We start from the raw sequence: 72,089 nt of genomic DNA, 5'->3' as shown, positions 1-72,089 counted from the left end.
ACCCCATTAGAATAATCTCTGATGAAGGTTCATGCACAAACATTCTGTTCTTTAAAAGTACCAATCATACCTCACATCATCTGATACTTCTTCACATCTTCACCAAAAAATCCGACCCGATCCAGCCTGAGCCCGTGCACATTCTGCCCGAGCCCAACCCAACCCAAACCATAAACTGTCTGTATTTGGGCTGTTTGAATGAGTGAAATATGATCAGAATTATGTTAATTAACACTGTAACATAGAAGCATAGAACTATTATTTAATTATAATGATTTTTAGGAACAGCTAAACACAGTGCTGCAGGTCAAACGCGGACAAGCGGAGGATTTCACGTGCGCCCAGAGCTACATGATTATAACATTTTGTATTATAATTAAATTTTATTTTATTTTTATTTTTTTCTCCTACAATGCAGTACGTTTTAAATCGTTTTTAGGGTGGGCTTGCTAGTTTTTATTAGTTTTCACACATTTCATCAGAGAGATCAATCTAAGAAACAAAGGAGAGAGAGAGAGAGAGTTGTGTGTTCTGGTGTATGAGGTTCTCACACACTGTATCTCCTGTTTCTCTTTTATCTCCTCGTGCTCATATTCTAGTCCCATACAGAATTCTGCAGTTTCTCAGTGTTTTCTGTCGTATTTTGCGGTTAGCGCGAGCGCTTTAAACAAGAACTAACAGACCACGAGGTGTCGCTCGCTGCCGCTGTTGTGCCGAATCCGACTCCCGCTTAAATAAATTAAACACAAAAATTCGGTATTCTATCAGTAATTAGTTTTATAAACACACAATACAGTTCCAGTTAGGTTTCGGTTTCGGGTCGGGCCTCTGGTCAGGTCGGTTTCGGGCAGAGAATCTAACCTCTAGGTACTTGTAATGCCCTGTTTGAGTAGTGAAGGCTGTTATCCACTTACTCCACTGCTGTATGCGAACCAGGTTGTAGGCACTGGGCAGTTCCAATATTGTAAAAATCAAGGCCTAATCCAGTGCCTCAAAAGCTGTCTGCATTAATGGAAGGGAGTAACTGTTCTTCACAGTGATGATGTGCAGGGACAAAGTCCACCATCTTTTTTTGCTCACAGATCTATTCCCTCTCCTACATCAAGCTGGACTGATCTTTTCCGTCTCCAGCATCCAGTGTTGGTATTGTACTTGTCCTTGAAATATTTGGTACCCTAAACAAGTATGGCACTCTGATAAACACCTGCTGTAATGGAAGAGTTTCAGTTCTTGAAAAGGAAACATATACAGACAAATATAATGTCCAGTTTAATGCAGTCCTTGACACTGTGTTCGCTCCTTTACTGTATGCAACAATTTAATATATGTCTTCATGAAACCCGTCTCTGCTGGCCTTTATTAGTATGTTGGGGGGGGGGGGGTTATACTTCTTAAATACTTTTCAGTCAACACACTCTAATCTACACAACCTATATTTCTTCCACATTCATATCTGTGTCTGGAACATTCTGTAACTTCCATCAGAACCACCTGTCATGATGATTTAAAGAAGGTGTCAGATGATAGGAGGTACTGTAGAATGTACTGTAAAAAACCTTTTTGAGAACAGGCTGCTGGGCTTACTGTGATTTGTAACATGCCATTTATTAAATGTGTGTGTATTTTACAGTTATTACAGTAGATCAGAGTTTATTAAATGATGGGAAAATATTTGCAAGTAACTAAAGATTTAAATATAATAGAGACAGTTATAATATATATATATATATATATATATATATATATATATATATATATATATATATATATATATATATATATTTGAAGATTAATTAGAAAGTAAGTTTAAATAAGTGCAGTCATCAATGATGGAACTGCTGTTAATTCATCAGTTAAGTAATGTATGTTTGAAGTAAGTTGAGGGAGGATTGGCCCTATAAGGGGTTCTATATGACAACGGATTGCGTATTGTTTTGGTGCAGTTATGGAGGTTCCGAACACTTCTTGGGGGCAGCAGTGAGGGTAACCTACATTTTGTATTTAATCTTTTTGTAAATCTCCTAAAAATGTACAAAAACACCCAGACAAAAAGCTTGTTCTCTTAATTCCCTGCAGAATGTACTCTGAATCTTGTGTACTTCTATTTAAGGTGTTTTATAGGCCTTACTTGGGTTTATGGTAAATAATGTGACGTAAGTCAGTCTCCGGCTGAATGTGGAGCTTCTACCAGTGAAATACAGTAGTGTGACTCAGTAACTGACTTGCTGTGAGTCAGTCTCCGGCTAATGTGAAGCTTCTACATACTCAAAAAAGCACTGTCAGTCAGTCACTGACTAAATGTGAGGCCTCTTTCAGTGAAATAAAGCACTGCAAGCCTACCAGGGCTCAAATGGGGTTGAAATCCTAACACATACTGAAATGTTGTTATTCCAGTGGCAGAACTTACTAGAGAGTTTTGAGCCATTTCTGCCAATGGCAGATTTTGAGCCCAATCAAATGGATGCTTCTGACCATACAGTCTCAGAAAGTTTCCCAAATCCTGATTCATTAGTTCACACTGTCCATTAAACTGGGGATGATACCCTAAAGAAAGACTAACAGAGACACCTAAACATTCAGAAAGTGCAGACAATACTCTTGAAGTGAATTCAGAAACGATAATCTCAGGTATCCTGAAAATTAAAAAAAAAAAAATATATATATATATATATATATATATATATATATACAGGCATAAAAACTCAGGCACAGGCATAAAAACTCTGCCTCAGCTCACACTAGGGAGAGACTTGGACTTGGGAGGAGTGAGCTGAGGCCGCACGGACCTTTAAAAACGAAGAAAAGTAATTCTACGGACTCTAGAGCCCCATTGGGCCATAGTTATGTTTATTTGAGTTATTCTGGGTGTGGTGGAGGGCGTTAAAAGAAAATAAAGGTATGATTTGAGTTCATTTACTCCCCGTGTCTGTGGTCTCTGTGTGCTTCCTCCTTCTGGGTCACAGTGGTCACGCCCCCCTACCCCAGGGCCTACCACAGTGGTGGAGAATGCGGGCTGACCTGGTTGGAAGGAAGCCGCGGAGTGGAGCACGACACGGGGCTGTGGTGGACTCGAATCGTGCTTTTGTTTGGCTGCCCGAAGCCACACCTCAGTTTCGTTTTGTTTTTTTTCCAAAAAAAATAAAAAAATGCCTCGCGGGAGGAAAAAAGGGAGGCCCGCCCCCGGCTACTCACCGCCTCTCTGGTGTGACGCCGGGGAATTCTCCTTCGCCTGTCTACTCCTCGAGCCAGAGCCCGCCCCCAGCTTCTCTCCACCGCTCTGCAGCGGTGACGCTGGGGATTTCCCCTTCTCCTCTCTGCTTCCGGAGTGGCTCCGTCAGTGCTGGGAGGACGCCAGCGAGAGGCGGCTGCAGCAGCAGTGGACGCCTCGCCCCGAACTCGGCTGGTGCGAGTGGTGTCCGAGCCCCAGACACCGGGAGGCCGAGTGCTCTCACACCGGCCCGGACTTCGGCTGCTGAAGCGTCTTCCCGGAGGAGGAGGACGAGTTCTGCGCCTCTCCGCCCGGGCTAAGGTCCGACTCCGCCCCGCCTCTCCGGCGAAACTCTTCAGCGGCCGAGTCCGAGTCGTGGAGGGGGGAGAACGGCCCCGACAAGAGCGAGGCCGACCTAGAGCGGGAGCCGCCTCAAGCCCCGGCGCTACCGAGAGCCGCCGCTCCTCCAGCCCCGGCGCTACCGAGAGCCGCCGCTCCACAAGTCCCGGCGCTACCGAGAGCCGCCGCTCCACAAGCCCCGGCGCTACCGAGAGCCGCCGCTCCACCAGCCCCGGTGCTACCGAGAGCCGCCGCTGCACAAGCCCCGGCGCTACCGAGAGCCGCCGCTCCACAAGCCCCGGCGCTACCGAGAACCGCCGCGCTACCGAGAGCCGCTGCTCCACTTGTCCCGGTGCCCCGAGCAGCCGCTCCACCGGTCCCGGTGCCCCGAGCAGCCGCTCCACCCGCCGCGGCGCTGCCGAGAGCCGCCGCACCTCCCGCCACGGCGCTGCCGAGAGCCGCCGCACCTCCCGCCACGGCGCTGCAGAGAGCCGCCGCACCTCCCGCCACGGAGCTGCCGAGAGCCGCCGCTGCGCGAGGCTGGGGGACTAAGGCTGGGAGGTGGGCTGCCATCTCCACGGGCCTCTCTCTGGAGGGGGGGGGCCCAAGCGAACGAACTGCATCCCCCGCTCTCCTCACCCCGCCTCTCTTCGTTCGCACCAGTCACCAGGTCACACCTCACCTTCGACCCTGGTGGCTGGAAGCTTAGGGGGAGGGACTGTGGCGTGAGGAGGCGGGGGAACCGTGGGTCCGCCCCACGCCGGAACTCACAGCCATGTCTGTCCCAGCCGGTGGGCATTCAGGACTGATTAAGTCGCCAGCTGGGACAGGCATAAAAACTCTGCCTCAGCTCACACTAGGGAGAGACTTGGACTTGGGAGGAGTGAGCTGAGGCCGCACGGACCTTTAAAAACGAAGAAAAGTAATTCTACGGACTCTAGAGCCCCATTGGGCCATAGTTATGTTTATTTGAGTTATTCTGGGTGTGGTGGAGGGCGTTAAAAGAAAATAAAGGTATGATTTGAGTTCATTTACTCCCCGTGTCTGTGGTCTCTGTGTGCTTCCTCCTTCCGGGTCACAGTGGTCACGCCCCTAACCCCAGGGCCTACCACAATATATATATATATATAAGATACTTTCTGTATGTGTGTAAATAACAGTAAACTAGAATAATGAGGAAAAACAGAGACCAACAGGCTTGTCTGGGGTTTAAATGTTTGGCAGAATGCAAATATTCTAGATTTTTGTTACCAAAAACGGATCTGAAGCCCCCTTGAGCCAATGCCGCCACTCCTCAAATGCTTTATGGCAAGAAGTTCCCTACCCCAATTCCAAAATGTTGTTCAGCAGGAGGAAGTTTGTGAGAGAAAAAGGCAATAGGGTGGAATTTAACAGGGGTGTCAATGTGTTGAGACGAAACAGCTCATACACCTCAGAAGCATCAACTTCTACCACATAGGTTGGGAAGGATCAGCGTGTCTCAAGATGGGAGCTGAAGTAAAAGCTTGTTTTAAGGTTTGAAAGGCTGCATCAATTTGAGGGCTGCATCAATTTTTGCATTGCCTTTGAATAGAGAAATTGGAGGAGCAGCTATGACCACAAATGAATGTCCTATAGAAAATGGCATAACCAAGAAACCTCTGTAACTCTTTAACTGTCGTGGAGACTGGCCAACTAACCACAGCCTTGATTTTACAATAATCTATAACTTCACCCGAAGGGGTAATAGCATAACCCAAAAAGGACATGGAAGAAAGGTGAAGTTCACATTTTCTACATAAACATCAGGGCTGGACTGGTAATTTGGTGTACCGGGTGTTTGCCCAGTGGGCCGACGCTGTTGTATTTTTTTTTTCTTCACTTTTTTACTTAGAGACTGGCCTACAATTTAGAGGGGGCTGCCCACTGACCCATCTTCAATATAAACAGTGGACTGAAACAATAAGGATATAGTACGAAAGTGGCCCCACCCTCTCTCTGCATGGTCGGCAGTAACTCCCGCTACGTTCATTGTTGAGAGCGTATGTTAAAGGAGAGACGGTATGGAGAGACAAAAGCAGCAGAGAAACTCACTATAGCTGCTACAAAATGAGTAAAAATCACAGACATGTTCCCTGCTGGAGCATCTGTGTCCACTGTAGGTAACGTTAGTAAAGTTAGGATAACACAGGGACTTTGAGGTGATGAAGGTAACATTAGCTCTATTAGCAAGTGTCTATTTTAGGGTACATCATAGTATTTTAAATATTTAGGTTAAAGCTGTGTTGGAAGGCCGCTGTTTGAATCTGTAACCTCTATGCAGTAGTTCAAAATGTTAGAAAAATTCACTCGAACAAGTGAAATAATATATTTAAACTGATGAGTGATAAGTAAAAGCTTTTCAATTTAAGCCTGACTCAAGTAAGTGTAAAAAAATATAAAAGTAATATTAGCAAAAGGTACGCCCACAGTGAATAAGAGTAAAACAGGGTCAAATGATTTAAAAAAATATCATGAATTCATAAAGCAGCCCTGTTTGTAATCTGATACAAATACATGTTAAAGCTGTTTAAAGGAGGAAGCACCTTTAACCTGAAGAATTAGAATTGAGCTGTTATATCAGAGAAATTCAGAAAATACATATTAGTGATGATTTTAATAAAAATGTTTTTTTTTATAAGTTTAACTACACAGAGCATACAAAAATAGTGGAGTTAACAATAGACACTAAACTTCTTAGATTTAATATGTTGATGATACATTATACTTCTCTCTAACCCCACATACATAAATTACAAGTCTGTTGTGCTCCTCTATAATGAGGGGCCGGTCAAAACCAAAAATGCCAGGGCAGATTTTTTGTCCCAGTCCAGCCCTGATTAACATACAATTTCTAGGAGACATGTTGAATATGTATCTTTAGATTTGGGAAAAGAGAAGCATATCATCATATTTGCAATTACAAAATGATGTAGCATATGTCTTTAAACATTGCTAATAAAAGCTTTTAAGACTGACTGAGCATTGTGTAAAACAAATGGCATTATTAATTATTCACGATGGTGTCTAGTGGTCAGAAATGTGTTCTTCCCCTCATCAAGTTCTGTAATCCTATCCAAGTATAATTACGGTCCAATATAGTGAACATCTTCGCACCAAAAAGTTGTTCTAAAGCTGCAGGACCAAAGGCAGGGGATACAAGTATAATTTAGGGATTTTTAAACCTGCACATAGGGATCAGGTAGAGACAAGGTCAAAAATCAGGCAAAAGATCCAAAAATCTGACCAGTGACACTAAGTGAAATTATCTTACCAGAAAAATAAAGCAGTGAGAGACAGTAACCGACTGAATGTGAAACTTCTACCAGTGAAATAAAGAGGTGAGAGTCAGTAACTGACTGAATCAGCAGACCAGTTTGACAGGTAACACAAACACAGCACTCGTTTTAAGTGCCGAGTTGCTTTCCATTTGACAGTCCAGCCCTTGGCAATCCTACCTTCTTCACTTCTCTTACCTGTTAACTACTCTCAACTCAAGACTGTGAGGTAAGGAAAACTTTATTTTTTCCTGCAAAATTACAACTATAGTAAACAATTCTTCCACACATCTGAAAATTCACACGTACAGTTATCCATATGATTGTGCAAGGTGAAGGCAATGTAATTGTTTATGTAAATGTAAGTTTTTTTATGAAAAATGAAAGTTTTTGTCAGAATATAAAAACATTGTAACCACTGTAGCCACATGGAACTGTAAACAATTTGTAAAAACAAAAATATATATTTAATCTATACTCCATATTTACTGTAACTGCTAAATCAGGTGATTTTGTACTTCATTTTCTTTTTCTTGCTTTTACTTCGTTCAGACTTGTTTCATTTGTATTTAACTTTTAAACTTGAACTTTTTATACTGAGTAAACTCAATAACTAGAAGAACCATTGTCATTATGAAAATATTTTATCCAATCAGGCAGATTAAATCATTAAAATCTTGCACAGAAAGTTCCTGTTACAGTGTGGTGGCGGGGGGCTAAAATGAAATTAAGAGTTTCTTAAATCATTTGTTATTCATTCATTCATGCATTTATGATGAGGAATGATACAGGTGGGATTTTAAACTTAGTTGTGGTGCTGCTGTAAAACTGTGAGCTGAACTCAAAACAGTGCAGTTCAGAACTTTTACAACACTAAACAATAATTTGTCTTTTTCTCCCGTTTTCTTTCCTTTTTTCCATTCTTTTCTTTTCAACTGTTAGCAGTCACCCCTCTACAAAGGTGGAACAGAGGAGTGTGATTTTTGTAGGTTATTTATACAGTGTCCCACAGCTGGGCCTGGTCAGTGCTGATTACAGCTGGGGATTCTGGGATTTGGAGTTTTTTAACATATAGTTAATTTAGGGTTTGTCTGCCACTTTTTAGCAATGCACATGACTCTGTATATTACAGATTTACACTGTTCTATCTAATGTTGCGATATGAACTGAAGAATTAAAGTTGAGGAATTAATCCCAGTGTAAAATGAATAAATGCTTTACAAAGGAAATATATGATTGCTCTGAATATAGTGTAGTATACTAATGCTTCATTTTCTTTATTTTTCTTTTACACTCAGCATGTCTTCGAAAAATGTGAACCGGAAAGGGGAAAGGTAACAATAAAAAGTTATTTCTTTTAGTTATGAAGGTTTCATATTTAAGAGTTTTATATTCATAACTGTAACCTGTAAAACTCCACCACTTCATGAATCAAGTGAGTGTAAACACTGTTCCTTAATTTAGACTTTTAAAATATCAAGATGAAACGTGTGCATATAAGATTTAATCTTATAACTATTTAATAATAGTTAATGAAAACTTCATAGTACCTGACATAATTCAGGTAACATACTGAATAATATTTTGTACAATCAGAACTACATGAAAAACAAGATGGTTGTCTAGAAATATAATAAATATTTAATATAATATGGAGGAAAAAGTTTTTTCTATGTAAAAACTAAAATTAAATTTAACAGTACATATTTTTATGAAATTGTTACACTTATTAGCAGATTTATTTAGAAGTTTTTTTATTCATTATTTTAATTATTATTCTTAATCATAATAAACAGTGTTGTTTGCACCACATTAAGCCATGGCTGTTAAAATTGATATATATGTTAATATATCTTATAATTAGTAACAATGCATTAAGAAAGCTTTCTTTACAATATGATATTAATATAATTAAGTGTTAATACAGATTAATGCCATAATATATACCAAATGCAATAACATGACAGACACCATGCAAAATGCATATTCAATTGACAGTTAAGAAAATCCGTTTGTACTTAAGTAAAATCCTTTGAAACACTGAGTACATCTGAGTCCAGGTCCAAAGCGTAACGAAATTACGTTCCTCCAGAACCATGGTGCAACATAGAACAGCAATACCATAGACAACATAAAGTGTAAATGTGCAAAAAAACAATATAACGCTACAGTAAATACAACAGAGGAGACAGTTTAACAGACAGGACAGTGCAGTGCCGATACAGTACAATGAAAAGCTTAGTGAGGATAAGGTGCAGATATTTGTCACATACTGTAACACATAGAACATACATGATCACAGCAGGTAATGCCTGTGCTGCAGCATGATCCAGTAAAATGAACTTTATTATCAGAACTGTTTTACACCATATCTTTGCTAACAACCTGCCAATACAAAACTAGGAGCAAAATGCCTAAAACACTAAATTAAACTGTCCTTATAGAAACCCAAATACAAATAACATCAGAGAGGTAAAAAGAGGACACACTAAAATGTTATTTTGTACTCACGCTTGTTTCATCTCGACACGACTCTGACACAAATAAAATACAAGACACAAATAGAAAAAATACACCTTAAATGTTAATGAGAACTTTATCACACCTTACAGTTTTCAACTCCAAAACCAACAATCAATCCATTAGTGTAGATCAACTATGTTATGATCTACACCCTCACTGTGTGGGGTTTTCATTTTAATATTTCTATTTTCATTTGTATATCCCCAATATTCTTTGTCAGCAATGTATTTCTGTCTTTCTTAAGCGAGGAGGTTAAGAGCTTAAAGAAGGAAATACAGGAATTAAGGTAAGTGCGAGTTCTTAACATTTCCAAAATGTATCTCTTTTAAAATGTTTATATATATATATATATATATATATATATATATATATATATATATATATAAATATGTAAAATGCCTGTTTTACTCATAATGAGCATTGCCAAAAAAATAAAATGCTTATTATTATTATTATTTACTAATATTAATTATTATTAGTTATTCAGCCAGCAGTGCCAAACCTAACAAATGCTCCACTCTGAAAAAACTGTAAAAGCATTTCTATTTTTAAGTCATTTAATTTTATCACTATCAAATGAAAATCATGTATATCTGAAATGGAGTCTTTACATGAGAAGCCAATTTTTACGTTTTGAATGAAAGGTAATGTAAATTAGGAGTTTATCCAAATTCTTTTGGAGCAATGTATTCATCTACAGTTATGTATACAGTGCATGTAGCAGCTACAGGTTCAAATCAAATATGTTTTTCATTGTTCTGTATAATATATTGACATATGCATGTCTGATTGTATTGTATAAAACTACTAAACTACTAATAAGAAAGTTTCAGTGGTCTAGACCTCATAGTTATTACAAGAAGTAGGAACATTACAGCAACAGTCTGACCCAAAAACAAAAGACCCAAATTTATTTTTTGGCAAAACTGCTCTCAGCTGGAAGGAGTTTTCAGTTCAGATAAAGAATGGGATGTTTACTCACCATTGAAATCTTGCACCATGACTGCTCCCAGGCTGGTCTTGGAGGCATCGATATGAAGTGCTGCAGGCTGGTCAAAGTCCATGTTTTTAAAGTGGACATGATACATTTCTGTTCGTACAGGTTTTTCTGCAGGATTAAATACAATGGAATTTATTGTGGGGGGATTTTTTATATATATATAAAATGTTTACACACTAAATTATAATGTATTTACTACTCTAAACGTTTGCGCTAGGGTGCCGCCATTTTGCCCGTGCAGCACTGGTGACGTGAAGAGGTTGGTTGGTTGGTTGAAGAGTCCAGGTATAAAGCTAGTGGAAAATAGCTTGTTGTGTCCCGTACAGGTGGAGAGGGTCGGTAACACTAACTTTACCTGGTGCAGATGCGTCACTGCACTGCCATGCCGACTGCAACCGAGTGGGTTTGCTGTCAGGAGGCTAACGTGGAGCATTTGCTCAGAGATCTTCCCTGCAGAACCCTGAGCAGAACTTTTAGATGCTTTTCTGAGACCTCTCTCTATGTGAGGTCCGTGCAGAAACACCGGAGCAGGCAGTCAACAGCAGGTATTGCAATCCTGTTAACTAGCTTGTTTATTAGAGTTCATTAAGACTGAACGAAACAGGTACATGATTTAAGTGGATTTTAAAACACCTGGACGCTGTATGGTTCATAAACAGTTCAGTTTGGAAGTTAGAAGGCTTGCTGAGTGGCTAGCTTCATCTAGTTAGTGTTAGCTAGTTGGCTAGCATTGGCTAGCTATCTTAAAATGCTAGCATTAACTATTTATCTAACTATCTTAGCTAGCTAAGTAGCTCATGCTAGCTTAGTTTAGATAGCTAGCTAAATAGCTAACATTAGCTATGTTAAGACAGCTAGATAAGTAGCTAACTCTACCTATGTTAATCTTACCATAGCTACCGTTAGCTATTTAGCATAGTTATCTAAGTAGCTAATGCTAGCTATGTTATCTTTTAATTGTCAGTTTATCTAGACTCTCGGTACCCCTCGCTGCTCTGCTGGGTGAGCGCGTTGTTTGGCACGTTCATTGCGGCTCACAGCTGCTGCTTTCATAGTACCTTCAGTCGGACGGTCTGTACATCCCAGTTGGATTGAAACAGAGGAAAAACAAACTCGGACTTCAGCTTATTTATCCGGCTCTAATGCTCCTGGCTCAAACCCCTCTCCTTCTCCTTCCTGCATTCTCCACCAGTGTGGTCTGCACAGGCCGGAATAGACCAGAACTAGAGGCAGACTAAAGCCCAATTTAGATTTCTGCGTCAAACCTATGCCGTAGCCTACACCATAGCTTGATGTGCACCCTCTGGAAATGTAACTACGATAACAACTGTGATTGGTACGCCAGACCTCGCGCCTCCTCCTACACATTCCCATCTTTGCGATTTAAACTGCAGAGCGGTGCAGAGCCGCTGGTATGTGCACACAGAAGTTCCGTCGTGTAGCTGGATAGGCTACAGCGTAGGTTTCAAAGCAGACGTATAAATTGGGCTTTAAGCTGCAGTAATGAAGACTACCCTGATCTCTAATGTAATTCACAGCCAATACAGAAGGCAACTTCAAATTCAACAGCTTTGGTTCCAATCCAGAGGCCTACACTGTGCATTAACAACCTGAGAACAAATCAAATCCCTTCCAGTCTTTAAGGATCATTGTTTTTAATCATTTCAATAATTTTCTCACACATCCTTTACAAACTGGAGGTCCTCTGCTCATTTTGGCCCCTCAGCAACTCAGCCTTCTAGAAAGGTGTGGGTACAAATCATTGATGGAATAGATGCAACTTTTTTCAAACTTTTTTTTGACAACGATTTACTCTTTCTTGTAACATCAAATGTCGTTTTTCTTTTTTGGGGGAACATCTACCCAGGCACTTTATACGTTTTTTCACCTGTATGAGAAAACTCTTTTCAGCACTGCAACCCATTTTCTCTACAGAAATGGGTTCCATTGTATAGTAGGATAGTGTCACGCCTGGGAGCGATTTTTCTACAAAAAACTACAACCCCCAGAACTACAAAAGCGGTGACATCACTGATCACATGCCGCAGCGCCGCAATACTTCACCAGAGTGGTAATTTAGGGCACCTGGTCTTCGGCCTACTTAAGGACACAGATTTCATTTGTTCCTCGCCGCATATTGCCTCCGTGCGTACAAAGCATTATTTCCTTGCCTATTACCTGTGTTTTCCGTGTTTTGTGACCGATTTTGGTTTTTTTTACCTCAACTTTTGGATTACCCTTTGGACTTTTGCTGCTTTGACCCTTGCTTGGACTCTGATTATGAGTTTACCTCTGATAGTGTTGTTTGCCTGGTTCTCAACCATGCTTCACTGGCCCTTCTGACAGACAGGCATAGAATGTACTAAATGGCACCATTTTCAAGAGAACAAGCTTTCCCATAGATAGACGCTGACACTTTATCACATAATTCATAATCTAGATGCACATAATCTTACTTTATTGTAGGAAGGGGCATTCCAGTTTCACTCATTCACTTTTTCCCTACAAGAAGGGCATGCATTAGGGAACTTTAAACGTTTTGGCAGCGAATTCTGGGCCCTGTTAAGCCTCAATGTCAGTTGGCCCCAGGATTATATATTAGGATTTTTATGGGCGCTTGGTATTCAGGTCCACTTTTCCCCCACTACCACCACCAAGGCCCATTGCCCCTTGATTCTGCCAGTGTGTAGACCAGGACAAGGGATAGTCAAAGCAGACTAGATTATCACAGGCAAGGGCGTAGGAGCAGGTTTGAATTTGGGGGGGGGCATCTGCTAATATAAATCAAAGCCCACCCTATAGCGTCTTAGAACAACATTTGTGGAATTACAAATAAACCATTTTTTATCTGTACTTCTGTTTATCAATAGTTACATCCAAGTAAGGTCACTTTACAACCTAAACATGTTACTCCACATTCATTCATTCACATTAACTGTTGTTAAAAAAAATATGTGTGCAATGTCTGAATTACATACATATATAACAAAAACTGATGAGTTATCTCCTGGGGCCAGTTGTTCAGAGGAAATCTGATCGGATTGGATCAAATCTGAAAAACAGGTTGTTCAAAAGAAAATAAGCATTCTGAAATCGGATCAGATCACGTAATCCAATCCTAGTTTGTAAATGGATCAAACCTTCAGTTTCTGTTGTTCAAAACTTTTCAGTAGGATTTGGATAACTTTGGTCCAAAAAAACAGGATTACCCTGATCCCAACAAGGGGTAGGATTTCAAGGGGGATTTCAGGAAGTAAATGTGGTAAAACTTTAAAATCAAAGTTTTAAAGTAAAAAAAAATACATTTACTTCTATTTTGCACTTGACCTGTTTAACCGTTACAGTGATAAAGTAGACATTGGCTACCAATTAAGCCTTTTACTATAGTAACGTAAAAATAAAAACAATCTTGACCCCATTAAATAAACCCCCCAAAAGATTTCAATAACAAACAAAAATAATACATTCATTTTTTCATCTACGTCACTGTCATTCATCACTGTATATTAATGTCAAAGAAACATTCATCAGATATGAAGCTGTCAAAAATAATTTCGAACAATTGAAAAGAACACCAGAGTTTGTTCTGGTTCTTCAACAGGCTCAGGTGCATCATGAACATCACAGAGAGGGACATTGCGTCTGGTAGCAACATTGGGCAGGACAATACATGCAAGTGTTATGTTGCATGCTCCCTGTGGTTCGACTCGCAAATAGTTAAGTCATGCAAAGCGTCTCTGCAGAACTCCATTTAAACGCTCAATTGCTCGTATTGTTTTGCAATAAGCAGTATCTTGTTACTGCAAGAAAAGGAGTCATCAACCCGTGTTGGTTCTTCTATCTGTTTTTTACATAGCTGGTAATCCGGATTAGGTAATCCTGAAAACTGTGTTTCTGGATCAGGTTGATCCAATCCAATATTGCTTTGAAAAACTGTCTTAAAAGTAAGACAGATCACCTGATCCTGGATAGCAAAAAATGTGATTACCAAATCTGGATAATTTTGATCCGGATTACATTTTTTGAACAACTGGCCCCAGAGGTTTAAAATAATATTACAGATGTGATTATTATTATTATTATTATTATTATTATTATTATTATGTATTAGCATGTCAATTCTGTTGTATATTTGTATATATAACTCAGTAATGTTTGGTCCGGTGTTTTTAATTTTTTCTACTAAAAGTACTTCATATGATGGTGATCTTTTACGTAAAATAATGTAACCTTATGTTTCATAGAGATTTTTGGCAGAAGTTAATGTAAACGTTAGATAACCCAAACCTTACTACTGTTAGTTTCATGAGCTTTTACTAAAGGTAGAAGTAAATCCATTCTTCAATAAAGTATGCAAAACAGCACATCAACAATGCATTTTATTTAAAATGTAATAATGTGAACAATTCACTTGTTTCTAATTATGGTCCATATAGGGCTATAGGACTCTAACAGGTAAATCTAATAAAGAATTGTTTATTAGCTGATCAGCTAGATCTGGTTAAACACAGAATTTTATGCCAGTAATCAGGGTTTAGAAACGGCTTCAAACTGCCAACATAAAGTACTGTACTGAATTCTGGCTATCCACTACATCCAGCTTCTAGCTATCTAGTTAAACTAGCTAAAAGAATTTTCCTTCATTATAGCTTACAGCAAGTACTGCAATCCTAGTCTACAAGTAACAATGACAAGTCACAAGCTGTATTTTATTAAGCTCACAGTGGGTTTGATCTGTGGGTTTTGATTCAGAGACGACTCTTTTTAACTCTTTTTAGCTATCAGAAATAATCTCATCACAGTTTACATGTTTAGCTCCGTTACCTTTCTTTTAGAAAAATCTCTGTACATCCAGATCTGTTTTAACGTCAGCTCGCTGCACCCCGCTGCTGAATCTAAAAGAAAAAAAAGGAAAAAGTCCTTCCCAGCGAGAGGGGGCTTCCCCACTCTCATCCGCACTCTCAAAACCAGCGAGCTGATTTGCTGTTTCTAGTGAGAGGCGGAACTTTCTCCTTTAACTGGCACTGTGATTGGCGCTAAGAGATTTCTCACACAGCGCTCAGCGGTCTGTCTTATTTCTGATACGCAGAAATAGACAAACATGGAAGAATAGAATAACGTTTTCCAGAGAGGGGGACCTGCAATACTCAGCAAGAGTGTGAGTGAAGTGAGGGGTTTAAGTAGGGCTGTGGACAGGTGTTCAGTATTCAGGTGATGGGCTTCCTAGAGGCGCAGTGTCATGTGATTGGGTGTATGAGTGATGTCAATGAGTTGTGTGTTGTGTGTAACAAAGTACCTTTGGCTTCAGGCGTGACAATGGAAGTGTTTAAAATGTTTAAAAACAATATATGTGAAATTAATTTTAGCTACATGGCCACATAAAATTGATGTATTGTGACCGACAGAAATTACACACTCGTGATGGTCACAGTGTGCCTGTGTCTGTCCAGTGTCTTTCTTTTTTTTGGTTCCTTCCTGCTTCTGTCTTGTTCTCTATTGTTTACCTGTCATGTTTCCCAGCCATGTGCTACTGTTGTGTTTTGGTCCTGTCTCCACCTCATTACCTCCACAGGTGTCCCTAGTCTGTGCCTGTGTATAAATACCCCATGTGCTCCTTTGTTATCTGTCGTGCTTTTTGTCTGATCTTGTCCTGTTACTCTCTCCGGGTCTTGTATATCTGTTTTGTTTAACCTCTGACCTGCTGTGTTTTTTGTCTTTAGTGTTTCAGGTTTGCTTTATTTAGTTTGATTCTTTGTTTGTTATTTTTGCTTGTTTGTTTCTGTCTTTTAGTTTATCCTCTGTTTCAGTTACCTTTTCTTTATATTATTACGTAGTTTTGTTCTTTGTTTACTTTTTATAATAGGGAAAATAAAAACGACTTGCGCTTGCATCCTGCCTCCTCTTCGTTACAGTTACTTTAGTAAATTGCAAATTTGGAATGAGTTAAAATGAACTTGAACTATGAGTTATATTCTACTGGATCCTGCAACCATTTATTTGCATAATGGGTGTGTCTCCCTCTCCCCTTTGTTCACCATCAGTGTGTAGTTCTGCCCAAACTTGCACAGAGGAGTCCAAACCAGACCAGAAGTAATTTTTTTTACAGTGCAGATGAATGACATTAATTGGTTTATATATTTCACAGATCAAACTTGAGGGAATTAGAGGACTTTAAAAAAAGGTATGATGTTTTTTAATCAAATTCTATATTATTTTTTATTCATTTGTATGTTAAGATGGTAATATAAAGTTTTCCTTTTGATTCTTATCCATTCTCTATCTAGAATGGGAGAAGCCATGGATCTTCAGTTAGGAACCAGCGGATCTCTGTCTGAAGACCTCAACAACCCCTGCCGAGAATCAGAACTGAAGAAGATGCTCAGGGAATTAAAACTGATTAAATGGGCCGACTTTCTGTTTTACCTGAATGAAAAAGTCAGGAGTAAAGAAACAAACGAGGAGATCAAAATGAAGGCAGCAGAAGCAATCAGGGTATGTTTTTGTACATTATTCATTATTATCCATCAGTCACCTTCAGATAGAGACACAGCTGTAGGTAGACAGATAGCCTTCAGAGGCAGCTCTTTCATTCTGCAGCATTTTAACTGATAAGGAACCTTATTCGGCAGAGCGTTCCAGACTTATTCTAGAGCAGGGGTGAGCAATTAATTTTCCCAAGCAGCCACAAAAGAAATTTAAACGGTTTTAGAGGGCCAGACTAATAAACTTAACTCGGTTCTGCCCAAAAAATATATATATATGTACAGCATTTATAATAACCCTTTTTATATAAAAACAGTAAATGAAACATTACAAAGAGACAATAAAATGTAGTGGATTATATAAATATGTAATAAACATGTGATGGTTCAGTTTAGAAAACTGTAAATATTTTTAATTGTTTTAACTATAGCAACACAACCTAACATAAAACAGCATGTTTATCGAATACCAGCATCACTTTAACTTTATAAAGAACAGTAAATTAAACATTACAGTGAATTGTTATTATTCAACCCCCCCTTTTTTGTTTTTTTGGTTTGCTATCTCGTTATTATGGTACTGTTTAATGTATGTGTGAATTAGATATGTGTTGTAACCTTGTATTAGGTTACATGTTTGAAAGATATGTTTGGTTGAAAATGCATCAAAAAAAAAAAACATTACAGTGATGCAATAGATAGATAGATAGATAGATAGATAGATAGATAGATAGATAGATAGATAGATAGATAGATAGATAGATAGATAGATAGATAGATAGATAGATAGATAGATAGATAGATAGATAGATAGATAGATAGATAGATACTTTATTTATCCCGAAGGAAATTTAGGAAATTAAAATTAAAATTAAAATTAAAATGTAACTCACAATAAATGCATTTGTCTATTTTTCTGTTCAGTGATCTAGCCTGTTTTGGGCATGAACAACTGTATTATGAACAACTGAATATAGTTTTTTTCACACGTTTGGCCTCCTATTAGTTTAAAATGATACAGTAATATCACTGCAAATGTATATCTTGAATACATGAGAAAGAGATCTTGACAAATTTAGTGGTGTAATATAATAATCCTTACATTTTCCTGTTTTATAGGACTCCAAACTCTTATCTTATTTTTCAGTATTATTACTGGAAACATACATATTGAATACAGTGAACAATGTTACACACTGTTCAGCAGTTATTTTTTAATAACCATTTGATTTGCTTATTTTATAGGACAAGTATTTCTAAAATGTTACACTGATCTACAGACATGTAGTTGTATTTCTTGTGTATATTAGTTGATTAAATCTAGATAAATTATGTTTATTTAGCTGTAAAACTAGTTTCTGTTCTATTTTCAGTCTCTGCAGGAGAAGCACGAGCCTCCGCTAATACACCGTAATACACCGTTTAGACGCGCACACAAGTTTTTGGTGCGGATAGCACGTCAGATTTACTTTTCCCTTATAATGCGGGTCTGATCAAGAGCATGCATACGTTATCACGTCTAGCGCAGTGTGCTGTGATGTTGCATATTTCTTGTCTGTTATTTTATGTACTGTCTCAGAGAAGAAATAAAAAAAGGGATAATGGGAAAGCAGTGATGAAAACAATAAGAAAAATATAGCCGCAAGCGGCAATCATCGGGTTCAAGCACCAACTTGCACAATGGTGCCTACTGGAGCATTGAATGGTGATGTGTAAGAAGGTCTAATATGATTGGAGATGCCCTGTCACATTTAGAAATTATCAAGTTTTTCACCTGTTATTAATGTTGAGCAGAGGCCTTTCAACCTGATCAGTGCTTAAATTCACATGTAAATCTAGTGAACTTTGTAGGATATTCATTAAGTGAGTTAGAACTAGTCAAAAGGTGTCTACATGTTATTGGTATTGATCAGGTGGCTTCAACCAGAATGTTCACAAAGTGGTATTCAGATTGACCTTTGAACCTTTGCAGAACAAGCTGAAATGTTTGACCAAACAAGTTTAAATTAACACAAAGGAGTGAATGTTCTGATATGACATGTAATTACGAAGTTATTATAAATCTAGTTCTGAATTAAATGGCGCTTCATCAAGCACCAACTAGCACAATGGTGCCTACTAGAGCATAGGATGGTGATGTGTAAGAAGGTCTAACACAATTGGAGACATTCTGTCACATTTAAAATGATCAAAAGTCTTTCACCTGTTATTAATGTTGAGAAGAGGCACAAAGGAGTGAATGTTCTGATATGACATGTAATGTCAAGTTATTCTTAATCTAGTTCTGTATTAAATGGCGCTTCATCAGAGTGATATTGTACAGAGGTCTTTAACATTGTGAGATTACAGCAAATACTGCAGAGTTACAGCAATTTAGGTTAGAAATTCCAAGGACGCACAGATTGCTTGATGCCTGGAGAGTATTGTATGTGAAATTTTCACAAATGTTTTTAATGAACATTTACCTAGAGACTCTACAGTGTGCAGCAAGACTGAAATGGAGGTGATAGGCCAAATATCCAGAGAGTAGTTTCAATATAGCTATTTTCAAACAATTAGCAATTATGAATGAACAAAGCACTTTTTAAACATAGTTGTATTGAGAAATGTGTCAGAGCCACTGTACTAAATATGGCAAAAACAATTAGATGTCAAAATAGTACAGCATGATTGACATATACTCGTTTTTTTGGAACAGCGCCCCCCAGTGGGCGGATTGTTTCAGCACTTTGCAGGTCACTACAGTGTCTCCACCTGAACATAACTGCCAAATATCATCCAGATTGGGCAACATTCAGCCTGCCAAAATGTCTGCTGAATGCTGATTGGCTGATGGTGTTCAGCCATGTTGATTGATTAAGTTGCCCTTTGAACATCCTTTAGAGGCTGTATGATAGATTCTGCATGCAAAGTTTCAACTTGCTAGGTTGCACGGTTGCTGAGAAACAGTGCTCCAAATTTACCTCTTGAAGTGAATGGGGCATATATCCGGAAGGACTAATTTGCATATGGCGGCCATATTGTTTACATATTTAAACTTTTTCTTAATGAATATTGAAGGGCATGCTCTCACGAGTGTTTTGATACCAAACATGCCAGGATTGGTCAAAATTCCTAGGACTAGTTTGCAAAAGTAGGTTTTGCATATTATGCAAATTAGCAAAAAATCTATATAGACGGAAGTGCATGGTCCAAATTGGAAAGTTGTTGGTATTGACCCAAGGAATCCATCAAAAAAGAATTTTGAATGTAGGTCTTATGGTTTTTAAGTTATTGAGAAAATTGTGAAAAATGAATTTCCTTGTTTATAGCGCCACCACGTGACCAATCGGTGCCATTTTTGTTGTCCACCGAGATGCACTGATCCTAGGCTGCACAACTGTTTTTTCAGGAGAAAAAGAATAATAATAATAAGAAGAAGAAGAAGAAAAATCTTAGCAAAAACAATAGGGTTCTACGCACCTTCGGTGCTTGAACCCTAACAAGCAGAAAAACTGAAGGGACACAACCAACATTTCATACAAGGGGCTAACACTGTCTCCAGCTGTTCTGAGAAGAGTTCTTCTTCTCTGTTATACGAGCCTCTTCTTAAAACAACACTGGGAAACTACCTAAAACAGTGGTAGATGCACTGGTGTGATAAACGCACGCAGCAGTGATTGGAAATACAGAAGAAAATTACTTACATTTTTACAGAAACTCGCAGTGCCGCCTTCATCCGCCATGCTTTTAAATCTGAGAGCTGGAACTCTGAGCTGGTGAAATGCAACATAAGGATGCTGCCCATGAAGGATCATATGCTGCCTTCAGAATAGGACAGTACTTTTCTTGGGAACACGCTTATGCTGCCTGAAAACTGCCTTCAGACTAGAACACAGCTAACTGAGATTAAGATGCAAAAAAAAGTCCAGATAGAAGTAAATTCCTAGAATCCAATCTCCTGTCCAGTGTAAAGGTTACACAGTCTGTGATGGTTTGGGATGCCATTGTCATGGTGTGCACAGAATACAGACACTCGCAGATGCAGTAAAACGGGTTGTTTATTAAAATAGCAGGTAGAAAAAAGGGTAGTCGTACAAACAAAGTTAGAGCACCGGTAAACAGAAGCAACGTAGGGATAACCATACCATGAGTGAGATACAGTCCAGAGTTCAAACACAAGCAGGCCAACATCAGAGGTAATCCAAAATCGAAAAAACGTGAAACAGTCCAGGTCATACACAAAAATATCCACAATCAGAGATAATCCAAAAATCGGCGTCGAGAAAAAACAAAACAAGGTCATACACGAAGATAACAGAGACAATAGAGAGTAACGCTTAGTAATGAGGAAAATCCAACAATACCCGGCACAGAAGTGTGTGAGAGGTGTCCTTAAATAGTGCCAGACTAATATTCGGGGCTTCCTGGTTGGAGCAGGTGAGGTGACGTGTGACTGGGTGTGTGCGTGTCAGCGGGTGGTGCGTTCTGGGTAATGTAGTTGTTAGACTGAGAACCTCTGTCAGAGCTGGGTGCGTGAGAAACAGAGGAGCTAACAGCACCAGATGTGACAGCCATGCTATGTCTTGGTGTCGTTTTATTTATTTATTTATTTTTTACATAAGAGAGCCAGTTATATACATGTAAAAGCAGTTATTATGAAAATGTAACACCGTGAATAAATAATTTAGAAATGAATAATTAAACACAAATATGAAACCTAAAGTAAGAAATAGTTTAATTTTCCTTGGGAACTGTTACTGTTTAGATTTCTAAAAAATAAAAGTGTGAGGGGGCAAATTAATTGTGATTCACTTACTCTAAGATTTTCTAATACCTAGAATGTCTTTTTATCCTAGGACGTTTTGGACAAAGCAACGAGAACGATGCAGCTACTGAAAGATCTTATCCACACCAACGATCCTGAAAATAAAAAGGTTTTGGTAACAATACTTTTTACAAAGTTAAATTAATAATCGTTAAATAGTAATGGTAAAAATACTATTTCCATTAACTTTTCTTATATTTGACCTAGTTTATGGTATCCGATTGTTACATTATATATGTCTATATCTGCAGTGTTCACGTTGTATTCATTTGTATTAAATGTTTTTAAGGCACTGCTTCACTTTGATTTGGCCAGGCCAAATCTTCAATTGGCATTGTTTTATCAGAAGAAACCATCCCAGGTAGGATCTATTTCTCCAAACAATCACACCTTTTAGTTCCTGATTACTGGAATCAGACGTTTTACTATTTAGTGATATTATATATTTTTTTTACATTTAACTGTAGGAAATTCCTGAGGATCTGCAGGAGTTCAGTGATGTTTTACGCCCACTGCTTGATGAAAGCTTCAGAGTAGGCTGTTTGATGGCTTTGCATAACCCACCTCTTACTCTGGACTGGAACATTGGTCCAAACTCCTCTCAACAATCAAAGATGTAAGGATGACCATGTTCTGAAATTCTGAATTAGAAGAAAAATTACAGTAATACTATAGAACTAGTACTAGTGTGTTATGCCTCATTAATACAGCCTCTATATCAGGAGTGTAATCTGGATCAGAGGGACCAGTAGCAATGTGTAGGTTGTGGTTGGTGTTGCTGATGAACACTTGAACGTTGAGTCTCCTCAGCCTTTAGAGGAAGCATATTTATGGGTTGGGATCCCATAAATGAGCTGCTGGAGCACCTTCACAGTGTGAATGAGCAGTTCAGTTTCCTCTTTTGGTTCTAATCCCAGTCATGCAGCTTGCCATCAGCTGCTGGAGCCCTGAGAGAGCACAAACAGTTGTTCTTGTTCTCTCTGGGTGGGTACAGTACAGTAGATGGCACTCTCTCTTTCCCCTCATCACTCCTAGGGTGATGTGGATCAGCACAAGGCTGCGTCTGTGAGCTGGTGTATCAGAAACGAGTCACTGCGCTTTCCTCCGAGCGTTAGCGCTGTGATGCTACTCGGCAATGCTACATCAGCAGCAGTGATGTCAGTAACGCGTTACTCTAATCTGACCCTTTTTTTCAGTAACGAGTAATCTAACGCGTTACTATTTCCAATCCAGTAATCAGATTAAAGTTACTTATTTAAGTCACTGTGCGTTACTCTCTCTCTCTCTCTCCACCTCATCTCCTCCACACACACACACACACACACACACACACAATCACACGCGTCTCGCTTTCTCCCCTGTCTCTCTCTCTCTCGCGCTCGGCGTGTCTTTAGTTTCCGCCCGTTTTCGTTTTTCGCCAGTTCTCGGGTTTCGCCAGTATCTCTTTATAAAGGCGTTTTTTTTGCGGCCGCGTCCCAATTCACTGGCCAGGGCAGCGGTCTGCCACAAATTTGATTGGCAGAGGAGAGCATTTAAAGATTTTACACCACATGTGATTGGAAGTTCACTGTGGCGCAGAGCGCACATACCGTAAAGACAAGAAAAGTTCCGGTGCTTTAAATGAACACTGTCAGAATTAAATCCTTCTCAGTAGTTGGGTCCGGTATGGGTCCGTATTGGACAACGTCTGGGTCCGGACCCGGACCACAGTCTGCAAATATGTGATCCCTGGTCTAGACCATATACACGGTTCTGTTTTATAAAACCACTCCTTGCTGCCCTGCAGAGAACAACAGGTTCAATGTTCAGTTTTACAGTGATAATTATGTCAGGTCAAGAAAGACTTTCTTTATTTTATATATTTTTTTTTTTTTAAAAACAAGTATTTATGTTTAGTAAAATCAAGAAAGACCATATTTTATTTTTTATAAAAAAATATATTTATGTTAAGTTAATTTTTTTATTTTTATAAAAAAAACGTATTTTTTTAGGAAATAGTTCAACTTAATAGAGATAAATTGTTGCTGTTAAAAATGCATTTTCCAATAAAGGCAGTATTGGCAAAACTGGTTATAATGTTTATGTTAAGGCGGCGGGAGGTGGTGTCTGCAGCTGCTGAAAGTAACTAGTAAAGTAACTTGTAAAGTAACTTAGTTACTTTTAAAATCAAGTAATCCATAAAGTAATTAAGTTACTTTTTAAAGGAGTAATCAGTAATCGGATTACTTTTTCAATACCATCACTGATGGTAGCAGCAACAACTCAAAAAGAGGCGGAGTCTGTCTTCACATGTATCAGAGGAGGCGTGTGCTGGTCTTCACCCTCATTTATAAATAAAAAATAATAAAAGTGTGCGCACACATAAAAAACAGAAAATGGCGGACTCCCCCCAAAAAATCAGATTTAATAAACCATGCACGCAATTTCCTCTTTATGAATCACAACCTGCTTAAAAATGTGCGCAGGTGACCCAGCCTTGTGTTCCACCTCCGTACCGCCCACTTTTTTTTCAGATTTTTCCCCATTTTCTCCCAATTTGGATATCCAATTGTCCCACCCCTTTGTGCGTCCCCATCACCGGTGACGCCCGTGACCTTAGGAGGATGCAGACGAGCACACGCCTCCTCCGACACGTGTGAAGTCAGTCAACCCTTTTTTCGAGCTGCTGCTGATGAATCATTGCCTGAGCAGCTAGCGCGCTCGGAGGAAAGCACAGCGGCTAGGCTCCGATTCATCCGCTCACAGACGCCTCGTGCCGCCCAGCGCCACCTTAAGTGTGATGGGAGAGAGCGCCATCTACCCACCCCAGAGGGAGCAGAGCCAATTTTGCTCCCTCTAAGCACCGGCAGCTTGATGGCAAAGCTGCATGAGCGGGGGTTCGAACCTGCGACCTCCCGCTCATAGTGGCAGCGCTTTAGACCACTGGACTACTCGGCGCCCGCCTACTGCCCACATTTACCCTTAAAAGGTCAATGTAGTTCCTAAAATCTGTTCTTAAAGTCTTGACCATTTCTTTCGTTGGATACAAAACAGATAACCACTCAGTCAGACGGAAAGAACGAGTCCACACGTGTTAAAGATTGAACAACGGTAGAAAACACCGTCTTTACTGAAGATCTTACATATTACAAGCAAAAACACACAGTCACTCTCTATCCACTGCATGTGCAAGCTTCACATGTGATATATATAGTCTTAACATAGCCACAAGAGAATCATTTATGGTCAAATAATGTCTTATATAAAAACCTGTAAGTGTTAATTTATTGCTTGATTCCGTAACATTGGACTCTAAAACTCTTTGTGGAAATCAGAACACAGTTCCATGAGAATGGCTACTAAAAACCTAAATTGCCTCCTAGCTTACAGCACAGGATCATATAGGCATGAAATTTGATTGTTCTGCTGCTATTGACACTTTCCAGATTAACTATTGCACCTGTTTGCCAAACTGCAAAATGTCCTCTCCTTCTTGACAATTAGATCTACAGTCCTAACTACATACTATACATGTCCAACAAAAGATAACTTACATTTATTTTTCACCCCTGCTGACTGTCCATTTTGGGTTGGGTTTTGTTGCCTGCCTTTCTGCATTCTGTATTAACTCAGAACCTGTTTCTACATTATCTATAGCTCTCCATTATCTCATTAACATATCACTAAACATATACCCAATACATCTACTCACACTCAAAACTCACAACCTGTTTCTACATTATCTATAGCTCTCCATTATCTCTAACATTATCACTAAACATATACCAAATAAACCTACTTACACTCATAACTCACAACCTGTTTCTACATTATCTATAGCGTTCCATTATCTCTTTAACATTATCACTAAACATATACACAATACACCTACTCACACTCATAACTCACAACCTGTTTCTACATTATCTATAGCTTTCTATTGTCTCTTTAACGTTATCCCTAAACATATACCAGATATAAGCACAGGTAAGGGCTACCTGCAGGGCATTTCCGCCTGACGCACCTCCGACGGTGCCAAAGGGGGGTAGCTACAGGGTCATCAGCTGGGAGCCCCCCTTTATTGATCATTCGCTCCATTAATCCCGGAACATCTCATGGTGGTGGGGCAACGGCAGGGACGTCTCCCTGCCGCCCCCTGCAGCTACCCCTAGGACCCCTGTTTCCCCTACGACATGTCCTTCCTTCTCAGCCACAGCCAGAAGCTGGCTCTTTCCGCCTCCTCTGCCAAGTCCTTGGATGCCTTCTTCAGCTTTGGCCCGGTCACTCCTACATTCCTCAGGAGGCGCTGGATGGATGTTCCGATAAACTCCCTACAGCCAACCTCCACGGGGCAGATAATGGTCGACCACCCTGCCTCTTGACACTCAGCTGTCAGCTCGGTGTATATCTCCTTCTTCCTTTCAAATGCTACCTCCATTCCTCCCTCCTAAGGGACCTTTAGCTCTGCCAGGATCACTGTTTTGACTGAGGGGGACCACAGGATGATGTCTGGTCTCAGAGAGGTTGTGGTTATCTCTAGAGGGAACTTGAGCTACCGATCAAGGTCCACTCTTAAGCTCCAGTTACATCCGGGTGTTTGCAGTTACCTTCTTTCCCTCTTGGTGATGTTATGCGACCCTGTCCCGTGTCCAACAAAATGGATCAGCTTTCGTGCTGTTGAAAGATGGTCTTTGGCTGCTTCCAGCCGTCGTACCTCAAGGACTTCTGCCAGCTTCCGCAGTACCTGATCATGTCACCACCTGTACCGATCCTGAGCCAGAGCTGTCTTGCAACTGGACAGGATGTGCTGAAGACTTGGGTTTGGGGCGTTGCACAGATGACAGTTTTCCTCTGAGCCGTACCACCGACTGCTGGGACTGGGGTAGGTGGCCAGAATGTCGCCAGAATTGCTGCCGCTGGCTGAGTGCTTTGACCTTCCTCACTCCTGACAATTTCTTCAATTACAAGGTCTTTTCTCTCCTTTCTTGTGGCCTTTGACCAAAACTTAGGGGGGGCTGATCCCCACCCCAAGCCAGCTCTCCCTGACTGTGTCCTGCCAACAATCTCTCTGTGGATCAACCTGCTGATGGCCTGGTCAACAGCCTCTTCAGCCTTCCACTTGCGTACTGTTCGAACTGGTGCCTTGGTGTTTCTTACAAACAGTTAAATCTCTTAGCTCTAACACGAGCCTCGCCTTCTCCTGTCTGTAGCCCAGGTTGATGGACTTCAGTGGCAGCTGCAGTGTGTTTTTCCCAAACAGGCCTGCTTTGGAAAGGCTCTGAGGTAAGCCAAGCCACTTGCGAATGAAATTGTTGGCCTTGGCATCCATCCTCAGTACTGTGGATGTAGTGATCTTACACAGCTTCAGGGGCCACATCAGGCGCTGGTAGAGGGTGAATTGATAACACCAGACCTTAAGCTTCCCTGGAAGTTGGCTCTTGTCAATCCTCTCTAGGCCGTCAGTCAGCTGTTCCATGACAGTGGCAGGCATGTGGATATCAGACAGATCGGCCATATACAGCCTTCCCAAGCTTCGGACAGGTTGTTCAGCCAGCAGTGGAATCCTTTCTCCATCTACTGTGAAGGAGATCATATCATTCCTGGCTCCCTTCTGGATTGAGAGACTGCGAGACTTTGCTGGTTTGATTCTCATCCTGGCCCATCCGAGGAATTCTTCAAATCTCTTTAGAAGCCTGGCAGTACACGCCGCTGTTTGGAGAAGGCTTGTTAAATCTTCCCTTCCACATTCAGTAGGGCAATTCCTCTAAGCTGGCTGATGTTACGGTAATCCTGTTCTTTTTGGATGAAGGTCGTCACTGCTTTGGTCCACTCTGACGGGATGGTTTGGTTCTTCCAGGCAACTCTCATCAGTTTCCAAAGGAGCTTCAGCACCATCGGGCAGCTCTTATATACCCTATAGGGCATACCATTCAGACCTGGTGCTGAGGCGGATCTTGCCTTGTGTACCACCTGCTTAAACTCAGCCCACCTAGGTGGTGTCGTATCAAACTGAGATTCAGGCTCAGCAGGGCGGGGCACGTGTCGTGGTGAACCAATTGGGATGTTCTTCTCCTGGTCACCTAGTTGACTTTTCATGTGCTCCTCAAGCTCCTGTGCAGTGGCTTCTAACTTCCCATTCTTTTTCTCCTCCAATAGGCTCTTGGCAAATTTAAAGGGGTCCCGGAAGAACCTCGCCCTCTCTTTCTCTTTCTCTTTCTTGCCTCTCCGACTGCGGATCCACTCAGCCCTCCGCAAGGTCGCAAGCCTATTTCTAATTTGGACCCAGAGTGCTTTCAGACCTTCTTTCTCATTTTCTTCAGCTTTCCTCCAGGACTTCCTGAGTGACCGCCTCTCCTTTACCAGCTTGAGTATCTTTTTCTCGCCTCCCTAGCTCCTTGTGGGTGTTCTTGCTTCGCACCATTTCTCTAAATCTCTCCTTGCCTTCTTCGTAAATGATGTTACCGAAGAGGTTCAGCTTGGCGGTTGCACTGCCTTGAAGAGATTTTCCAAGGATGATGTGCAGATCTTGGTCAAGACTTCTCCATGCCTCTTTGTAATTGGCTTTGGGCCACTTGACCTTGGGTTGTCGGATCGGTCTCTCACTTCTTACTTGTGTCGGGGGTTCACTGCTAGGGTTCTCTTTTTGATGCTCATTCTGTGGGGTGGGCACTAGGTGTTGTCTGCTCCTGCTGCTGGGAAAGGTGCTGCTCTTCTCCCTGGTCATTTGCAATATTGGAAACAGCAGTACCACCCAATACACCTACTCACACTCATAATTCACAACCTGTTTCTTCATTATCTATAGCTCTCAATTATCTCTTTAACATTATCACTAAACATATACCCAATACACCTACTCACACTTATAACTCACAAACTGTTTCTACATTATTAACTTAGAACCTGTTTGTAGATGATGTATAGCTCTCCATTACATCTTTAATATATTTCTTGACTTTAATGTATTTTATTTCTCAAACAAACAGGAGCAATCGAACACAGAAAGCACAGGTAAAGGAGACGGCAGCAGAAACAAAGGAGATGGCAGCACAAACAAAAGAGATGGCAGCAAAAACAAAGGAGATGGCAGCAAAAACAGAGGAGATGGCAGCGAAAACAAAGGAGATGGCAGCAGAATCTAAGGAGATGGCAGCAAAAACAAAGGAGATGGCAGCAGAAACAAAGAAGATGGCAGCGGAAACTAAGGAGATGGCAGCAAAAACAAAGGAGATGGCAGCAGAAACAAAGGAGACGGCAGCAAAAACAAAGGAGATGGCAGCAGAAACAAAGGAGATGGCAGCAGAATCAAAGGAGATGGCAGCAAAAACAAAGGAGATGGCAGCAAAAACAAAGGATATGGCAGCAAAAACAAAGGAGATGGCAGCAGAAACAAAGGAGATGGCAGCAGAATCAAAGGAGATGGCAGCAGAAACAAAGAAGACGGCAGCAGAAACAAAGGATATGGCATCAAAAACAAAGGAGATGGGAGCACAAACAAAGGAAATGGCAGCAGAAACAAAGGAGATGGGAGCAGAAACAAAGGATATGGCATCTAAAACAAAGGAGATGGCAGCAGAAACAAAGGAGATGGCAGCAGAATCAAAGGAGATGGCAGCAGAAACAAAGAAGACGGCAGCAGAAACAAAGAAGATGGCAGCAGAATCAAAGGAGATGGCAGCACAAACAAAAGATATGGCATCAAAAACAAAGGAGATGGCAGCAGAAACAAAGAAGACGGCAGCAGAAACAAAGGAGATGGCAGCAGAAACAAAGGAGATGGCATCAAAAACAAAGGAGATGGCAGCAGAAACAAAGGAGATGGCAGCAGAAACAAAGGAGATGGCAGCAAAAACAAAGGAGATGGCAGCAGAAACAAAGAAGACGGCAGCAGAAACAAAGGAGATGGCAGCAGAATCAAAGGAGATGGCAGCAAAAACAAAGGAGATGGCAGCAGAAACAAAGGAGATGGCAGCAAAAACAAAGGAGATGGCAGCAGAAACAAAGGAGACGGCAGCAGAATCAAAGGAGATGGCAGCAAAAACAAAGGAGATGGCAGCAGAAACAAAGGAGATGGCAGCAAAAACAAAGGAGATGGCAGCAGAAACAAAGGAGATGGCAGCAGAATCAAAGGAGATGGCAGCAGAAACAAAGGAGATGGCAGCAAAAACAAAGGAGATGGCAGCAGAAACAAAGGAGATGGCAGCAAAAACAAAGGAGATGGCAGCAGAATCAAAGGAGATGGCAGCAAAAACAAAGGAGATGGCAGCAGAAACAAAGGAGATGGCAGCAGAAACAAAGGAGACGGCAGCAGAATCAAAGGAGATGGCAGCAAAAACAAAGGAGATGGCAGCAGAAACAAAGGAGATGGCAGCAAAAACAAAGGAGATGGCAGCAGAAACAAAGGAGATGGCAGCAGAAACAAAGGGGATGGCAGCAAAAACAAAGGAGATGGCAGCAGAAACAAAGGAGATGGCAGCAGAAACAAAGGAGATGGCAGCAGAATCAAAGGAGATGGCAGCAAAAACAAAGGAGATGGCAGCAAAAACAAAGGAGAAAGATGGTAGTCATCAAAAATAAGAAAACTGTAAAGTGAAAAAAACATTTGACATTAAAACATTATATATTGCTCTGTGACTTGGTTCTGATTTAATTGTACCCATAAAGATGTTAGTAAGTAGTAGTAGATGTAAGTAAATCAGATTACGACACTCCCCTTCAAAAGTTTTGGAACAGTGAGGCTTATCCCTTTATTTCTGCTGTAGATCCAGATTTAAATACCTGGAAATTAAAGCTAAAATGTTTATCTTTTGAATAATATTCATATTTTAATAACAAACCGAAATCTTTTTAGTCTACAACAGAAAAATAAAGATGCTGGCCTCACTGTTCCAATACTTCTGAAAGGGAACATATCCTATATATTGTATTAATCAGCTATTTTGATTTTGGTGAATCTTGATTTAGATGGGATATTTGCATAAAATCAACTTAGTAATTGAGTGCATTCTCTTGTCATTGGCCAACACAAAGATAAAAATGCACAATGTTTCTCAGCTTCTGTGTTGAATAAATTGTTAGTATATGTGGGTAGTTCTATCATTTTGTTTGTGTGTTTTTTTTTTAGTTTGAACTCCTACTCCTTACTGTACTAGTCTCTCTGCTCTCTGTCCTGAATTGTGTAAATGACCAGTGCCAGTTTTAAATTTTACATGTTGACATACTGTCACTGTTACTGTTAACATAATTTGGTATTAAAAGACCTGGTAACTGACACTGATGTTCCATCGTTGTGTCTGTTCTATTTCTTTGAGCACATTTTTATTTTTATTTTTGACTACATTGATTACAATTACCAATCCAATTCAATTAAATTAAATTTAATTCAATTCAATTTTATTTCTAAAGCACTGTTTACTACAATCGTTGTCACAAAGCAGCTTGACATAGAAAAACAGGTCCACGCCTCTTATGAGCAGCACCACAGAGATTTTTTTTATTATTATGGTGACACAGTGGCAAAAAAAACTCCCTTTAAGAAGAAGAAACCTTGGAAGGAACCAAGACTCAGTCCGAGGAACACATCCTACTCGGGTCGACCCGCTCAGTACAAACAAACAACAAACAAATAACAGAACAAAACAGTACAGAGAATTAATGTGAACTATGGCTAATATAACAGGTACTAATTTATGAATATAAAAATGTGATGGGCACAAACTATAGAGCTATGGCTAATACAGAAACAGATACTGAGTGTGTTAATGGTAATCAGTGCAGGGCTGCAGAGCCGGAGAACAACACAGCGGGCAGTGGAGAGCCAGGCTGGAACATCAGGAACAGCATCTCCATACATGTAAAAGAGATAGATAGAGAAAACAGAAAGGAAAGAAAGATGTAAGTAGTTAGTTTTAACTGGATTTATGTAAAACAGAGAATGGCTAATGACTCCGGCAGATCTAAATAAAACAGCTTAAAGGTCACCTTCCGTCGTTTTTTCTTTCATTTTAAAATGTCTAGTTGTGGTCTCTAGTATGAATGAATGACATGTGAGCCGTTTTTGTAAAAAAAAAGTGCTCAGGTGTCTCTGTATAGCTCTTTTTTAATGGACTGTTTTAGGGGTGTGTCCAAAATGACCGGATTCCAGCTTTGCTCATGAATATTCATACATGCAAACAGCATGCAAATATCTCTCCTCTGATTGGCTAGGAGCACTGCGACGCCCCTCCACCGCTCTGCCGCTCACTGCCTCCCACCTCCTAACTGATGAGCGGTGATGTTGCGTCGCTTCAGCTCCGCCTCTGGGAGTTTCTCGAGCCAAGGTGGGCTGGTCTGTGAGTTTCTGCCTACGTAGGCAGAAAGATAATTCAAAATTCACCCGTTTTTCGGAGGGGGGGAGGGGGGATTTCTTTGCTTAGCTCCTGCAGACAATGGGGGCTGCAAAACAGTTTAATGTGCAGGTGTACACATTCAACTCGGAGAGACCTACTGTATTCCACAAAAAACAAGAAAAATCGGATTTTCGCGGAAGGTGAGCTTTAACTAAAGGCAGAGAGCCAGAAGGTAACATAGACATGGAGGCTCCCTGAAACACTGGCATCCACCCACTCCACCGTCCACAAACCTGAGTGACCGTGTGCAGTGGGAGAACAACAGCACCAGCATCTCAGTTTACCACAATTCCCTCTGTCCATGAACCCCTGAATCTACAGCCTTATCTAAAGGGAAAAACATTAATTACCAAAAGCTAAACTAAACAAGTAAGTTTTCAGTCTAGACTTAAAGATTGAGACTGTGTCTGAGTCCCGAACATATTCGGGGAGATTATTCCAGAATTGAGGCGCTTTATAAGAGAAAGCTCTTTCTCCTGCAGAGCTCCTCTGAATTTTAGGAACTACTAGGAATCCAGCACCCTGAGATCTAAGTAATCGCGGGGTTTCATAATAGGAGATGAGGTCTCGCAAATACTCAGGTGATGAGCCCGTGTAGGGCTTTTATAGTCTATGCGGAATTAGACTGGAAGCCAGTAGAGTGCTGATAGGACTGGACTAATATGGTCAAATTTTCTAGTTTTAGTGAATGTTCTAGTTTGAGTAGGTTTTCTAGTTTTAGTAAATGTTCTAGTTTTAGTAAATGTTCTAGTTTTAGTGAATGTTCTAGTTTTAGTAGGTTTTCTAGTTTTAGTAAATGTTCTAGTTTTAGTAAATGATCTAGTTTTAGTAAATGTAGTAAAATGATCTAGTTTTAGTAAATTTAGTAAAAGTTTTAGTAAATGTTCTAGTTTTAGTAAATGATCTAGTTTTAGTAAATTTAGTAAAAGTTTTAGTAAATGTTCTAGTTTTAGTAAATGTTCTAGTTTTAGTAAATGTTCTAGTTTTAGTGAATGTTCTAGTTTTAGTAAATTTAGTAAAAGTTTTAGTAAATGTTCTAGTTTTAGTAAATTTAGTAAAAGTTTTAGTAAATGTTCTAGTTTTAGTAAATGTTCTAGTTTTAGTAAATTTAGTAAAAGTTTTAGTGAATGTTCTAGTTTTAGTAAATGTTCTAGTTTTAGTGAATGTTCTAGTTTTAGTAAGGACCCTGGCTGCAGCATTTTGAACTAGCTGAAGTTTATTTAAGTTACTGCAGGAACATCCAGACAGAAGTGCATTACAATAATCTAGCCTTGAGGTAATGCAGGTCATCTCAGCACATGTGAGAGAGATAGAGAGAGAGAACAGAGAGGGGAGGGAAGAAAAAAGTTTGCAAAAGAAGAGCGGTCCAGTTGAGAGGTGTAAGAAGCTTGTTGATGGTTATAGAAAGCGATTGATTTCAGTTATATTTTCCAAAGGGTGTGCAACCAAATATTAAGTTGAGGGTGCCAATAATTTTGTCCGGCCCATTTTTGGAGTTTTGTGTAAAATCTTGTAAAATTTGTTTTTTTTCCTCTCTTTTTTGGGTTTTTCCAATACACACAAAGAAAATAAATATGTGTGTAACAAAACGTGTAATTGCAATAACTTTCTGGCAGAAATACTTTTCTGGGAAAAAATCAGGGGTGCCAACACTTTCGGTCATGACTGTAAACACTGTATGCTTGAAGCTATAGAAGTAAATAATATTGGTTGGGGAAAGGCTAATTGCATGTTTTTTTTGTGGGGAAAAGGTCACTTTTTTCTACACTTTGAGGAATCAGTGGCGAAGATGACATCATGCTATTTACTCAGAGACCCGATAGTGAACGTAAATACAGCTGATTCTGTCTTTTGAGCAAATAAATAGAGTTATAATGGAAGAATAAAACAAGGAACTTTGAAGGAGATCTTATTTTTTTTTTTGGTGATTTTCCCAGTGGATTTCCTGCAAACTGCTTTACTGCACAGGAAGCGGCAACCATCCGGGGAGATCTGCAGCAGCGTCGGCCCTCCAGACGCCGACTCCCGTCCGTCCGCCTCCCAAGGCGCTCTCCTCACCGGCACCTCCAAAGCTAGTCCCTCCGGCGGCCAAGACTCTCTCCTCACTGGTGCTTCCAGAACTAGCTTCCCCAGTGGCTAAGGCGCTAGCATCTCTGGCACCTCTCAAGCTAGCTCCTTCAGCGGCCAAGACACTCTCCTCTTCAGCGGCTAAACCACGCTCTGTGACTTCCGCAGCGGCTTTGAAACCGCGCCCCGTGATTGCTGCGGTAGCAGCTGTGCCGGACTCTATCCGCAATGACCCAGCCGTGCTCCGGGACTATTTCAATGACTTTCCCCGCGCTGGTCTCTACCAGCGACCCCGCACTTCCCACGCCTGACTCTGCCAGAGAGATTACTGCTCCAGTCTGGGTTTTTGCGGCACCCGCAGTTTTCCGCCACTGTCCCGTGCTCTGGGACTTTCTCCGCGGCCACTCAGCCGCACTCTGGGAGTCTCTCCACGCCGGACTTTACCAGCGGCCCCGCGCTTCCTACTATTGACTCTGCCGGCGAAGCTGCAGCTCCAGTCCGGGTTTTCGTTTCACCCGCGGCTTCAGGCCTCTCAGCTGCAGCGCCGGATCTCCACACGTCCAGCTCTGAAGCTCACTTGGCGGACACGCCCAGCTACGAGGCTTCTTCAGCTGCTGAGCCATGCCCCCGGACTCCTGCTGCTCCAGATTCTGCATACGCTGCTGTGTGTGCAGCCCAAGCCTCTACGTCTGCTCCAGCTGTTCAAGCCTCCATGTCTCCTACACCATACCAAGCCTCCGTGTCAGCACCAGCTCTCCAAGACTCCATGCCAGCACGCGCCACCAGCACCAGTTCCCCACCCCACCGGTTCCTGCTCCCAGAACTTCGTTTGGCCATAGGCCTGCCCCTAGGACCCCGGACTATACCCTCAGATCTGTGCCCAGGCTGGCTCCTCAGACTTTTCCCAGTCCTGGGCACCCACCCGTGTTTCTGGTCCCTGTGTCTCTATCTGTTTTGGTCCCTGTCTCTGTTTATGTCCCTGTACCCATTTCTGTCTCTGTTCCCGTTCCTTTCACCGTGTTTGTTTCTGTCCCTGTTAATGTCCTCATCCCTGTTCCCATGTCCAGTCCTGTCCAGTCTCATGCCTAGTCTCCCGTTCAGTCTCCATGTTCTGTCCTGTCTCTGTCTCCTGTCCAATCTCCGTCCCCTGTCCAGTTCCCTGTTCAGTCTCTGTCCCCTGTCCATTTCCCTATTCAGTTTCCAAGCCCTGTCCAGTCTCCCGTCCAGTCTCTGTTCTCTGTCCTGTCTCAGTTTCAGTCCCCGGTCTCGGCTCCAGTTTTCCCCGGCCTCTCCCAGCTGCCAGCCCAGCGGTTCGTTTTTACGCGCCTCGGGAGCTGCGCGTTTAGGGGGAGGCTTCTGTCACGTCCTGGCCTTGTCTCTTGTCTCTGTGTGTTTTCCCCACGTGAGCTGTGCCCCTCTGTGTCTCCTGTCTCAGTAGTTTTCCACCACATGTCTCATTTGTAGCTCCGCCCCTTCCCCAGGTGTTTCCACTTCTAGTATGTTTCATGTTAGTATAAATAGTCCTCCTTTGTCCTTCGTTGGTCTTTGCACCTTCACCTGTCGTTCGTCTCTCTGTGTGTTTCAAATCTTCTGTCAGTGTTTCCTTGTCTCCTATAGCCTTATTCCCTTGTTTCTCATTTATTTCTTGTTTCCTCATTTACAGTTTATTTGTAGTTTATTCCCTTGTATATATTCCCTGTTTATTTATTATCATTATCTCTAGTTGGTTTAGTTTATGTTCTCTGGTTTGTTTAGGTTTTTGTTCTTTTGTTTCACTGTTTATTTTGGTTATTGGTTTATCTTTGTTACGTGTTTACCTGTTCCTTGTTTCTTTGTTATTTATTTATTACATATTTCTTTCTTACCTGCTTTTACGTCCGCCTCCACGTCTTCCCTGCACCTCACCATGACATCCTGAGTAATTAATCTGAGAACACAAGGTGTGATTTTGGACATAAAATCCATCCATAGGGTTCTAAAGGTTAATAAATGCATCAACTACAAATGTTATTGGGATAACCTATTGTGGTAGATGTTGAGCTGAATGTTATTATTGTGATGTGTTGTTATTATAATACACTTGTTATAATTGTCACACTTTTAGCCTTTATATGTCTAGAGTGTTCCCCTTTCTGATCCTTCTGTTTCTGACCTTCCTTCTAGACTGTTTAGACTAAAAAACTGCTTTGTTCTCTGTCATGCTTTTTGTTTGACCTTGTCCTGTTACTCTCTTTGGATCTTGTCTATTTTTGTTTTGCTAGTGTTGACCCATGCCCTTGAATGGGCAGAGAAGAAGAAGAGAAGGAGGGGCTGAAGCCCCGAAAGTTCAATCAGAATGTTCGACCACTGCAAGGATTTAAGAAGAGGTCTGACTGTGAAAGGCTTGGGAACTCCAGAGTCTGAGTGTTGGAAGTGCGACCTTGTAGTCTTTGAGAAAGCCAGAGGATGAGCAGATTCATGAGGAAGGCAGTGTGGAGGTCAAAGGAAAGAAAGGCAGGGAACTAATTAATTAAGGTTTTTGAAGGAGCTGCCAGCCTATTCAAGTACGGGAGTGTACTGGAATAACAGCATAGAGGGTGAGGTCCTAGGAGTCAGAAAGCAGTTGAAGTGGAAAGATGGTGTCAAACAATTTTGTGGAATGATGCACATGGTGTACATACGGACTGATTAAGCAGCCAGCTGGGACAGGTATAAAACTCAGCCTCAGCTCACTCAAAGAGAGGACTCTTGACTGGGGAGCTGAGGGCTGAGGCTGCACGGACCTTTAAAACTACAGTAAAGTTAATTCTACCGACTCTAGAGCCCCATTGGGCTGAGTCATGTTTATTTAAGTTATTTTGGGTGTGGTGGAGGGCGTTTTCAAGCCGAATAAAGGCATGTTTTGAGTTCATTTAATCCCTGTGTCTGTGTTCTCTGTGTGCTTCCTCCTTCCGGGTCACAGTGGTCACGCCCCTAACCCCAGGGGCCTACCATAGTGGTGGAGAATGCGGGACACGCCCCTTTTGGGCGGGGTCCAGTGACCTGGTTGGAAGGAAACCGCGGAGTGGAGCACGGCACGGGGCTGTGGTGGACCCAAAGCGTGCCTTTGTTTGGCCGCTCTTCCAGCCCCGGCGCTACCGAGAGCCGCCGCTCATCCAGCCCCGGCGCTACCGAGAGCCGCCGCTCATGCAGCCCCGGAGCTAGCGAGAGCCGCCGCTCATGCAGCCCCGGAGCTACCGAGAGCTGCCGCTCATCCAGCCCCGGCGCTACCGAGCCGCCACTCCACCTGTCCCGGTGCCCAGAGCCGCAGCTCCACCTGTCCCGGTGCCCAGAGCCGCCGCTCCACCTGTCCCGGTGCCCAGAGCGCCGAGAGCCGCCGCCGCATATATATATATATATACTGTATATATATATATTCACAACCCCCGCTGCAACGCTCCAAACCCACACAGAAGACCATCACTGTGTGGCCCAGACACGGCGACGCTGTGCTGCAGGACTGCACAGACTGGCAGGTCTTCAGGGAGGCTGCTGAGTGTGAGGGGGAGCTGGATCTGGAGGAAAACACATCTGCTGTTCTCGGGTACATCATAAAGAGAATGAAAGAGACGCGTTAGTGGAAGGTGTTTACACAATATAGAAAAAATAGAAAAGCAAAATCAAAACACCATTACCTTAGATCACCACAGCCTTTTTTTCTCTTATAATTAAATATTTAAATTACAGTGTTAGTGATTCACATAAGGTGGGATTTTTAAATATGACATTTGAGGACTTTGTTTTTTTTGTTTTTTAGAGATGTTAGAATGTTTTTAAAAACTTAGTGTCCAGGAACAAACTGCCGTTCTATGGTCATGCGTGATCTAGTCTTCCAGAGATTGTGTTTTGTGAGACATATAATAAACCAAAAAAAGTCTAAAAACATGCTATAGGTACAGAACTGTTAAAAATACCATAGTCCCAAACTTCTTGTGACCTGTAACAGTCTATTAAAAAAGGTTGAGAGTCTCTTCCTCGTCGCAGTTGGGCATTGGAGACCACGTGACAGCCATACATCTCATTACAAATTAGTTTATAAATATTTTTATTTGAGTCATTTAGCCAGTCGATATATTTTTAAACTTATTAATAAAATCACTACATAATAATTTATAATATGGAACTTTACTTCTTGCTTTTCTTTTAATTTTTTATTTCCAGTGAGTGACGTTTCCAATCCAGTTAATTTGTCTATTAATTCCATTGGCTATGATTTTGCGTGTCGCTGTATTAGTTTTAATAGAGAGGTCTATGGCTTCTAATCCACCCAGATCTTTATTTTTAAAAACATATTCTCTTTTAGCCACCTCTCTAGTAGTGTTCCAAATAAATTTTATACAGCGTTTTTATAAGGTGTTAGCAGATGTTAGCTCCTGTAGCCTGGAAAAAAGAGGGTGTTTACTGGATCTGAATCTGAATCTCTCTTGGCTGATTAAATTCTGTTGCTGATAGTTCTTTTATACCAGCATGCTCTGAAGCAGGGCTCACTAATAGATTGACCACCAGTCATTTCACACAGTTCACTGCTGCCTGGAACAATAATCCAGTGGCACCATCTAGTGGGACCAAAACCTGCATGCATGTAGTTCCAGAAGGGTGCATGCAATAGCCCACTGAAGTAGTGCATCATTCTGTAGTCCTCGTACGGGTTCTGTGTTTTTTCTCTATGAGGGAAATTAGTGGTCTTTTCAAACACTGACCTCTTTGTTAAATAAACATGTTCAGACCCCTGTATGTTTTATTCTGTGCCCTTACTGAGGAGAGCTGAGAGTGTCACAGCAGAAATTCACTAACCCCACAGCACAGCGTTACTCTATAATCAGCTTTAAATTACCATGTACTGTCTTTATTATGTAGTGAAATAAATAAGAGATGTTTGGTGTTTCTGGCTTGTTGTTTTAGTACATTAAGCCTCGTTAAGATTCGTCCTTATAACAAGTTTCAGTGAAAACAAAAGCCACATTAAGCCATTTTACATTAAGTATTTTGGACTCTGGTTCTTCAGCTGGATTAGCTCTGTGGTTCTGGAGTAATTCTGTCCTGCTAGTTGTCCTGCTGTATCACTCAGTGTAATCTCCAGTGAGGGCAGGTAGTTAGTTGATTATTTGATTAGTTAGTTGTTAGTTGATTAATTGGTTCAGGTGTGCTGTAATAAACTAATGACCGTAACTAAATACCAAACCCTGCAGGGAAGCTCTGCTGAACAGTAAAAGCTCACATTCTCTTATTATCTCCCTTTAAAGCTCTAACACAGACTACACTGCTTAAAACGACTAGACTGATAGAGTTTTCACCTCTTTAAATACTTTAATTTCCTCTGTGAAGAAGAAGAATAATCTAAAACGGAGTTTCCAGCTGGAGTTTTTTGGTGTTGCACTGAAAAATGTCCCCTGCTGATCTCTGCAGCTGCGCTGTAGCATTAGCTTAAAGTTAGCATTTTTCTCATTACGACTCTTAAATGATCTCGTAATTCAGAGGATACAGTGATATTTAGGAGGTAAATGTACACAGAATACATTATGACGTTAAGTGAAGTTTAAGGGTTAATTTTATCGAGCACTCAGTGCTGTATCTCTGAAAACATTTTGTCCTTTGAGTAGTGTTGCAAACTCCTCAGTAAGGAAAGTAGCTATTGGCTGTCTTAAAAGTCGCTAGAAGTCGCTAAATGACGACATCGCCTAATTTGCATAATATATGTTTTTAGAGCTGTAAAGGATTAACATGGGGGAGAGAATAAAGTGAGTAAAAAACACCCTAAAATATGTTAGAAATGTTACAAATAAACTCTAACACTGCTTTTTAAATAGGCAATCACTTCTCAAAATAACTATATAATTATTTGCATGCACTTTTTGTCACCCCTTCTCTGAAGGGTTAGAAGGGCCTCACTGCACACCACTGCTGAAAAGTCGCTAAATATGTCGCTAAGTTAGCAACACTGCTTTTGAGTTTTAGAGATGTGAAATAGATTGTGGGGGGAAGGCAGCAGGTAGGCAGTTCTCTGCTGCAGTGCTGTTAGCCAATCAGAGGCGATATGTTTGCATGTATGAATATTCATGAGCAAGAGCCAAAACCTGTCTCTCTTCAGAGACCACTAATCCAGTGATCTAAAGCAGGGCTAATCAGAAACACTAGAGATTTTTTTTTTTTCACAAAAAAACACATAGCATGCGCTCATACTAGAGACACAACTAGACGTTTTAAATGAATTAAAAAACGATGGAATGTGACCTTTTAAACAAGTTTTACTAAAATAAATAAAAAATAATCCTGCTACTCTCATTCTAGCCATGACTTTATTAGCAGAACATTTATGAGAGCGCGAGACACAGAGAGAAATAAAGAGAGAGAAAGAGGGGGAAAGAGAGCAGGGAGGAAAAGAGGAGCACAGAGAGGCCAGTGTTATGGGGAAGAAAGAGATTCAGTCTTTATAGAGTGTGTAGGTGCAGAGAGAGAGAGAGAGACAGAGAGAGAGAGAGAGAGAGAGAGAGAGAGAGAGAGAGACAGAGAGAGAGAGAGAAGGCCAGGAGGAAGGACAGAGAGGCAGACAAACAAAAAGAAGAGCAGAAAGAAATGAAGATAGATAGATAGATAGATAGATAGATAGATAGATAGATAGATAGATAGATAGATAGATAGATAGATAGATAGATAGATAGATAGATAGATAGATAGATAGATAGATAGATAGATCTGCTGTAAGGATGGATCTGGAGGTTGCTAATGGCCTGAGAAGACAGATGGGGTAAAGTTGATCTAATACCTTTATTATGTATAATTTTGTTCTTTGTATAATTTATTGGGTGGTTCATGTGGTGTTTTTTGTATAACCTGTTTTATTGTAGGTGTTATGTTTAAGAGTGTATGAAGGATAAGTCGTGTGAATGGTGTGTTGTTATGGTGTTGTGGTTGTGATACAGTGGTGGGTTATTAACCCTCTATGGCAGAGTGTTGTACTCAGGCAACAAACCAAATATTCATCCATTACACTGTACTGTACTTTATTTTCTCTATTTATTTTAATATAATGTTACAAGGCATAGCTACTTCTAGTACAATGAGATGAGGGTCATAAATTCAAATGTATTTAGTAAAGTGTGCAAGATATCCTTTCATTCTTGTTGTAATCTTATCAAAACAGTGTTTTTAATTTTGTAGACCACTTTTTTTTAGATTAGATTCAACTTCATTGTCATTGTGCAGTGTACAAGTTAGCATCCAACCAGAAGTGCAATATACAGTGTTATTTACATAATGTGCATAGATATAAGTATATATACATAAGTATAAATATATAAATATACAAATATAATGAAATCTACAGAAGTATCTTACATAAATGCAATATGGATGTGCAGGTAGCAGTAAGACTGTTTAAGGTATAAAGTGTAGAGCAGTGTAAACAGTGGAATACATTAGTGTATACAGACAATATATACATTTTGTGACGTTAATCATATTAAATCCTCCTAAAATATTTAATTCATGGCGTAGAAGATTAACTGTGTGTTAAATAGTTTGTGTGAGATGGTACACTGTAGAAGGCCTGTGAATTATTTTGCATAATTACAGAGTTTAATACTCTAGAACAGATTGAGACCGTTTACTGTATAGGCAGAGCATGAAGGACAGAGGTCACAGAAGATATTTAGTCCTGTCCTGATGGGATTATTTTCTCAGCGGGTTCTGGGTAATTTTCTCTTTTCTGCTTATTGTTTATCCTCTGTGATTTTATTCTCGTCCAGAACGATCATGCAGGTGTTTTTCTCAGACGTCCTCTGAGAAAATTACAGGCTGAATTATCTACTGTTTTTCTCTGAACTCCGTGCTCCTCCGGTAATTTTAGTCCCGTCCGGACGCACATCTCTGAGTTTCGTCTCCTTTAATAAAATAGATATTTGTCCACTGCTGCACACCGCAATTAATGTACACTTTGGGCGCTCGTTTCAATGGAGATCCATATAAGTAAACACAACAGCAAGTGGAAATGGAGGAGCTACTGAACGCCGCGATGTCATGTGACCGAGAAAAAAGCCTAAAAACTCACTGATCCTCCTGTTTTTACAATTGCAGTCCGGATGCAGGAGTAAATATTCCTGTCCAGATAGAGCTAAAAAGACACACTCTCACACACGCTCTCTCTTTCTCTCTCTCTCTCTCTCTCTCTCTCTCTCTCTCTCTCTCTCACACACACAATCTCTCTCACACGCACACTTACACACATTTATACACACAATCTTTCTGTCTCTCGCAAACACACACACACACTCTTTCTCTCACACACACACACACTCTTTCTCTCTCTCTCTCACACACTCTTTCTCTCTCTCTCTCACACACACACACTCTTTCTCTCTCACACACACACACTCTCTTTCTCTCTCTCACACACACACACACTCTCTTTCTCTCTCTCTCTCACACACACACACACACACTTTCTCATACACACACATTCTCTCTCACACACTCACTCACACTCTCTCTTACAACACACACATTTTCTCATATACACACACTCTCTCTCTCACACACTCTCTCCCACACACACGCATGTGTCTGTGAATGTGGCTTTGTTTGCTCTGTCTCTACTGGAAGCTGGTAAAGGGTAACTGGGGCATTAGCTGTGTTTCTCTGTTGACGTCACACACATTATTATGAAGCAGGAACCCCCTACACACTCCCCACGCTCTGAGTACAGTGTGTGTGTGTGTGTAAAAAGTAATTCAGGCTCAAAGTAAATAGAATAACTTTTGTTATATGTCCCTATATGTTTATGTTTGTTAAAGTATAGTTTGCATTATAAACTGAAATAAACAAGCTCGTACAAATTCATTCCTTAATTTTTCTAAAGTTTAGAGAAACACTGATAAACTGAGATTAAACAACTTATTTTGATTCAGTTTAAATCAGTAAAGATTTGGTTTTAATCTAAATACGCAGAAAACGTCTGCCATCATACAGCCTTGTGATTAAATAGCCAACCTAGCTAACCCACCATCTAATCTGGATCAGCAGTGTGTTAGCAGGCTAAATAGCTAAATGCTAGTGGGAAGACTGTGTGTGGATAAGGATTGTAGATGTATAGCGTTAGCTATCCTAGCTAGCTACCTAGCTAAATGCTAGCGTGGAGACTCACTGTACGGATAAGGACTGAGGATGATATAGCATTAGCTAACCTAGCTAACTAGCGATTAAGTCTGGAGTGGCAGTTAGCATGCTAAACAGCTAGCATTTAGTGCTAACATGGAGACTCAGTGTGTAGATAATGATTAAGGATAATATAGTGTTTGCAAACCTAGCTAGGTTAACTAGCTGTCTACCCTGAAGATAGATAGATAGATAGATAGATAGATAGATAGATAGATAGATAGATAGATAGATAGATAGATAGATAGATAGATAGATAGATAGATAGATACTTTATTGATCCAGAAGGAAATTTAGCAACTGAAGCAGCAGTTTGTTAGCATGCTTAATAGCTAAATGCTAGTGTGGAGACTCAGTGTGTGGATTAGGATAGGGGATAATATAGCGTTAGCTAGCCTAGCTAGCTATCTTGCAAAATGCCTAAATGGTGGGTGTGGAGTGTGTGGATAAGAGATGGGGATGATATAGCGTTAGCTAACCTAGCTAACTAGCTATCTATCCTGGATAGGCCGTGTTTTAGCATGCTAAATAGCTAAATGCTAGCGTTGAGACTCCGTATGCAGATAATAACTTGGGATGAAATAGCTAACCTAGCTAACTAGCTATCTAATCTGGATAATGCAGACATTTTTTTAGGTCTAAAAATGGATTTTGCTTGAGTGGTAAGTAAGTGGGATAAAATAAAAAAAAATGCAAAGGCAAACAAATAAGGCAACACTTTGCATTGATCTTTATATGTTGTTACAACTTGAAAAATGAGTTAAAACTACTTATATTTATAGATCTTTATGTTTGATTCAATGTTTGACTGAAAAGATTCAACTTAAATACTTTGAGTTAATGGGAGGTAGAAAAAATCATTTGACATAATACTCACAGTTGCCTTATTTTTTTTTTCATTTAAAGTTCTTTCAATGCCCAGTTTCTACAGTTTAGATACACAGACAGTGTAAGATGTGAGAGTGTGTGAGAGAGAATGGAAGAATGTGTTATTGCCTGTATAACCATGTGTTATACAAATCAGTCTATTAAACTTCATAAATGCTGGATTAAGTGATCTCTCACCAGGAGGTACACTATCCAAAATTATCCTCTGAGAGACTTTTTATAGGGCAGTGGGGAAGCACTTTTCGTATCTGCCTGAAAAATAAATAACTGCATGCAGAGGTCTTGCAGCAATCCAGGGTTTTTATTTCAATGAGTGTGTGATAAATACTGCTCTGGAAATATTTAAGAGGCCACTTCAGTTTCTGAATCAGTTTCTCTGATTTTGCTATTTATAGGTTTATGTTTGAGTAAAATGAACATTGTTGTTTTATTCTATAAACTACAGACAACATTTCTCCCAAATTACAAATAAAAATATTCTCATTTAGAGCATTTATTTACAGAAAATGAGAAATGACTGAAATAACAAAAAAGATGCAGAGCTTTCAGACCTCAAATAATGCAAAGAAAACAAGTTCATATTCATAAAGTTTTAAGAGTTCAGAAATAATCAATATTTGGTGGAATAATCCTGGTTGGTTTTTAATCACAGTTTTAATTTCATGCATCTTGGCATCATGTTCTCCTCCTCCACCAGTCTTACACACTGCTTTTGGATAACTTTATGCTGCTTTACTCCTGGTGTAAAAATTCAAGCAGTTCAGTTTGGTGGTTTGATGGTTTGTGATCATCCATCTTCCTCTTGATTATATTCCAGAGGTTTTTAATTTGGTAAAATCAAAGAAACAAAGTGCTCTGCTTATTTTTTTTTTCAGAACTGTATGTGTACACATGTATATACATGTGTGTGTGTGTGTGTGTGTGTGTGTGTGTTTGTATGTGTGTGTGTGTGTGTGTGTGTGTGTGTGTGTGTGTGTGTGTGTGTGTGTGTGTGTGTTTGTATGTGTGTGTGTGTGTATATGTGTGTTTGTGTGTGTGTGTGTGTGTGTGTGTGTGTGTGTATATGTGTGTGTGTGTGTGTGTGTGTGTGTTTGTATGTGTGTGTGTGTGTGTGTGTGTGTGTGTGTGTGTGTGTGTGTTTGTATGTGTGTGTGTGTGTATATGTGTGTTTGTGTGTGTGTGTGTGTGTGTGTGTGTGTGTGTGTGTGTGTGTTTGTATGTGTGTGTGTGTGTGTGTGTGTGTGTGTGTGTTTGTATGTGTGTGTGTGTGTATATGTGTGTTTGTGTGTGTGTGTGTGTGTGTGTGTGTGTGTGTGTATATGTGTGTGTGTGTGTGTGTGTGTGTGTGTGTGTGTGTGTGTATAGGGATAGCTCATTGCAGATGCTCCCTAACATGCTCATCATTCCTGGACCCTCTGACCCTCCCACATTCCCACGGCAACCCACCTGTCACCTGTCAGTCTGAGGTCAGGACTCAGAATAGAACCGACTGTGAGAGTGTGTGAAAGTGTGTGTGTGTGTGTGTGTTTGTGTGTGTGTGTGAGACCCCTCCCTCGTGGTGGTGTAGTGTGGGTACAGTAGTGGTGAACTGCATGGTTCACCAGTGTTCTCACAGGAGGCCAAGAGTACTGAGAGGAGTTCCACACAGCAGGTCAGCACACACACACACACACACACACACACACACTCATACACACTGTATTCTAGCACATGCAGGTCCTTTACACACTACAACACACTAAAACACTTTATACACACACTTACACACACGCTGTAACACACGTGATACACAATAACACACATATTACACACAGTAATACACACTTACATACACCTGACACACACTCTACCACACACCGAATACACACTCTAACACACCTGACACACACCAATACACTCAAACACACACCTGACACACGCTGTAACACACTTTAATACAAACTAATGCTTTAATACATATTGCTAACTGTAAGAATGCTGACTTTAGTAATGCTAACTTTAGGAATGCTAACTGTAGTAATGTTAATTAAAATGCTAACTTAGAATGCTGGCTGTAATCATTATAACTTTAGAAATGCTAACTGTAGAAATGCAATCTATAGGAATGCTAACTTCAGAAATGCTAAATGTAGTTATGCTGGCTGTAGTAATATAACTTTAGGAATGCTAACTTCAGAAATGCTAACTGCAAGAATGTTGGCTGTAGTAATGCTAACTTTAGGAATGCTAACTGCAAGAATGTTGGCTGTAGTAATGCTAACTTCAGAAATGCTAACTGCAAGAATGTTGGCTGTAGTAATGCTAACTTTAGGAATGCTAACTTTAGTAATGCAAACTTTAGGAATGCTATATTCAGAAATGCTAAATGTAGTTATGCTGACTGTAGTAATTATAACTTTAGAAATGCGAACTGTAGTAATGCTAACTTTAGGAATGCTAACTTTAGGAATGCTAACTTTAGAAATGCTAACTGTTAGAATGCTGGCTGTAGTAATTATAACTTTAGGAATGCTAACTGTAGTAATGCTAACTTTAGGAATGCTAACTTCAGAAATGCTAACTGTTAGAATGCTGGCTGTAGTAATTATAACTTTAGGAATGCTAACTGTAGTAATGCTAACTTTAGGAATGCTAACTTCAGAAATGCTAACTGTTAGAATGCTGGCTGTAGTAATTATAACTTTAGGAATGCTAACTGTAGTAATGCTAACTTTAGGAATGCTAACTTCAGAAATGCTAACTGTTAGAATGCTGGCTGTGGTAATTATAATTTTAGGAATGCTAACTGTAGTAATGCTAACTTTAGGAATGCTAACTTCAGAAATGCTAAATGCAGTTATGCTGGCTGTAGTAATTATAACTTTAGGAATGCTAACTGTAGTAATGCTAACTTTAGGAATGCTAACTTCAGAAATGCTAACTGTTAGAATGCTGGCTGTGGTAATTATAATTTTAGGAATGATAACTGTAGTAATGCTGTCTTCAGGAATTCTCTCTTTAGGAATGCTAAGTTTAGGAATGTTAACTTTAGAAATTCTGTCTTTAGGAGTGCTAACTTTTGAAATGATAAGTATATATATATATATATATATATATATAGTTTTTATTATTAAATCATAAGCTTTTTATTTAAGCTTTTAGTTATGGTAACTGTGGCTGTTAACAATAAACTGCTAAAATAATGGTATTAAAATTGTTAAATAAAGGGAATGTTATTTAGGCCTGTAGCATTACATGCTATCTGTGTGTTAGCCGCTGTGTAAATACTTGTTTAGTTTAAGTCAGACAGTATAAAATGTAACAGTAGTAGTTGATCATTATGATGCATTATTAAAATTACTGCCACCGTCAGAGTAAGCAGGAAACTTCAGTAATGGAGGTTCTTAATTTAGCTAAGTAAAGACTAAAGCTAGCAATGGAGCTAATGCTAAAGCTAGCACTGGAGATAATGCTAAAGCTAGCACTAGAGCTAATGCTACAGCTAAGGGCATTTACACACCTGAAGGAGCAGATTAATGTGTTTCACTGTTCTGTTCTGTATTTAATCCGGTTAGTTTCGGTTTCACACTGCAGTTTAGTGACTGATCAAGTAAATAACTTTATTTTTGTGTTACTTTTTGTCTCTATCTATCTATCTATCTATCTATCTATCTATCTATCTATCTATCTATCTATCTATCTATCTATCTGTAGGATGGATGATCAGGACAGGGTGAGTCAGGCCTCCAGTATTACCACAATATCCTCACTAGCAACCAGACACAGGGTGCGTTCTTCTACACACACTCACACACACACCAAAGCCCTCTCTGAGAATCAGTGTTGATGGTGGAGTGTATGGTGTGTGTGTTTGTTGGTTGTGTGTGTGTTTTGTGTGTGTGTGTGTGTGTGTGCAGGGTGAGGAGAGGGTGCAGGAGTTTGGTAAGAGATGTCGGGCGGTGAAGAGAGATCCCAATTGTCCGGTGGTGATCCGAGGCTGGCTCTTCAAAAGGGTACGAGTTTTGGAATAAAAAAAATAAGAATCTAACAAAATATATATTATATATTTTTACAAATAATAAAACAATCGGAGTTTATAATCCATATCCAAATGTTATAACATTCTTGCAAATTTAGACTCCATCCAGAGGTTTAGTATTGATTGTGAAAAATCTGTAATTCATAACCAAAAATGTAGAACTAAAAGTTCAATTCATATAAACTTGTTTGAAACAAAGTCAAAAGTTTAGAATTGTTACTAAAAATGTATCATTCATATTCAAAACTTTAAATCAATATCCAAAAGTTTATAATAAAATCTCTTAAGTTTAGATTTCCTATCCTAAAGGTTAGAGTTAATATTTCACAATTTATGTTTGATATTGAAAAATGTATAATTTATGTTCAGAATTTAGAAACAATTTTAAAGGCTTAGTTTTGAATGCTGTCTGTTTTAAACTGCTGATTTACTTTATTATAAAAATGTAAAACATTCTGAGGATTAGAATAAAATTATTTTATATAGTTCTCTGTATAAATGTGCAGATTTAATAGTCAGTATTTTATTTTTTATTTGTATTTTTTCAGTTTATATGGTGATAAAAATATATTTATTTATAAATGTGTGTGTGTGTGTGTAGGACAGTGCGGGGCTGAAGCTGTGGAAGAGGAGGTGGTTTGTTCTGTCTGATTACTGTCTCTTCTACTACAAGGGTAAATTACTACACTGCGTTTGAGGATTAGGATTAAGGTTAAATCCAGGTTTTAGGATTAGGATTAGGATTTGGATCAGGGTAAGGCTAAATTTAAGATTGTAGTTAATGTTAAGATCAGGATTAGGATGATATTTGGATGAGCAAAGGTTAAATTTAGAGCTGAGATTAAGATTAAGATTAAAACCAGGTACATGGTAAGGACCAGGGCATTAAATTTAGGTTCTGATTTAGGATAAGATTAAAATTGATACCAGGTTTAGGATTAGGACCAGGGTAAAGGTTTAGTTTATGTTGAAGAGTTAAGATTATGGTTATGGTTAAGATTAAGATCAGGTTTAGGATTAAGAACAGGGTAAAGGTTTAGTTTATGTTTTAGAGCTAACATTAGAATTATGGTTAAGATTAAGACCAGGTTTAGGATTAGGACCAGGGTGAAGGTTTAGTTTATTTTGTGGAGTTAAGATTAGGGTTATGGTTAAGATTAAGACCAGGTTTAGGATTAGTTTGAGGGTAAAGGTTTAGATTATGTTGTGGGGTTAAGATTAGGGTTATGGTTAAGTTGTTTTAGATTAAGACCAGGTTTAGGATTAGGACCAGGGTGAAGTTTTAGTTTATGTTGAAGAGTTAAGATTATGGTTATGGTTAAGATTAAGATCAGGTTTAGGATTAAGAACAGGGTAAAGTTTAAGTTTATGTTGTGGAGTTAAGATTAGTGTTATGTTCAAGATTAAGACCAGGTTTGGGATTAGGACCAGGGTAAAGGTTTAGTTTATGTTTTAGAGCTAACATTAGAATTATGGTTAAGATTAAGACCAGGTTTAGAATTAGCACCAGGGTAAAGGTTTAGTTTATGCTGTAGAGTTAAGATTAGGGTTATGTTTTAGATTAAGACCAGGTTTAGGATTAAGAACAGGGTAAAGTTTTAGTTTATGTTGTGGAGTTAAGATTATGGTTATGGTTAAGATTAAGACCAGGTTTAGAATTAGCACCAGGGTGAAGGTTTAGTTCATGTTTTAGAGCGAACATTAGGATTATGGTTAAGATTAAGATCAGGTTTAGGATTAAGAACAGGGTAAAGTTTAAGTTTATGTTGTGGAGTTAAGATTGGGGTTATGTTTTAGATTAGGTCCAGGTTTAGGATTAGTGTGAGGGTTAGATTTAGGATTTGGGTTCAGATTGTTGTAAGGTAAGGAGTTTAAGTTTTTGAATTGAGGTTAAGTTTAAGACCAGGTTTAGGATTAAAGCAAGAGTTAGTTTTTTTATTATTAAAGCTTCTTTAGTTTATAATATGAGATGATTGGATAACATTTAACTTTATGAGTTTATTATATTTTATAACGATATTATTGTACTTTAATAAATACTGTATACTGTAATACTCTCTCTCTCTCTCTCTTTCTCTCTCTCTCTCTCTCTCTCTCTCTCTGCTGAACACACAGACAGTAGGGAGGAGTGTGTGTTGGGGAGTATTCCTCTGCCCAGCTATAAGGTTCTCTTCTGTTCTCCCAGAGAGTGCAAGAACCGCAAATACGCCTTTAAGGTACGTGTGGGAAATTATATAATTATAACAAACAAAATAAACAAACTAATAAACAGGTGAAGTTCATTCATTCATAATTTTACTATACTAAACATATACAGCTCTGTAAAAAATAAGACATCACTTAAACATTATGAGTTTCTTTGATTTTACCAAATTGAAAACCTGAAAAAAACTGTGATTAAAAAACAGGATTATTCCACCAGATATTGATTATTTCTGAACTCTTAAAACTTTATGAATATGAACTTGTTTTCTTTGCATTATTTGAGGTCTGAAAGCTCTGCATCTTTTTTGTTATTTCAGTCATTTCTCATTTTCTGTAAATAAATGCTCTAAATGAGAATATTTTTATTTGTAATTTGGGAGAAATGTTGTCTGTAGTTTATAGAATAAAACAACAATGTTCATTTTACTCAAACATAAACCTATAAATAGCAAAATCAGAGAAACTGATTCAGAAACTGAAGTGCTCCCTTCATTTTTTTCAGAGCTTTATATTAGTATTTTAGTGTACTACAGGTATATATTAGCTTGGTATAAAAATATATATTTAGTAAAAAATATATAAACAATATTTTAACAATATTTTGGGTTTTTAAAAAGTAAATTTTTATTTTAGCATGCTATGAAGTATTTCTGTATTTAAATGTGACTAAGGAATATGTGTGTGTGTGTGTGTGTGTAGGTGGTTCATCAGGGGATGCGTTCCTATCTGCTGAGTGCTGATACACAGGAGGACATGCTGGGATGGGTCAGAGCTCTCAGCCAATCAGCATGCATGGAGACGGATGGCATCAACAGGTGCACCAATCACAGCTAATTATACATTATAATTATTATTTTTAGCTGTAGCAGTAGTTTAATATAATTAATTGATGTGTGTGTGTGTGTAATGTATGTGTGTGTGTGTGTGTGTGTGTGTTGGTAGGAGATGTACCAGTTATCAGGACTTTACTCAGATAGGGGGCAGTAGTGAGTCGGTGGACGGGGCGGTGCTGGACGCTCCGCAGGGCTGCCGGGGGCGGGGCGTCCCGGGACAGCAGGACGGGGCGGCGGGGGACGGGCTGGACCACAGGGGGAGACCGAGGGTCAGACTGAGGTCAGACACTTTAAACACACACACAGACACACACTCTTAACACTACAGCTTCAAATATATAATATTAATATTTTATATAAATTATAACAGTATAAATGCTGATTCATTCAAACTGAAGTTATTAAACTAATATAATAACTATTATAATAAGCTATAAACAACAAATAATCAACCAAAAATAAGAGAACAATCTGTGGTTTCTAAAAAGTAAACAAAAAATAAAATTAAAACTACAATTAAAAATAAAAACTTCCAAAAAGCAACTAATAACCTGTAAAAATCAACGAATTAACCTAAATAGAGTATTCTAAAACATTAGTAAACATAAAACATTAAATTACTAAACAATTAGTAAATAAAAAATAGTAAAAAAGTAGTAAAAGAAAGTAATTGTTAATTTTTTCTCTCAGTGCTCCGGAGGCTCGAGCTCGTTCCTTCAGTCTGGATCGATCAGCTGATGATCACTTCCTGTCTCCGCCCCTCATCCAGGGCTCCTGCCCCACCACCCCCAGGGCTCACTATGGGTCCCGCCCCCACACACCGATTGGACGGGTGGACATGAGACCCCAGGACAGCCAATCAGCTGTCCCCCCGTCTCCCGGCAACCACACTGGCGGCTCGGACAGGTGGCACTGCCAGGTAAACACTTACCCAACCGACCGACCGCACTATCACACACTTACCACACATTTACCACACATTTACCTCACATTTACCACACTACCAAACATTTACCACACATTTACCACACTACCAAACATTTACCACACATTTACCACACTACCACACATTTACCACACATTTACCACACTACCACACATTTACCACACATTTACCACACCACCACACATTTACCACACATTTACCACACTACCACACATTTACCACACATTTACCTCACATTTACCACACTACCAAACATTTACCACACATTTACCACACTACCACACATTTACCACACATTTACCACACTACCACACATTTACCACACATTTACCACACTACCACACATTTACCACACATTTACCTCACTACCAAACATTTACCACACATTTACCACACTACCAAACATTTACCACACATTTACCACACTACCACACATTTACCACACATTTACCACACTACCACACATTTACCACACATTTACCACACTACCACACATTTACCACACATTTACCACACTACCACACATTTACCACACATTTACCACACTACCAAACATTTACCACACATTTACCACACTACCACACATTTACCACGCCATTTACCACAATTCTACTCATTTATTGATTTGCTGAATGCAGTACAATTCTCACAGTAATGCTTCAGAATTTAGTAGAGACAGTTATTAATTAATGAACTGTAAAATCTATGTATCACTGAAATGCAGTGATAATGTTTTATGTGCTGTAAAGTTACTGAGGGTTTATATTGTGATTAATGTAATTATTACATATCAGTTTATTTACTGTTTCTCTCTGTTTTAGGATTACGCAGAATGTTACTTTCCCCCACGCAGATCAGCTATGAAGGTACACACTCACACACGCACACACACACTATGAGTGTACTGTTTGACGGTGGTCTGATGGCAATGTGTGTGTGTGTGTGTGTGTGTGTGTGTTTCTGCAGGGGAGTCATTCGGACCAACTGCCACCTCTGCCCCCCTCCAGAGTTACCCACAATCCTCAGCTCCATCACAGCCATGTTCCTGTGTGTGTGTACCCACCACCTACGGTACTGTTCACCATTTCTCAGTCTAAGTGTGTGTGTAGTGTGTGTGTGTGTGTGTGTATGTTTATGGAGCTCCACTGACTGAATACAACCTAGACAGAGGCCAACAGTCAGACGTTCATCGCTATCTCGGTAACACAGGCGCTGTGCCGAGCCGAGCGTACACCCCCACTTATTACACACACATGAACACACAGCAGCACAAACCCAACTTTTACATCAACAATAAACAGAATAGTAAATAAAATAACATTGCTGTTCCCGTAAATGAGCTGCTGGAGCTCCTTCACAGCGTCAACCAGCAGCTCAGTTTCCTCTGCTGAGAAGAGTTTGTTGAACACGTCCAGGTAGCTGCACCGTTACAATAGCAATCCACCAAAGACAGAGCTCACCTGATCTACTCTTAAAGAGAATGATGAGCAAAAGACACTCTGATTGATTTATTATTTCACTTTACACCCAAAATGAACCACATCCATGATTAATTAAGATAATTAGTACATGAATTTTGTGTGTTTTGAGATGCACAAGGTGTACTTTTCCAGTTTTTACGATAGCAAAGACACACTGACACCCTAAATCAAGCTGCACACGCACACACACACACACACACTCCTAGGTGTTGTTAATGGGTCAGTATATTGTAAATCTGTTGTAATGACCTGGTTTTGTGTTCTCATGATGCAGCACGTACCGAGTGACAGAGACAACCAGACACTCTCAGCCCTACAGGGAGACACAGACGTGAGTAACACACACACACACATACACACACACACACACACACACACACAGCTACTGGTGTGTTATAGTATTAGAATAGTGACTTTATTAGTGTGAATACTGTGCCATGAAATAACAGAGAAAGAGCAAAATATTTACAAATATAAATAAAACACATCAAGTTTATAAAAAGAACATACATATTTAAAAGGTAAAGTATGTATTAGGACTGGGTGATACTGTCCAAATATATATGATTTTCAATTGCAATTTCTCAATGTAGATCATTTTAGTGCTTAAAAACTAAAAGAGACAGTTTTATTCAGTTTTTTATTTGTAGATGATTCAAAATAGTAACAAACAGCACTGTTTAGAGCTTTATTTCAAATATTTAAACTAATGTTTTTTTTTACATTTTTTAAAATAATTTTATTTCAAATTTTTCCCATTTTTTCCCCAATTTACACGGCCAAATACCCAACCCACTCATTAGGACTCCCCCTATCATTAGTAATGCCCCAACACACCAGGAGGGTGAAGACCAACACATGCTTCCTCTGATACATGTGAAGTCAGACACCGCTTCTTTTCGAGCTGCTGCTGATGCAGCATTACCGAGTAGCATCACAGCGCTAACACTCGGAGGAAAGCGCAGCGACTCGGTTCTGATACATCAGCTCACAGACGCCCTGTGCCGCAGATATCACCGTAGGAGTGATGTGGGGAGAGAGCGCCATCTTCTGTACTGTACCCACCCGGAGGGAGCAGGGCCAATTGTGCTCCCTCTGAGCGCCGGCAGCTTGATGGTAAAGCTGCATGGGCGGGATTCAAACCTGCGACCTCCTGCTCATAGTGACAGCACTTTAGACCACTGGACCACTCAGAGCCTTCTTTTACGTTTTTTTACTGAAAGAATACAAACACACGTCAACTTTATAAAAAACTTGGCGATACTGTAATTCTCAATATTCTCAAAATATAAGAGTGATTTTCAGTTACAGTTTCTCAGTGTTGATTATGTTAGTCCTTAACAACTGAAAAAATACTTTTATGAAGCTTTTTTATTTGTAGATGTGCCACAATTTTAACAAACAGCACCTTTTTTTGCATGAGTTTTATGACAAATATACAAAAATGTGTTTCTTTTACATTTATTTTAAAGGTTGTGCACAACGATAGAGCTTATATAAAATGTGCAGGGGAGACACTTGTATGGTGCAGTCGCCTGAACAAGCCGAAAAATGCACTATTGATCCAAACGCTACAAACTCAGTGATGTAAGATTTGAGCAGATGAGCAGCTGGTTTAGCTGGTGCTCCAGTCATGAGCCTATTATTGCAGCGTGCTCAGCTAACCCGTGCAGGTGGTGGACGGTGTGGTATCGCAGTTAGTATGTACTATGTTCCAGCAGGGGGCGTGGCGAGGTTAATGTGGGTATCGGGACTTTGCTTTGGTGTTCATACTACAATCATTATAATAATAATGTGATAATATGCATCTTTAATCTCCTCTGAATGTGATGGAGATTATGATGCTCCTCCAGACGCACTGTTCACACCTGATCACACCTGATCACACCTGTTCACCTTTTACACTGCGCACTTATGATCACGTCACCCAGCAACCAGGATAATACCAGGTGTGAACAGTTCATATTCCATTCTGTCTCTCTCTCTCTCTCTGTCTCTCTCTCTTTGCCTCTCTTCATCTGTCTCTCTCTCTCTCTTCATCTGTATCTCTCTCTCTCTCTCTCTCTCTCTCTCTCTCTCTCTCTGCAGATGGTGCTCACTCGTTTATGTGGATGTGATAAGCTTCTTCAGGCTCTCTCAGTAGAACTAGCTCACCTACAGTCAGATAAGGTAAGAGTTTAGCTCTTGTTTTTTATATATATTGTAGCTACACCGGTCTAATGGAATAATGGCCACGAGTCATACTGATGTCTTTTGAAGGTTTATTTCTCCTTTCCTCTCTCCCTCTCTCTGGTCCTTCATCGGACACGATGAATACGAAAATAATAACAAAAAAGCATATTAAACACATTAATAAACATCATTAAACAGATAAACATTTACCGTGTGCCTATAGACCTCGTGTTAGCTATTGTAGTTGTTCTCTCTCTGCCGGCAAGTTAGTTCTGACCCACAATGCTTCAGTTACCCGCCTAACTAACTCGCGTCACGTGACTCATTACGCTTCACAGACGTAATGACGTATATTTTAGAGACGTATATTTATAAACACATTTTACCCTCATTTTTAGACCTTTTTAACAACCATATGAAATAAAACAACAATGAATTTATAATGATAAATAAACATAAATATCCTTATTAACATGTCACTCTAACAGTTACATATATGTATATGTATATATATATATATATATATATATATAATCTGATTAGCGGTGAACAATACAGGTGTAACAGATGACAGAATCCTCTACCTCACTGGATCTTACAGTTTTTCTCGAGTATTTGTGTTTTGAGAATAAAAAACAATATTATAAAATATTCTACAACACAATTATGTAGGAGCTGACTGTAGTAAAATGTGGTACCGAACATAAATAGGCCTAAGTTTGGTCGTGGGACAGATATTTTTCAAGCCATTATGTGGCCACAAAAAATTGTGTTTTGTAAAATGAAGTGTAATGGGATGCAGTGCTGCTACAGACTAGTAGCTCTCCAGCCCAGAGGGTTGTTGAACCCAATTGCAGAACAGTTGATCTCAAAGCAGGTAAACCCAAGAAGAAAAGGAATAAATAAATAAATAAACACACCGCTCCTCACACAGGATCCAACCCATGTAATCAGGGTCACGCTCCAATACACTACCGCTGCCCCGGCTAGTGAATTGAGACACGGCCGGAAAAAACGCCCTTATAAGGAGAACGAGCGGAAAACTAAAGTCACGCCGAGCGACAGAGAAAGAGAGACAGGGGAGGAATATAAACAAAAGCTCACCAGAGAAGCATTTTATTATTTTTTTGTTTTTTTCATGATCGTTCATTATAGTTCAAACAAACTGGCCAAACATCCTTCCGCCTCTTGCTGACCCCTGGTATAAATTTTTATTCAGATGATGGTTTGTGTGTGTCGTCTGAGATCAAAACACTATTGTAAGAAGAGGTAACATCGATTTGAATGCAGGAGAATTTAAGGGTTTGGCCCATACATTTACAACATTTGTGTAAGAATCAAGAAAAACTGAAACTGTGTACCACACCCAGAAACTAGAAAAAAATAGAAATAGAAAAAATGGTTGTGGTACTTTACTAAAAAACTTTAAAACCCATCCCAGAGCCTGCACATGGTGTGTGTGTGTGTGTGTGTTCAGGAGCGTGCTCAGTTTGCGCTGGAGATGACCCGCCTGCAGCTGGAGGAGTGGCAGCTGGAGGAGCAGGAGGAATCCCAGAAGACTTTGCTGCAGGATGAGCTGATCACCATCAGAGCCAGGATGTGTGACGTGTCTCTGGTACAGTACAGTGTGTGTGTGTGTGTGAGAGTGAGGGAGAGAAAGACATAAAATAATTATTATATCACTCTATTCTGTTGAAATAATTCTCTCTCTCTCTCAAACAGTTCAGGATTTTCGTCAATATTTTACAAATCATTACACCACTAAATCTTGAGAATTTCTATTAAAGCATTACATACAAAGCGTTTATGTTTGATAAGGAACATTACTACTGAAAATCATAATTGTAATAATTGTAATAGAAAGTGTAAAAAAAGATTTAAGTAAATCTGCTAATGTCAAAATATAGTGAATAAAATAATAAAATTGGCTTTTTCCTGAACTTCATTTTAAAATCAGTATTTTCCTGAATACAAATCAAACGTCCTTTAAACCTTTAGTTTCATTATGTTTGTCTAGTTTTTACATCTATTTTTAAACCTGCAGAATTTGGGTTGATTCCTGATTGATTGTTACTGATCTGAATTATTATTAAGTGTAGTAGAGAGAAAGTGAACAGGAAGCTTCTTCAAGTGTCCTGTAGGAGATTTAAAACCCTCACATTTACAGAATATAAATTAGTTAAAGTTATTTTACTGCAGAAAAAGGGTTTTGTATGAATTTTAAGGGTTTAAAGAAGCTTTATTGGCATAACCACGGTCAATTACAGTGTTACTAAAGTCTTATTAATGAATTAATTGACTAATTAAGTAATTAATTGATTAATTGAAATAAAAACAACAATTTATCAGTTAACATCAATGCATACAGAAACAGTTCACATATTCATAAACAATTTGCAAAGGTTAATTAGACATTAATCTGTGTATCTCTCTCTCTTTCAATTTCAATTTCAATTTAAAAAAGCTTTATTGGCACGAATTGCAATTAACAACTTTTGCCAAAGCAATTAAACAGGAAGTTCATATACAAAAGGTAAAAAATACAAAAATAAATACATAACAATACATATACAAATATATATATATATATTAACATATCTTACATATAAATGTAACTTTAAATAAATAATAATTTAAATAAATGAATAAGATATTAATAACAGTGTTGTATGTTGTAATTATTTAAGAAGAGTTGTGATTGGTCTGTTGATTAAGCTGATTTCTGTGGTGATGTAGAGCTGAGACGTATTTGGCTGATAGTGTTATGGTTATTATCTCTCTATCTCTTATCTCTCTCTCTCTATCTCTCTCTCTCTCTCTGTCCCTCTCTCTCTCTGTCTCTCTCTCTCTCTCTCTCTCTCTGTCCCTCTCTCTCTCTGTCTCTCTCTCTCTCTCTCTCTCTGTCTCTCTCTCTCTGTGTCTCTCTCTCTATCTCTTTCTCTCTCTCTCTATCTCTTATCTCTCTCTCTCTATCTCTCTCTCTCTCTCTCTCTCACTTTCTCTCTCTCTCTCTCTGTCTCTCTCTCTCTGTGTCTCTCTCTGTGTCTCTCTCTCTCTCTGTGTCTCTCTCTCTCTCTCTCTCTGTGTCTCTCTCTGTCTCTCTCTCTCTCTCTCTCTCTCTCTCTCTCTGTGTCTCTCTCTCTGTCTCTCTCTCTCTCTCACTTTCTCTCTCTCTCTGTCTCTCTCTCTCTCTCACTTTCTCTCTCTCTCTCACTCTCTCACTCTCTCTCTCTCTCTCTCTGTGTCTCTCTCTGTGTCTCTCTGTATCTCTCTCTCTCTCTCTCTCTCTCTCTCTCTCTCTCTGTATCTCTCTCTCTCTCTGTGTCTCTCTGTCTCTCTCTCTCTCTCTCTCTCTCAGGAGATGGAGAGAGTGTGGGTGGATTATGAGAGGATGGAGAGTGAGCTGTGTGTGTTCAGGTCTCACCTGCAGCACATCTGTCACTTCGGTCTTCCTCAGGTAGGGTCTGATCTCCAGCAGGATGACGTCATCGCTCTCCCTCAGGCCAGCAGGGGGCAGCACTGCTCTTCTCTTCTCTCTTTAAAATGAAAAACACTAAAACACTGTGTGTCCAAATGTTTCTGGACACCCGTTCAGTACTGTACTCAGCTACTTTTTACCTGCACCCATTGCTGGCACAGGTGTGCAAGTGCACAAACACACACAGGGCTCGTCCAGTCCCTGTTGTATTAGAGAAGCACCAGGTCTGGCACTACAGGATATAGTGGTGTTTTTAACCTCTGGAAGCTCAGAAACCCCTTTTAAACCATGATATTTTCTTTTATAGTACTTTAATTTATACATATTTATTACTGACTACCCCTACAGTACTCACCACTGCACATTATACCACAGAGCTGATCCTCACAAGCTCATTTTTATTTATAAATAACTCTCTGGCCATTTTCCAGCTTAAATCTCTTCTTTTATCTCATTTAATAACATAATTATATATAATAATTATCAGACTCGCTCCAGCGGCTGGATCACCTGTGTTTTAGTGAAATCTCTGTCTCTCTCTCTCTCTCTCTGTAAATCAGGAGCGTTCTCAGGCTCAGAGGCAGTTGTGGATGATGGAGGATATTCTCTGTGGGCTGAAGGCCAACCGGACCCGGTTCCGGATCATGCTGGGTCTGCAGAGACCACCAGGTCGGTTCTTCTTCAGTGTGGTTCTGACTGATCCTCAGACAGTGTAGTGATCCATTTTAAGAGTTTATTTATTTTATTGTTGAGGATTATGAAGCTTACAGCCAATGAAAACCCAAAAATCTGTCCCACATTTTGTAGGAAAACAAAACTGAACTGACTTTAGACTTGATAATAAAACACAGTGGATCAACACCAGCAGATGACAGACATGACTCTCCAAACCATCACTGATCATCAGTACATTTTACATTTCATTTAAAGTAAATCAAGGGATCAGAGTCTGGAGGAAGAGTGGAGAGACACAGTCCAAACTGCTCGAGGTCTAGTGTGAAGTTTCCACCAATCAGTGATGGTTTGGAGAGTCATGTCTGTCATCTGCTGCTGTTGATCCACTGTGTTTTATTATCAAGTCTAAAGTCAGTGCAGTTTTGTTTCCCCACAAAATCTTACAGCACTTCATATCTTACAGCTTCCCTCTGCTGAAAACAACTTTTATAGAGATGCAGATTTCATTTTCCAGCAGGACTTTGCACACTGCCCACACTGCTAAAAGTACCAATTGTTCTTATATAATGTTTTAATTTTCTGAGACACTGATTTTTGGGTTTTCATTGTCTGTAGCAACAGTTAAAAGAAACAAAAGCTTAAAATAGATCACTCTGTGTTTAATACATCTATATAATATACGAGTTTCACATTTTAAATTGAATTACTGAAATAAAGTAACTTTTCAAAGATATTCAATTTTTTTGAGACACACCTGTATCTAATTTGATTATGTTATAAATATTTGTAATAGTTAGATATGCAGGCCTGTGACCAGCAGGAGGAGCTCTCATTATTTATTCTCTCTCTCTCTCTCTCTTTTTTCAGGTCTTCCATCTGTACTTCAGAACCCATCCGTCCATCCCATGGAGAACCTGCAGTACATGGTAAGTTGATGCATACATTATATATTATATATTATATGAATTATATGTAAGTTGCTTTGGATAAAAGCATCTGCTAAATGCAATGTAATGTAATATTTTCTATATAAAGCTCTGGAAAAAAATAAGATTTCACTTAAAAATGATGAGTTTCTTTAATTTTAGCAAATTGAAAACCTCTGGAATATAATCAAGAGGAAGATGGATGATCACAAACCATCAAACCACCAAACTGAACTGCTTGAATTTTTAAACCAGGAGTAAAGCAGCATAAAGTTATCCAAAAGCAGTGTGTAAGACTGGTGGAGGAGGAGAACATGATGCCAAGATGCATGAAAAAAAACTGTGATTAAAAACCAACCAGGGTTATTCCACCAAATATTGATTATTTCTGAACTCTTAAAACTTTATGAATATGAACTTGTTTTCTTTGCATTATTTGAGGTCTGAAAGTTCTGCATCTTTTTGTTATTTCAGCCATTTCTCATTTTCTGTAAATAAATGCTCTAAATGAGAATATTTTTATTTGGAATTTGGGAGAAATGTTGTCTGTAGTTTATAGAATAAAACAACAATGTTCATTTTACTCAAACATAAACCTATAAATAGCAAAATCAGTATCAGTATCTTATTTATTTCTAGAGCTGTAAATAGATGCATAAGTTATATTAAATACTTTATAGGAGGTTATTTGTCTGTGTGTGTGTGTGTGTGTGTGTGTGTGTGTGTGTGTGTGTGTGTGTGTGTGTGTGTGTGTGAGATGTACGCTACAGTAGGAGAGTTAGTGAGTGTGGGTGAGAGAGGTAAACTCTACACAGTAAAATGATGTACAGAAACCATAACCAACTTAATTTAATACTCTAAAGGGGGAGGAGCCAGAGCCACCATCCCGCCCACCGTTACCTCATGAGCTGCAAAGCACCAATCATGGCACAGAGTTGAGGCCTGGGTGGGCAGAGCCAGGTAGTAATGTAAGTTAACAGAAACAAACAAAACTAAAAATATATATATTTTAAATGAAGTTTGGTTGTGAATTGTTTAGCTTGCATACTGTCTTAAAATATACAACATATAAAATACCATAATTTACTGGCAAAACTTTAAAACATTTATTCTTCATTTCTGTAAAGTAAATTTATAGTTAAATGATGTTAGTAATTATATATTAATTATATTTAAACTTTATTTAATATAAATTAGCATTATAAAAGCCAGGAAATGAGTAACCTGTGCTGAACCCTGCTCTAGAGTTAGTAAATCAATTTTATTGATTTTATTGTTGAATTGAATGTTTATTAATGAACTCTCTCTTTTACAGCCTCTGTACTGCAGTACTCCAATAGACCCAATGAACTACAGTTCCCCCCCAACACACAGAGACCCCAACCTGTCCTCAGGTACTGTAGCACCACCACACACCTGTTTAAACCTAAAAGGTCCCACAGTGAAAAAGGTAATGAACCCCTGTTTTATTTTTTTTACAATAATTTATTTTCTGTCTCTTTTACAGATGATCACTCTCACTGTGGGTGGGCGGAGTCTGGCCCTCCAATAAAGGTACCCGATCCAAACTTTTTATGTGGAGCCAACATTAAACAAATAAAAAATCAGATTCCCAGTCACACAATGGCTCATTGCTACCTTACACCCCACCAACAGTCTATTTTCACTCATCATTTAAACAGCAGCAGATCTTCTGAATATATCTACTCTGATGGGCGTGGTGTTCTGGAAATGAGGTGTGTTCAGGTACATTTCTGGAGTTTTATCTTGTTTATCTTGGTAACAGAAAACACAGGAGCTCCACTGACTGAATACAACCTAGACAGATGCCAACAGTCAGACGTTCATCACTATCTCGGTAACACAGGCGCCGTGCCGAGCCGAGCGTACACCCCCACTTATTACACACACATGAACACACAGCAGCACAAACCCAACTTTTACATCAACAATAAACAGAATAGTAAATAAAATAACATTGCTGTTCCCGTAAATGAGCTGCTGGAGCTCCTTCACAGCGTCAACCAGCAGCTCAGTTTCCTCTGCTGAGAAGAGTTTGTTGAACACGTCCAGGTAGCTGCAGCGTTACAATAGCAATCCACCAAAGTCAGAGCTCACGAGAATGATGAGCAAGAGACACTCTGATTGGTTTATTTCACGTTACGCCCACAATTAACCACACCCATCATTAAATAAGAGAATTAGTATTTTCCCGCCTTTACGTTAACAAAGACACACTGACACGCCCTAAATCAATCTGCATGATGCACAATTGACGGCTCACCTTTTTGGATTGATAAAATATGGCTATCATTATCAATATGGTTAAAATCATTTATTGCAAGATACGGCCCTCAATTACACACAATTAATAATTCTATCTCTCTGTCTCTCTCTCTCTGTCTGTCTCTCTCTTTCTCTCTCTGTCTCTCTCTCAGAAAGGGCAGATGACTGAAGTGGAGAAGAGAGACAGGAGGCAGAGGCATGAGCAGAGATCGGCCAATAAGAGTAAACATCAGGAAAACCCGACCAATCAGACTAACTCCACCCCAGTGCGGGACCGGAATGATAAGCCTCGCCTCCTGTTGGACGATAAGCCCCGCCCCCTGGGGGAGGGGCAGCCGTCCCCCCTGCGAGTGCTGCGAGTGGTCAGCGCTGTCCTGCCCTCGTCTCTGACCGCCCGCCGAGTGTGTGTTCAGGACCCCCCTCCCGAGCTGACCATCCCACTGCCCGAGCAGATTTACACACAGACACACACACAGGCCGGTGGGCGGAGCCCCACAAACAGAACTGCAAGCTCCGCCCACCGGCTGCTGACGGAGCACGAGAACCAGAACCGGGAGAACCTGGGGAACCCGGAGAACCCGGAACAGACACCGGAGGAGAGCAGAGTGAGTGCAGATACTCACAATTACACACTCTCGTAATTACACACTCTCGTAATTACTTAATTACAAAATTAAAAATCCCAGGCTGCAGTTGAGGCTCCTCCTACAGTAGCTGATAGGTCACAAAAACTGAACATTCTATCGAGGCTACAAGGGATCATGAAACATTAACTATGATCACAAGATTGCCAGTTTGAATCCTGATCATGCAGCTTGCCATCAGCTGCTGGAGCACAATTGGCCTTGCTCTCTCTGGGTGGGTACAGTACAGTAGATGGCGCTCTCTCTTTCCCCTCATCACTCCTAGGGTGATGTGGATCAGCACAAGGCTGCGTCTGTGAGCTGATGTATCAGAACCGAGTCGCTGCGCTTTCCTCCGAGTGTTAGCGCTGTGATGCTACTCGCCAATGCTACAGCATCAGCAGCAGCTCAATAAGAGGAGGAGTCTGACTTCACATGTATCGGAGGAGGCGTGTGCTGGTCTTCTACACCCTCCTGGTGTGTTGGAGCATCACTAGTGATAGGGGGAGTCCTAATGAGTGGGTTGTATAATTGGCCGTGTAAATTGGGGAGAAAAAAGAAAGAAAGGCTCAGCAGGCCTGAACTAGCTTAGCCACAATGCTAAAAGCCAGGACTGTAAAGGTTAAAATGATTTTGTTATGATTGATTGTCACAAAAAAATAACAGCCAGGCTCAGCAGAGTTAAAGCAGACTTGCAGCCAGGGACAACAGCCAGAATCTACAGGGCTAGAGCTGGTTTGCCTTGATGCTAACAGAAAGGCTTAGCAGGAATTGGAGCTGCAATGCTAACAAATACAGCTAGGTGGTTTGGCAAGGTGAGGGACAGTGAGCTTTATTAGGAATTTGGGAGAAATGTTGTCTGTAGTTTATAGAATAAAACAACAATGTTCATTTTACTCAAACATAAACCTATAAATAGCAAAATCAGAGAAACTGATTCAGAAACTGAAGTGATCTCTTCATTTTTTAAAGGGCTAATTATTGAGTTTTTGTGTTATAAAGCAGGATATGGAGCGTGATCCACCCCTGAGCGCCGAACACAGAGATGCTAAACGCAGACGAGTGGAACGGATCCGAGAGAGGGTTCTGCGAAGGTACCAACAAACATCCGTACAGTTATAATCAGAGCTGTGTGTTGGAAAAGACTTAGCGATTCAGTATGCAACCACACAGAGGGTCAAACATTGCATTGCGTAAGCACTGTTTCCTACACCTTCAAAAGACTCTTGGAAACTGGATAAAAAAACTGCTACAGGAAGACGTCTGGCTGACCCACATGGAAACAGCAGCTTTAGCCTTTAGCTCAGATTAACACGATTAAGAACTGAGTCTCAGTTTCAGCAGAGAAGAGAATCAGAATTAAGAGTTAATCTGACAGGAGAAGAAGAACTGCAGTAATAAAGATAATGATATGCTTGAAAAATGGAGATATTAATATATCTGTATCTCTCTCAGTGCAGTGAGGGCGAGCGGCGTGGAGGCAGTTCACCCTCTCAAACTCATCCAGACCAGAGAACACTCAGGTACACACCTGTACTCATACCTACACACACCTGTACACACCTACACACACCTGTACTCATACCTACACACACCTACACACACCTATACACACACATGTACACACACCTGTACTCATACCTACACACACCTGTACACACCTACACACACCTGTACTCATACCTACACACACCTACACACACCTATACACACACATGTACACACACCTGTACTCATACCTACACACACCTGTACTCATACCTACACACACCTACACACACCTATACACACACATGTACACACCTACACACACCTGTACTCATACCTACACACACCTGTACACACCTACACACACCTGTACACACCTACACACACCTGTACTCATACCTACACACACCTGTACACACCTACACACACTATACACACCTACACACACCTGTACTCATACCTACACACACCTACACACACCTATACACACACATGTACACACCTACACACACCTGTACTCATACCTACACACACCTGTACACACCTACACACACCTGTACACACCTACACACACCTGTACTCATACCTACACACACCTGTACTCATACCTACACACACCTGTACACACCTACACACACCTGTACACACCTACACACACCTAAACACACCTGTACACACACCTATACTCACCTACACACACCTGTACTCACCTGTACACACCTACATACACCTACACACCTACACACACCTGTACACACACCTGTACACACAGCTGTACACACACCTGTACACACAGCTGTACACACACCTGTACACACAGCTGTACACACACCTGTACACACAGCTGTACACACAGCTGTACACACACCTGTACACACCTACATACACCTACACACCTGTACACACAGCTGTACACACATGTATACACACCTACACACACCTGTACTCCCACCTACACACACCTGTACACACCTACACACACCTACACACACCTAAACACACCTGTACACACCTATACTCACCTACACACACCTGTACTCACCTGTACACACCTACATACACCTACACACCTACACACACCTGTACACACACCTGTACACACAGCTGTACACACACCTGTACACACAGCTGTACACACACCTGTACACACAGCTGTACACACAGCTGTACACACACCTGTACACACCTACATACACCTACAAACCTGTACACACAGCTGTACACACATGTATACACACCTACACACACCTGTACTCCCACCTACACACACCTGTACACACCTACACACACCTATACACACCTGTACACACCTAAACACACCTGTACACACCTATACTCACCTACACACACCTGTACTCACCTGTACACACCTACATACACCTACACACCTGTACACACAGCTTTACACACACCTACACACACCTGTACACACACCTGTACTCATCTACACACACCTGTACACACCTATACACACCTGTACACACAGCTGTACACACACCTGTAAACACCTGCACTCAGCTACACACACCTGTACTCACCTTCACACACCTGTACTCACCTGTACACTTACCTGTACACACCTGCAGCAGGTATAGGCTGTTGATCATCTAAAGAATAAAACGTATAATTTTCAGATGTAGCTACAGATCTTATTTCTATTCAATTTTATTGTCGTAAAAATTCATTTAGCCCATTTTTAACACTGTGCTCCACAGATTTACCCATCCTACGAGCTAACAGAGGCCGTACCAGTGGCAGCAGGAGCTTAAAACACCGCCCCTCTGGGGAGGCGTGTCCCAGAGATGGAGCAGAAGATCCTCAGTCTTCAGTCCAGATGGAGACGTCCTCCACCAATCACGTTTCTACGCTCACCATCCTTAACAACCAGGCGGAGTCTCGGGGAACCAATCACGTGCCTCAGAACCAGACCGTAGCGAGACACAATTCAAACTGCTCCGCCTCCACCAATCAGAGGACAGAATGGTTCCTGTCCACCAGCCAATGGCGTGAGTTTATTCCCATCAACATCGACGATGACGAGCAGCCTCCTCCTACCACAGCCAATCAGCATTCAGATCCATCAGCCAATAAAAAGCAGAGCGACTCCACCGGAGCTCCTGAGGGGGAGGAGTTACACAAAGAAGGTAGGCGGGGCCAAAGTGCCCAATCGGAAATGTTCGATCAAAACGTCACAGATGATTTCGGAAACATCTCCGCCTCCAATCAGCCGACAGCATCTCCTTCTGACCAATCAGGAACAGAGCTGCGCATTTATGAGGAAATTCAATACGAGGACAATGACCTCAAACCAGCCAATGAGGAGCTTGGAAATATCACAGGCGGAGTTACAGAGCAGGAATTAAACATTTCCACCAATCACAGTGCAGAATCGGCAGCAGCGGACGCAGGAAGTGATGTCACTAACGGCACCAAGACGAGGCAGCCAGTCTACAGCTGCATAATAAAGAACTCAGTGACCAATCAGAGCGCTTCGTTTCTCAAACCACGGGTTACAGTGGTGAGCACCAGCCTATAGACAGCCTGCAGATTATACTATACTATACTACACTATACTATACTATACTACACTATACTATACTACACTATACTATACTACACTATACTATACTACACTATACTATACTATACTACACTATACTATACTACACTATACTATACTACACTATACTATACTACACTATACTACACTATACTACACTATATTACACTATACTATACTACACTATACTACACTATACTACACTATACTATACTACACTATACTACACTATACTACACTATACTACACTATACTACACTATACTATACTACACTATACTATACTACACTATACTATACTACACTATACTATACTATACTACACTATACTATACTACACTATACTATACTACACTATACTACACTATATTACACTATACTATACTACACTATACTACACTATACTACACTATACTATACTACACTACACTATACTACACTATACTATACTACACTATACTATACTACACTATACTATACTACACTATACTATACTATACTACACTATATTACACTATACTATACTACACTATACTACACTATACTACACTATACTATACTACACTATACTACACTATACTACACTATACTACACTATACTACACTATACTATACTACACTATACTATACTACACTATACTATACTACACTATACTATACTATACTACACTATACTATACTACACTATACTATACTACACTATACTACACTATATTACACTATACTATACTACACTATACTACACTATACTACACTATACTACACTATACTATACTACACTATACTATACTATACTACACTATACTATACTACACTATACTATACTACACTATACTATACTACACTATACTACACTACACTATACTACACTACACTATATTACACTATACTATACTACACTATACTACACTACACTATATTACACTATACTATACTATACTACACTATACTACACTATACTATACTACACTATATTACACTATACTATACTACACTATACTATACTATACTATAATAAAAACACTAATAATAATAATAATGAGTATTAATTAAGTTAAAAATAAAAAGATATCGTAACTCTTTGATACACATACCTACATGTATATATTTTTTTCGTTCAATACATTTTTCCAAGTCCAACATCAAAGTGTGCACATTTGTGCGTTTATACACTGTTATTTTATTTTTAAATAATTGTGAATGTATACAGCACACACACTCATGCATTAAGCCAAGTGGGTTTATTTATTGTACATATTTTACATGCAAATGAAATTTGCATACAATATAAAAATACACAATATAAAACATTTCAATAAATATTGTTAAATATAAAATAAAATTAGAATTAAATAAAAATGTAATTAAATATTAAATTTTGTCTCGTCTGAACTGCTAAAATTGCTAAACGTACTGTTTGTGTAAAGTCGTCTGCACATTTCTATACAGGGTAAACTGCAACTGCTGACGTGTTAAACAACTTATTAAACTGTTTTTAAAACTGATTGCAACACATTTGTACATTTATTTAAAGTAAATTAACATATTAAATGCTTTTAATTTTAGATTTTTCTTTGTTGAGTAAATGGTTAATTCTGAGTTAGTTGTAGTTAAATTATTATACACACCCATAAAAAAATCATATTTGCAATAAGAAATGAGCTGAAATTACAGTTTTTCAGCAAAAACTAAAATGATCTGAGTAACTTAAAGATGTTAATGTTAGTGTTTATATTTACAGGGCAATAGGAATTCCTGAGATCACTGTTCTGAATGTACGTGGTTTGAATATGTAATTGTTTTGTATTTTATTGTTTATTTTAAGGATTTTCATTTTTAACAGCTTAAAAAATAAAATGGCTTTGGATCAATTGCCTGAATTCTTTCTTTCACATTATTACTTAATTTATCTGGGATTTTATTCTCTTTTCTACACACACACACACACACACACATATATATATATACATATATATGTATATATATATATATATACATATATATGTATATATATATATATATATATATATACATATATATATATATGATAAACTATTCAGTATTTATTAACTGATATCTACTGAGTATCAATTATCAGGTTTATTAATTAAGGCTGATGTTCGGTTCTGTCATCACATCCCTGATCAATACAGCTGATCGGAGACAAGTGACTGGCACTGCAGCCCTGTGTGATGGTGTGTGTGTGTGATGGTGTGTGTGTGTGTGATGGTGAGTATGTGATGGGGTGTTATTGATCAGTATTAATACAGATCAGAGGGATTAATGCGGATCATCAGTCTGATCAGAAAATCTGCACCAGCCCTTTAAATCCTCACCAGCTCCCTGCGATGACATCATCCATCTGGTAGAACATTACATCATCCCTCTCTCTCTACCTCTCTGTATCTCTCTCTCTCTCCCTTTCCCTCTCTCGCTCTACCTTTCTCTCTCTCGCTCTTTCTCTCTTTTTATACCTCTCTGTGTCTCTCTCTCCCCCTCTCTCTTTTTTTTTTACCTTTCCCTCTCTCTCTCTCTTTCCCTCTCTCTCTCTCTCTCTTTCCCTCTCTCTCTCTCTTCCTCTCTCTCTCTCTCTCTTTCCCTCTCTCTCTCTCTTTCCCTCTCTCTCTCTCTCTCTCTCTCTCTCTCTCTCTCTCAGTGTGCTGAGTGTGAACTGATAAGTGTGAGAGAGTTTAAGTGTGTACAGTGTGAGTGTGGGTGTGTGTGATGTCTTGCTGAGTAGCAGTACATGCAGTGGAGTTGTGTGTGTGTGTGTGTGTGTGTGTGTGTGTGTGTGAGTGAGTGAGTGTGTGTGTGTGTGCAGAGACAGCCTGTTAAAGCTCTGATTAGCAGTGCTGAACTGCAGGGATTTGAGGCTGTATATTATTCCATTAAACAAACAAACACACACACACACTACACACACATACACACACACATTGTGTTTGTATCCCAGACAGACATCTGATTGGTTAACTATAAATACACAATTAAATAAACCAATTACAAATAGGCAGAGATTAGTATTGCTGTTATTGTATCAATTCAGGAGATATTTATCATTTATATTGGATACATAATTACACTGTTACAGTATGATGTAACAGTAGTGTAACAGTGTGTAACAGTACTGTAACAGTGTGAGGTGTGTTATGGGTCAGTACTGTAACAGTGTGAGGTGTGTTATGGGTCAGTATTGTAACAGTGTGAGGTGTGTTATGGGTCAGTGGTGTAACAGTGTGTAGTGTATTGTGGGTCAGTGGTGTAACAGTAGTGTAACAGTGTGAGGTGTGTTGTGGGTCAGTGGTGTAACAGTAGTGTAACAGTGTGAGGTGTGTTGTGGGTCAGTGGTGTAACAGTAGTGTAACAGTGTGAGGTGTGTTGTGGGTCAGTGGTGTAACAGTGTGGAGTGTGTTGTGGGTCAGTGGTGTAACAGTGCACTGACCCATAATAAACTCTACACTGTTACATTACTGTGCTTGTAGTTTCACTAACCTCTCCTTTACCACACCCCAACACCCTCCTCACCTGTACTAAACCCTCACCTCCTAAAAGTATTAACCTTTACCTCACCATGTATAAAACTACAGTACTAACTATATATCCATATGTATATATTAGCAAAAAAGAAGTGGGAGAAATGTTGTCTGTAGTTTATAGAATAAAACTACAATGTTCATTTTACTCAAATATAAACCTATAAATAGCAAAATCAGAGAACCTTAAACCATATATTTTTTAAATTAATAGCTGTAATAAATTAAGTTTTATAAACATTTCTTAACTTTAAAAAACGCTTTTACTGTAGTAGTTTCTGCCTCTGCAGCTCCTCTCAGGTTTAACTGTGCTATAGGCGTGTATTATGTTTCCATGTACTTTGGTATGCAGTCATAAATAATATGCAAATCAGTCTCAGGTTTAACTGTGCTATAGGTGTGTATTATGTTTCCATGTACTTTGGTATGCAGTCATAAATATGCAAATTAGTTAATCAATATCAAATTATGTCCAATCATCTGCGTCTCGCCGCTATCAGAGGCACACTGCTGCTGCAGCTTGGCCAATCAGCTCTCCCTCCTGCCCCGCCCCTAAACCCATACATCACCCAGCATTTTTTTTTTATCTGATCTGGGGGGCGGAGTCTAAAATCTAAAGCTATAATCAGGGGCAGGGGTTTAGTTACTGTGAGTTGAGTAAATCAGTGCGTGTCTCTTTAAGAGCTGTGATCTTCCGTTCCGCTGGAGGGCAGCACTGAGT

At 39.8% G+C, this 72,089-nt stretch overlaps 1 protein-coding gene across 3 annotated transcripts; it reads left to right on the top strand.

Annotated features, from left to right (window-relative positions):
* The first annotated feature begins 40,683 nt into the window (after positions 1 to 40,683).
* On the top strand, positions 40,684 to 69,707 carry si:ch211-234p6.5 (pleckstrin homology domain-containing family A member 4). Of its 3 annotated transcripts, none has more exons than XM_049480634.1 (23): positions 40,684 to 40,852; positions 47,839 to 47,911; positions 48,042 to 48,137; positions 48,765 to 48,837; positions 50,279 to 50,379; positions 51,068 to 51,183; positions 51,311 to 51,481; positions 51,892 to 52,120; positions 52,969 to 53,013; positions 53,114 to 53,218; positions 53,903 to 53,959; positions 55,717 to 55,797; positions 57,278 to 57,415; positions 59,159 to 59,257; positions 59,839 to 59,947; positions 60,821 to 60,879; positions 61,743 to 61,847; positions 62,195 to 62,273; positions 62,387 to 62,433; positions 63,318 to 63,770; positions 64,791 to 64,882; positions 65,244 to 65,311; positions 66,992 to 69,707. In XM_049480634.1, the coding sequence occupies exons 1-23, from the start codon at positions 40,812 to 40,814 to the stop codon at positions 67,810 to 67,812; spliced, it is 3,258 nt and encodes a 1,085-aa protein (XP_049336591.1). In that variant the 5' UTR covers positions 40,684 to 40,811; the 3' UTR covers positions 67,813 to 69,707. The 3 variants fall into 3 exon arrangements, with proteins under 3 accessions (XP_049336591.1, XP_049336593.1, XP_049336592.1); XM_049480636.1 differs by having other exon boundaries at positions 40,685 to 40,852; positions 47,839 to 47,857; XM_049480635.1 differs by having other exon boundaries at positions 40,686 to 40,852; positions 64,794 to 64,882.
* The last annotated feature ends 2,382 nt before the right edge of the window (positions 69,708 to 72,089 follow it).

Source organism: Astyanax mexicanus, chromosome 6 (assembly GCF_023375975.1).
Source record: "Astyanax mexicanus isolate ESR-SI-001 chromosome 6, AstMex3_surface, whole genome shotgun sequence".
Classification (NCBI taxonomy): Eukaryota; Metazoa; Chordata; class Actinopteri; order Characiformes; family Acestrorhamphidae; genus Astyanax; species Astyanax mexicanus.
The sequence above is the reverse complement of the archived record's forward strand: the minus strand, read 5'-3'. Positions and strand labels throughout refer to the sequence as shown.

Bases quoted from the DNA above. Each gene is read 5' to 3' on its own strand.
- si:ch211-234p6.5 (XM_049480634.1), top strand. From the start codon at position 40,812: ATGGATCTGGAGGTTGCTAATGGCCTGAGAAGACAGATGGG. The intron at 50,380-51,067 runs GTACGTGTGGGA...GTGTGTGTGTAG, and splicing joins ACCGCAAATACGCCTTTAAG to GTGGTTCATCAGGGGATGCG. The intron at 61,848-62,194 runs GTAAGTTAACAG...TCTCTTTTACAG, and splicing joins GGGCAGAGCCAGGTAGTAAT to CCTCTGTACTGCAGTACTCC.